Raw genomic sequence first — 72,089 nt, 5'->3', positions numbered from 1 at the left:
TATGTCTGGCGTGTCTAATAGTGTGGTCAAGAAGTATAGGACCACAATGCTGATTAGTGAGATGGACTCGTCTAGGATTATGGTCCATGCTCAACAGATAGAGGAGTAGAAAATTAAGGAGGGAGAGAGAAGAAACAAGAGAGCTAGGATGGGTAGTTTTAATTTTAATCAGCCAAAGTCAGAAGGTGGTGACCGTCCTCAGTTTTATCAGAGGTATACAGCCCCAGCATCCTCTTCAGCCTGTGCCCCAATACCCAAATTCAGAAATGACAATAGGGATAGGGCACTAGGCTCTAAGTCCCAGGTCAGTGTTAGCAGTGCTCGTACCAATCCTTTATGCCAGAAGTGTGGCAGACATTATTAGGGTGAGTGTAGAGCCGGTAGTGATATATTCTCAGGTATGGCAAGCCAAGCTATCGAATTCGAGAGTGTCGGGTAGTTGCTCAGAAGAGTAGGGATGTGCGCCAACAGGGCCAGTCCCATCATTCATCAGTTCTATCAGGCCGCCCAACTCAGCAGGGTACCACTTCTAGTGCTACCAGTGGTCAGCGTCCGAATAGATTATATGCTCTTTAGTCCCGCCAAGATCAGGAAAATTCTTCTGCGTTACTGGTAGGTTGCAGGTCTTTTATTTACATGTTTATGCTTTACTAGACCCTAGAGCTTCTCTTTCTTTTGTAATTCCATATATAGCCGTCAATTTCGGATTCAGTCCCGAAACTCTAGCAGATCCCTTTTCAATGTCCACCCTAGTAGGTGTTTCCATTGTATCCAGACAGGTATACAGGAACTGTCCGGTCATAATATCTCAAAAAGTTACCTCAGTTGATCTCATGGAGTTAGAGATGATAGATTTTGATGTTATTATCGGCATGGATTGGCTCCACTGATGTTATGACTCAGTTGATTGTAGAAATAGAATAGTTCATTTTCAGTTTCCAAATGAACCAGCCCTTGAATAGAGGGGTAGTACTACAACCCTTAGGGGTCAATTGATTTCGTACCTTAGAGCGAGAAAGATGATATCGAAAGAGTGTATTTACCATCTTGTGCGATTCAAAGACTCTAGCTCAGAAACTCCTACTCCTGAGTCAGCCCCAGTAGTAAATGAATTCTCAGATGTGTTTCTTAAAGTTTTTCCCGGAGTTCCTCCCGAAAGGGAAATCAACTTTGAAATAAACCTTCTTCCAGATACTCATCTTATATCTATTCCGCTATACAGAATGGCTCCAGCTGAACTCAAATAGTTGAAAGAACAGTTAAAGGATCTCCTAGATAAGGAATTCATCAGGCCCAGCGTCTCCCCGTGTGGCGCGCCTGTTCTATTTGTGCGTAAGAAAGACAATTCTCTCAAAATGTGTATTGACTACCGTCAGTTGAACAAGGTCACAGTCAAGAATAAATACCCACTTTCTAGAATCGATGACTTGTTGACAAACTTCAGGGTGCCAGTTACTTCTCCAAGATAGACCTCAGATCAGGCTATCATCAACTTAGAGTCAAAGAATGTGATATTTTGAAAACAGCTTTTCAAACTTGGTATGGTCACTTCGAATTTCTAGTCATGTCCTTTGGTCTTATGAATGCCCCAGCAGCCTTCATGTACTTGATGAACCGAGTGTTCAAGCAGTACTTGGATATGTTCATCATAGTCTTCATTGATGACATTCTAGTCTATTGTAATAGCAAAAGCGATCATGCAGACCATCTCAGCATAGTGCTTCAGACTCTTGTAGCACACCAGTTGTTCGCTAAATTCAGTAAGTGTGAATTCTGGCTAAGATCAGTAGCTTTTCTTGGCCATATTATTTCTGGTGATAGCATTAGAGTTGATCCTCAAAAGACCAAGACAGTGAGAAACTGACCTAGACCCATCTCTCCATCAGACACAGGAGTTTCTTGGGTTTATCTGGATATTACCATCGGTTTTTTGAAGGGTTTTCTTCTATTGCATCCCCCATGTCTAGATTGACTCAGAAGAAAGTTAAGTTTTAGTGATCAGATTCTTGCGAGAAAAGTTTTCAGAAGTTGAAGACTCGACTTACCTCAGCCCCAGTTCTTACCCTACCAGATGGTTTTGATGGGTTTGTTGTGTACTTAATGCGTCCAGAGTAGGTTTGGGTGTGTCCTCATGCAGAAAGGTAAGGTCATATCCTATGCCTCCAGATAGCTTAAGCCTCATGGGAAGAATTATTCGACCCATGATCTTGAGCTAGCAGCAGTAGTATTCGACTTAAAAATTTGGAGGCATTAATTGTATGGGGTGTATGTAGATGTGTTCACAGATCACAAAAGTCTTCAGTATGTGTTCTCTCATAAAAACCTGAATTTACGTCAGAGAAGGTGGTAAGAGTTATTGAAGGATATTAACATGAGTATTCTGTATCATCCGGGAAAAGCGAATGTAGTGGTTGATTCTCTCAGTAGATTTTCTATGGGTAGTGTTGCTCATGTTGAGGATGGTAAGAAGAAGTTAGCTTAGGAAGTCTATCAGTTTGCCCGGCTAGGTGTTCGTTTACTTGATTCAGCAGAAGGTAGTGTATGGGTGCAGAGTAGCTCAGAGTCATCTCTAGTTTCCAAGGTGAAGGAAAAGAAGGATAGAGACCCCAATCGGGTTAACTTAAAAAAATCAGTCAGAGATCAAAAAGTGGAGGTCTTCTCCCAAGGAAGAGATAGTGTGTTGTGCTGTCAGGGTAGATTGTGTGTGCCTGGCGTAGATGATTTAAGGCAACGAATTTTTGCAGAAGCACATGGTGCGCGTTATTCTATCCATCTAGAGTCCACTAAGATGTACCGCGATTTACGGGAGATCTATTGGTAGAGTGGGATGAAGAGAGATATTACAGAGTTTATAGCTAAGTTCTCCACATATTAGCAAGTTAAGGTTGAGCACCAGAAGTCTAGTGGGTCTATGCAGGAGTTCAGTATTCCCATGTAGAAATGGGAGGAAGTGAACATGAACTTTGTGACAAGTTTGCCTCGTACCCATTGTCAGCATGACTCTATTTAGATTATCGTAGATAGGATGACCAAATCAGCTCATTTCTTGCTAGTCCGTACCTCTTATTCAGCCAAGGACTATGCCAATATCTATCTCAGAGAGTTGGTTAGGTTGCACGGTGTTTCCTTGTCTATCATCTCAGATAGAGGTGCCCAATTTACCTCACTTCTGTAAAGCGTTCCAAAAGGGTCTTGGTACCCAAGTCCATTTCAGTACATCCTTCCACCCTCAGACAGACGGCCAAGCAGAACGGACCATTCAGACTCTTGAGGATATGCTGAGAGCATACATTGTTGATTTCAAGGGTAGTTAGGATGACCATTTGCCTTTGATTGAGTTCGTATACAATAACAACTATCATTCCAATATCCGTATGGCTCCATTTGAGGCTCTCTATGGTAGGAGATGTATATCTCCAATTGGTTAGTTTTTCACCTAGGTGAGGCCGAAATAGTAGGGCCTGACTTAGTGTTTGATGCGTTAGAGAAGGTTCAGTTGATCAGAGAAAGGCTTAGGGATTCCCAGAGCCGACAAAAATTGTATGCCGATGTGAAAAGAAAAGATCTCGAGTTTGAGGTTGGATTTGATGTACTTGAAAATCCCTCCCATAAAAGGAGTGAAGAGATTCGGCAATAAGGGGAAACTCAGTCCCCGATATGTCGGTCTCTTTAGAGTTCTCAGTCGTTTTGGAAAGGTAGCTTACGAGCTTGAGTTGCCTTCAGATTTAGCCTCAGTATACCCAGTATTCCATGTCGCATTATTGAAAAAGTGTATTGGTGATCCAGTTGTAGTTGTTCCCTTAGAAAGTGTAGATATTCAGAATAGTCTTTTCTTTGAGAAAGTCACAGTCGAAATTCTTGATCATTAAGTTTGCAAACTAAGGAACAAAGAAGTTCCACTAGTCAAAGTTCTTTGGCAGAATTAGTTCGTTGAGAGAGCCACTTAGGAAGCCAAAACAGATATGCGGACCAAGTACCCTTATCTTTTCTCCGCAAATCCAGATTCAGTATAAGGTACTAATCTTCTTAAGATTTTTCTCTATCATGCCCAGTTTCAGTTGCACATCATGTTCATGTTAGTCGTGCATTCATGAATCAGTTCAGCTATGCACCAGATATGCATATTCAGTGTGTAAGCTTAGTCCATCAGTTCCCTCAGCTTAACCAGTTTCATTTGGGGACGAATGATCCCAAGGGGGAGATATTATAACACCCCGTATTTCCCTAGCATAATCTAACCCTCTATATATAAGTATTCGTATATAAAAAAATTTTAAACACTCAGTATTTTTCAGTTTAGAGCCTGCCATTGCGTAGGAAATTCAATTAGATTTTCAACGATATAAAATTTGCCTAAATTCGATAACCGGGTAAGAAGTTGTGGCGATTTTAAGTTTCAGTCGCAAATCCCCATCATTTTAACCTTTAGCGCATCGCAGAGTAGGCCAGTCTCCCATTTGGCAAATTCCAGTGAGGTTCCGCGATCCTGGCGCATCGCGTCATAGGTCAACTTGACATTTGTCCTTTTCCAGTGTCGAAGTGCGATACCACCGCGTCACGGTGAACTTCCAGGTCCCAATCAGTGAAGGACCACGAATTCCCCGCATCGCACCCCAGGCCAGTTTCCCAGTTGTCCGATTCTAGTGCACGGCACGATAGCGCCGCATCGCGCCAACCCAGAAAATCGGGATTTTCAGTCAGTTTCTAGTTTTTATTTCAAGGGCTTTTAAGTACTTTTTCCCTGTCCCATTCAGCCCCAAACACGAAATTAAGTCCCTAATAACCTAATTGGGCATTATTCAAATCAATTTTTCCCAAAATCAAGAATATTCTCTCAAGTAGCAAAACCCTAACCTTCAAGAATAAAGGTCAAATCTCAAGCACTCTCCATCAATCCTTCCTAATTTATCATCTCAGGTATGTTAGATGTTCATCCATAGATCACTTTCATCCATGGATTCCAAGCAACCCTTTCAAATTATAAAATAGTGATCTTTTCAAGTGATTATGTTTTAAGTTGTGATTTCACCCATGAATCTCAATGAACTATGATTTTGTACCATATTACCATGAAATTATTGTTATTATTTAATCCTCCATATTTTAATATTATTATTTATTAAATTCAACCATGATTTAATGCTATTATGATGAATTCATGCTATTCCTATAAATTTCATGACATTCCTATGATTTTTTTAAACCATGAACTACAAGTGTTTGATAAAATGCCTACAAGAGTGATTTATTTAATAAGAGCCTTCATGTTTTGGTCTTCAAGCTTTGGTGTCTTTTCAGTATTATTGTCTTGAGTCCTGGGGGTATTGAACACCCGAAAATCATAGCTATTTATTTAGTCTAGTCTTAGTACATTACAGAATAGTCTTCAGATTATATTATGAGCATTATCAGAATAGTCAGATATCAGTCATTAAACTCAGAACAGTCTAATATCTCAGTGTCTTTCAATTGGGAGTAGGATTTAACATCGAGCGAGTGTAGGGATGGCGGATTCCCTGTCAGTTAGGTAGAGTCGTTAGTAGTAGTCCCTATACTCCAAAACTACGTAACTAGCATAGGATATGAGTAGTCACCTGTCAGATTAGGCTTGACTATCTTGCAGGGGTCACCCGTCAGTTCAAGATTGACACCCTTAGTCCTTTGGATATTATATCAGTTTAGTGGATCCATACAGCCATTGTTAGTACCATGGCACGGTATTAACACCTTTCCAACTAGGTTACAGGTTGGACCCCGATTAGCTGAAATTGGGAAATGTCGGTTAGATGATACCTCCCATTGTCTCAGATAAAGTCTCAGTTATAGTCCCAACTCAGTTATTTAGTCTTAGTGTTGTTTGACCTAAGCATATAGATTTTAGTTATTTCAGTATTTTAGTTTACAGATTTTACTTAGTTCATGTTATATGGTTGGTCATGCATCCACAGTATCTACAGATTTTCATGCATTTTTAGTATCTACAGATTTCATGCTCTTTATTCAGTACTCCATGCTTTACATGTATATCCAATTAATTATTATTATTATTTCTATTCATGAGATCATGCATATCAGCTAACCTCATTTAGCGTACCAGTACATTCAAAGTACTGATCGCATACCTTTTCTTTTACGCTATGATGTCTCATATCATAGGTGCTGAACCGCAATTCCCAGATCGCACCTAGATTCTCAGATTATCAGCAGTATAGTAGCAGCGGTGAGTCATCATTGTCCGAGGACAGATTATATTACTTCATGTCTTTATCTCAGTAGTTAGTAGAGTTAGTTAGGGGCTTGTCCCATTAACTCACAATATCCAGTTTAGAGGCTTTTCAGACACTACAGTTAGTTATTCAGACTATTCAGATTTCAGTATTTTTATCAGACTCATATGTCAGTAGTCATTTCATTATTAAAATCTTATGGCATTTCAGTTATTTTTCCGCATTCATGATTATATTATTCAGTGCTCACAGCAGGTACCAGCTTATGGGTTAGCTTGTAGTCTCTCGAAACCGTAAGCACCGTGTAATGATTAGGGGGTAGTCTCGGTTTGTTACAGAGATAAACTAATCTTGCATTTATCCTGAGATATTATACCTTATACCGAATGATTCGTTAATGGCTTGTTTGGTACAACCACTGATGAATAATGTATTTGATTAGGAGTATTGGTTAGTATCGAGATTGTTTATGAAAAAATTATATAAATCCTCAAACATATTTATCATATTTGTTTATTCTTACATTGTATTAAATTAATTACGCAATATTCCACAATAACTCTAGATACATGTTGTAACCCTCAAATACATGTTGTAATCATGTAATATATCTGTGTCTACCATGTATCAGTATCTACAATTGATATGAACACGGTTAGCATACGCCTTTCAAGTCCTATGTTTCGAGGTTTATTTAAAGAGGTCCAAGCTATGATCACCTTAAGGACGCAAGAACGTACTTGAAAGGGCCCTTTTAAGCTCCCATTGGAGAATACCGTGTGTGGATGATAACTTGAAACATGAAAGGTCCAACGGGGCGAGGAAGGGGAAGACAACAAGTTTGCCCACTTTTGCGACACAAGAAGCCATCTCTAAAGTATCATTCACTTCGCCAAACTAATGGACCACTCGCTAATCCTTGACCAACCGTGTGTCTAATTTGGCGAGCTATGAGGCCATCACCAAAGTCCTTGGCAATACGCCAAACATTGACGACCAGATAGGGCGAGCAAAGAATAGGCTTTTGGGGTATATTTTAAATGGATAGTTTTGGGCTGTATGTGTAATAGGCAAAACTATAAATAAATGTCTTAGTTATTTCGTTACGCATATTTTGATGAATTGAAGAATATTACTATTGAAAGAACTTGTAGGGTGAAATCCCATTAAGTCTAATTTCGTGTAGCTAGAACTAGGCTACTAATGAAAATGATGGGATAAATAATGGGTAAACAAACATAAATCAAGTCTCTCTTTCTATTGAAATTGAGTCCTCTTATTCGTTGATTTAATTGATTCAATTGAGTCTTTCTCTCTTCACTTTTTATTTAATATTTCTCAATTATCTTTAATTTCATGTTTGAATCCGATTTCTGTTAGTTTTCTTTAATTGAAATCGCCATTTAGTTTTTACATCGATTTGATTCTAGTCGTATAACTAGGGTCTTATCAACAATATATTTGTGTCTACCATGTATTAGTATCTAAAATGTATCTATGTCGGATACATATGGATATATATCGATGTATTTAAGACTGAATCAGGTATCATCTCTACAATGTATGTGTCTATAATGTATTTGTGTTTGTAATGTATTCGCGTCGATATATAATCATATATTATGTAATGTGGAAGATAAGTAGAGGAGAGAGTAAATATTTAATGTTTCTCTTTGTTGAACTATATTAATATTTCTTCATATTTATTTCTAATAGAAAAAATGAAAACAAACAACTAATTATGCCTTTGTTATAAATAGGCTTAAGTCATCGCCAGACCCTCAAACTTATCCCAAAAATTCACTTAGACCCCTCAACTAAGACATGTATCTATCAGGCCCCTCAAATGCTAAAATTGATATCTATCAAGCACAAAATGTTGATTTGGCAAAGAGAGTGTGTTACACTCTCCTTTGGCGCGTGAATAGTGTCTCAAATGTTTTTTCTTTTTCTAAAAAAAAAGTCACATTTCAATTTATTTAATACAATAACAAATTTTAATTGAAAAAAAAAACAACCCTCCTCCCCCACTACCCACAGCACCAGGCCCAGCCATCTTCTTCTATCCCTATTTTTTTTTCTTTTTAATTTCTTAACAACCTTGTTGATACAATTAACAATTTTCAATTTTAAAAAGAAAATAAAAGCAGTGTAAGCCATGAACTTTAACATATTAATACATTTCTCTTATTTTTGCAAAGTAAATTTGATTCCGGCAAACTCTATTTTTTTGGCTAACTTGATATTATTAAAGAATTTAAATTCTAAGGAACCCACAACACAATAAGAAGAAAAATAACAATAAATATGAATTAGATTGATAAAGAAATAAGATTTGTAAAAAAAATATTGATTTTTTTTTACAGAAATGGAGAAGAAGATGATAAAAGGGGGCAGGGGGCGGGGGGGGGGGGGGGGGGAAGATGGCAACTGGCAAGAAAATAGAAAAAAGATAAAGAGCGAGTGGGGTGGGGGTAGGGTGGGGGATGTTGAAGGGGACCCCATTTTATTTTTATTTTTAAAAAAATATTATAATTAATTTTTAATAATTATTGGACCCACAATGCCACGTGTCAGTTTCCAATTAGCTTTTTTTACCACATCATCGCGTGTGTATTACACACACTTGAACTTTTAGCTGATTGGATAAAAGAGGCCCAATTGGATCAAAATTTGGGTAGATCAGGGGTCTGGTAGGTACAGGTATTAGTTAAGGGGTCTAAGTGAATTTTCGAAACAAGTTTAAGGGCAGGTCGATGACTTAAGCCTTATAAATATATTATCATACATAGTGAATGTCTACTTTACCATATATAGTGAATGACTATTTATGAAAAAAAGTTAAAAACCTCGAGGTTTGTTTCTCCCTATAAATAAAGGGATTTTCCTTTATTGTAAGTAACCCTCAAGAATTCCTCATGAGAAATAAAGAAATCTCCTTTCTTCTCTCTTCATTCTTCTTGTTCTTGTTTTATATTTCATAACACGTTGTCAGCACGAGACTCTACCAAACAAGGTGAGATTATAAATTTTAAGGTAATTTCAAGGTTAGTAATTTTTTTATGTTATTTGTCTTTTGCTACTAATACTATAATAATTATTGAATTTGAGGAAAAATAATTGGCATAAAACCACTTATGCTTTAAATTTATTTATGAAGGACAACATTGTTAAAAAATATGATGATGAATTTAATTCTCACCTTATTAAGACGGTAAGACATTGGGTTAAATGCACTATAATGATAAAATTTTGGGTTCAAGTCCCATTGAGTTATTGCCTAAGATGTCTTTATATGGATAAAATATTGAGTTTGAAACTCAATACACCATATTGATGATATAATGATGGCTAAGGCAAAATAATGTATATTTCATGAAAAGTCATGAAACACGTCTCATTGTATATGCTCCATTCCCTGAAGTGAATGTGGTATGCTTAATATGTCTGAAAGAAGACAAATGATTGAACGTACGAATATAAGCGTAGAGGGACAATATAATAATAATCATTGAAAGTGATAATATTTTCACACACTTATTATGATTATAAGATATGCTAGAGAAAAATTCTCTGCAATTACATGTATGCCTCGATTTGCTCTTGAATTAGCAATATTTTGAAAGAGGTTATAAGCTATCAAAATTTGATAGGCTTAAGGCATGATTATATTTTATTTCTGGAGAATAAGAATTTCGATTGTTTTAATACATATCCATTCTCTAAAGTAAATGCGATAATATTTAGTAAAGCTTATTAATACAAACGTGCACTTGATTGTGATGGTATCATAACTCACCTTCGAATGAGGTAGAATAACCGTGAAGAGTTATTTTAAAATCTACTTCTGAAGTAGTAAATTCAAAAATTTATTCATGTTGTTTGTTCTCATGATAAGTTAGTTGGACCAACTAATGTTGGGATTGAATTCCTTAAATCTGAAAAGTATAAAAGGTGAATATGGGCCTGTTCACTTATCATGTGATCTATTAAAATGCATCGATGTAAGATGATCACTTGTACGTTTATTGTCAACCTGCAGTTTGACATTCATAAAGTTGCTTGCTCAATAAAATTGAGTTAAGAGAATAACTTTTAAATTATATAATCAAAACAATTCATCTTGATGATGATGGTTTGACATTGAATGCTTTCAATAAATAGCTGAACCATTACTAATGAGAACAAAAGTTTCATGTGTTGGTTTGAAATATTATATACAAAAGTACTTATATGAATCAAATCAATAAATTATAATTAATTCTCCCACAAAGTTGGTTTTGAGTCAGGAACCACACATTGTACATCTAATAGTTTTGATGTGCGGTATACGATTAACAAATATACCATAATGCACAAAGATAGATTCCTCAAATAAAATGGATGATGTATGTTAATTTTTCTAACATAAGGGGGAGATTATAAACAACTAGCAAATATGTTAGGAATTATCATTAGGTTCTTTTTCACAAGATAATTCAAGTCAAATGCCGAAAGCATCTCATATTTAAGCTTCTAGTCCTCTTATTTTATGTCCCTTAAGGACCAAGTTTATGCATGTGTGAAGTGTGGTAGACAAATCGGTTCCAAATGAAATAATACTTGTAAAGAATAAGGAGCAAATAATCACAATAAGAAGGCAATGTGCTCTTAAAGAGCCTACAACATAGCATTTCATGAAACCTTATGAGAGGTTCAGGTACCTGAAAATAATGAAGTAGTAAAATCTCAAAATGTTATGTTACATTGTGAATCGATACTAAATTATATATCATCCATGATATCTTTGATACAATATTGACGCAATATTATGAAAGATTGTGAGGATCAGAATTCTACGTTTGTTAAGCTTGCTGATGTAGAAACATTTATCAAGTGACGTGAAAGGATGCATCTTGGTAAGTATAAAACTTATTTGATTTGCAGTCCTGATACTTGAAGATGTCACAGATGAAATGTTGAATATTGTCACTTGACAAAAGTTGCATGAAAACTTTTCTAAGGATGCAAATTGTTTGAAGCATATAAAAGTTTCTGGGAAACTTATTTATAATTTTTATATTGTATAAGCTTATAGCTTGAAAATCATTGGAACTTTTGGAGAGTTTTCAAAAGGAATAGATTATTAGTTGAAATAAGAAATATACCAATTTGATTGGTTATGAAGTATCATATCTTAGTGCAATTGGTGCACTCATGTATCTTGCAAATAATACAAGGCCTGATATAGCCTTTTCGGTTAATTTGTTAGCAAGGTATGGTTCTGCTCCTACTAAGAGAAAATAAAATGGGATCAAACACATGCTCTTATTTTTATTAGATTGTAGTCTTAATCTTGTTAATTATGCTGATGTTGGGTATTTATTTAACCTGCATAAATCTCTATCTCAAACATGCAATGTGTTCACATGTGGAGACACTGTCATATCTTGGAGATATACAAAGTAGTTTTATCTAGCCACTTCATTGAACCATGTTGAGATAATAGCTATTCGTGAAGCTAGTTGAGAATGTGTATGGTTAGGGTCCATGATACATCTCATTCGAGAAAAATGTGGTTTGAAATGTGATAAAGTACCCATATTTTTTATGAAGATAATACATCATACATAGCACAACTTAATGGAGGATTCATAAAAGGAGATAAAATGAAGCATATTTCGTCAAAGTTTTTCTATACACATGATCTCTAAAAGAATGGTGATATTAACATGTAGCAGACTCGTTCCAGTGATAATGTAGCTATTTTATTCACCAAGTCTCCTCTAACTGCAGCTTTCAAGAATATGGTGCACAAGATCGGGATGCAAGGGTCAAGGATGTGCTCATTAGGGGGAGTTAATACGCGTTGTACACTTTTTTCCTTACGAGGTTTTATCCCAGTGGATTTTCCTTGTAAGGTTTTTAATGCGGCAGCCTATATGCGTATTGTTAGAGATGTGTACTCTTTTTTCTTCACTAAATTTTTTTCTCAGTGAATTTTTTCTGGTAAGTTTTTAACGAGGCACATTATCTATCAATTAAAAATATAAGGAGGACTGTTATAAATGTATTTACATTATAGTGAATGTCTATCAAGAATAGAGATAAGATGTATCAAGATTAAGTTGATATCTACCAGGATTTGAAGTATTTAACTTTTTAGAGAGAAGCTTAGAATAATTTCCCTTATAAATAGATAAATAGATGGTTTTATTCATTGTAAATCATCCTCAATCACCCCAAGAGAATTCGTCAAGTGAAATAAGAATCACTCTCTCTTCTCTCTATTATTCTTCTTCTCTACTTTATATTTCATAACACTATCTAATTTTACTAGAAATATTTTAGAACTTTGAATTAAACAACTCAAACTTCATATTAATAGTAAAGTTTTAACAACAACATCCAAGTTAATATATTTAAAATAAATGACCAACATCTTATTAACTAGAATAAATTTTGGTTTTTATTAATAATCATATTAATATATGAAGGTAAAGGTTATGTGTCTTTTAAAAATATTATGCCGAAAATAACTAATATGCAAAAATAAAAAAAATGGCTCTAAATTATTACAGTATTATTTTATATGTATGTGTATATATTTAAGTCCTCTTATTAAAGTACAAAGTACAGGTCCTATGGGATGGAACAACTCAGACATCAAAATTCTTCTTACTTTTGCAAATTCATTATCTCCCCAATTAGGTCCGTATTTTTTACTTCAAAGCAATCCTCAATAGTATCAGCGTCATTAACATAGGTGTCTATCCATGATATATAAAAAATTAACAACTTTGAATAGGAATACTTGACCTCAGAATCTCTAAAAACTTGGAAAGGCATACATGTTTCCAACCATTGATGGTCACACAGCATCTCATTAATTGAGATTTGGTCACTCTCATCCACCCTTTCATAATCTCTAATAAATATTTATTCAAAAACTACAAGCAGAAACTATTATCGCATAAATAATCTCATAATCTTATCCCCTTTCATAATATCCAAAAGAATTGTGATATTAACATGTAATAGATTCGTTCAACTGACAATGTAGCTGATTTATTTATCAAGTTTACTCCACCTGCAACTTTAAAGAAGATGGTGCACAAGATTGGGATGCAATGGTTCAAGGATGTTCTCATTAGGGTGAGTTAATATTTCATAACTCACTAAAATTCAGGATTCATCAAGAAATCTCAAACAAATTTAAGGAATTCAAGGTGAAAAATAATAATTATCCTTAGTGAAACATAAATCAAGATACAAGGTAAATGATAGATTCTTCATAACAGGATCAATTGCATTTAGCACTTGCTTTAGTACCGCCAACATACACGTGCAACACATGTGCCAAGCGAAATAAGTTACAGTAATCCATGCCCACGGAACACCTCAATTGAACTAAGCGTGTGATTATTATACACAACATCATTAAAGTTAAACTCCCATATAAAATCATACCAATAACCAAAGTTGGGTAGATTACCATAAGCATCGATAAGAACAATACGGACTTGATTCAACTTACTCGCATTCACATTCATTTTTAAAATGTTGTAGTGATGAATCTAATTTCAAAAATGTAAATCTGATAGTAAGTAACACCAAAAGACTCTATTCGCATTGAAACAAAACGAAAACAATCGATTAAGTTACGAATCAAGGAAAATTCATATTCGAGATTGTTAGCCCAAATGGGATGGACAAAAACAGGTTTATTCACCGTTGTGAAAAATGGTGGAGGAGGAGGGATGAAGTTAGGGGAGGTCAACATGAGATATGAGAATGGTGATTTGACGATTTTTGGAGAATGGTGGGTGGTAAAGTTCGTGAAGGCGGAGAACTCTATACAAAGAAAAAGGGAGTTACAATCTATGTATGTGTGGGTGTGTGAGAAGACGTGGAGTGGTGAAAGGGAAAATAACGTAGAGCGGTGGAGGTGAAAATAACGTGGGTCTATGGCTTTTTTTCGATTGAATTATTATATATCAATGGAAAAATTGAGAAAATGGATTTTATATTATAAATCGATGTTTTATGATGAAGTAATTGGTATTTCCTATTTAGAACTTAGTTTGCTCTTTTGTGTCAATTTATGTCGCATTTTTTATTTTTCGACAAATGATTAATTTTTCACCAATAGGATCAATTACATTTTACACTTGCTTTAGTAGGGCCAACATACACGTGCAATACATGTGTCAAGCGAAATAAGTTACACAAATTATAAATTTTCAATCCAGCCTATTCCATCATAAAAGTTCTCGCAAAAAATAATCATATATTTTACATCATAAAAATTGTTACGAAAAACACCCTCATCAGCAGTAGAAACTCAGGCAATTTGTCTGACAGCTCAGTGCCCAGTAAGAATCTTAATTAGATAGCCTAAATCATACATTCTATAAAAAGTGATATATGAAACAACGTCGTTACAAACCAATCCAGACATCGTCATCTACTCAACAAAACAACTAGTCTTAACACCGCGAGCACACACCCTCTAAAAGTGCAATCCATGTCCACGGAGCTACGAAATTGAACTAAGCGCGTGATTGTTATACACAACATCGTAAAAGTTAAACTCCCATATAAAATCATACCAATAACCAAAGTCGGATAAATTACCATAAGCATCGGTAAGAACAATACTGACTCGATTCAACTTACTTGCATTCACATTCATTTTCAAAATGTTGTAGTGATGAATCGAATTGCAAAAATTTAAATCTGACCGATAAGTAACCAAAAAACTCTGTTCGCATTGAAATAAAAGGAAAAAAGTCGATTAAGCCACATATCAAGGAAAATTCATATTTGAGATTGTTATCCCAAATGGAACGGATAAAAATAGATATATTCACCCTTATGAGGAACGGTGGAGGAGGAGGGATGAAGTTAGGGGAGGTCGACATGAGGTATGAGAATAGTGATTTGACGATTTTTGGAGAATGATATAAGGTAGAGTTCGTGAAGGCGGAGAACTCTATACAAAGAAAAATGGAATTACAATCTATGTATGTGTGAGTGTGATAAGACGTGGAATGGTGGAAGTGTAAATAATGTAGATCGGTGGAGGTAAAAATAATGTGGGGCTATGGCTTATTTTCAATTGAATTATTACATATCAATGAAAAAATTGGGAAAATGAATTTTATATTATAAACCGCGGTTTTATGATGAAGTAATTGGTATTTACTATTTAGAACTTAGATTGTTCATTTGTGTTAATTTATGTCACATTTTTTATTTTTCGATAAATGATAGATTCTTCACTAATAGGATCAATTGCATTTAATGCTTGCTTTACTAGCGCCAACATACACGTGCAACACATGTGTCAAGTGAAATAAGTTACACTAATTATAAATTTGCTACTCAACTCATTCCATCATAAAAGTTCTCGCAAAAAATAATCATTATTTCACATCATAAACGTTGCAACCAAAAAAACACCCTCACCAGTCTTAAGAACTCCGGCAATTCGTCTAGCAGCTCACACCCAGTAAGGATCTTAATCGGGTAACCAAAATCATATGCGCTATAAAAAATGATGTATGAAACAATGTCGTTACAAATCAATTCAAACATCATCATCAACTCAATAAAGCGACTAGAATCAACATCACGAGCACACACCCCCTGAAAGTGTAATCCATGACCACGAAACAACTCAATTGAACTAAGCGTGTGATTGTTATACACAACATCATTAAAGTTAAACTCCCATATAAAATCATACCAATAACCAAAGTTGGGCAGATTACCATAAGCATCTGTAAGAACAATACTGACTCGATTCAACTTACTCACATTCACATTCATTTTAAAAATATTGTAGTGATGAATCTAATTCCAAAAACGTAAATCTGATCGTAAGTAACACCGAAAAACTCCGTTCGCATTGAAACAAAAGGAAAACAGTCGATTATGCTACGGATCAAGGAAAATTCATATTTGAGATTGTTAGCCCAAATGGAATGGACAAAAATAGGTTTATTCACCATTGTGAAAAATGGTGGGGGAGGAGAGATAAAGTTAGGGGAGGTCGGCATGAGATATGAGAATGGTGATTTGTTGATTTTTGGAGAATGGTGGGTGGTAGAGTTCGTGAAGGCGGAGAACTCTATACAAAGAAAAGGGAGTTACAATCTATGTATGTGTGGGTGTGTGAGAAGACGTGGAGTGGTGAAAGTGAAAATAACTTAGAGCGGTGGAGGTGAAAATAACATGGGTCTATGGCTTTTTTCCGATTGAATCATTATATATCAATGAGAAAATTGAGAAAATAGATTTCATATTATAAATCGTTGTTTTATGATGAAGTAATTGGTATTTCCTATTTTGAACTTAGTTTGCTCTCTTGTGTCAATTTATGTCGCATTTTTCATTTTTCGACAAGTGATTAATTATTCACCAATAAGATGTATATTTAACACTTGCTTTAGTAGGGCCAACATACACGTGCAATACATGTGTCAAGAGAAATAAGTTACACAAATTATAAATTTTTAATTTATCCTATTCCATCATAAAAGTTCTCGCAAAAAATAATCATATATTTTACATCAGAAACGTTGTTACGAAAAACACCCTCATCAGCAGTAGAAACTCAGGCAATTTGTCTGATAGCTCAGTGCCCAGTAAGAATCTTAATTAGATAGCCTAAATCATACATTCTATAAAAAGTGATATATGAAACAACGTTGTTACAAACCAATCCAGACGTCATCATCTACTCAACAAAACAACTAGTCTTAACACCGCGAGCACACACCCTCTAAAAGTGCAATCCATGCCCATGGAACAACGAAATTGAACTAAGCGCGTGATTGTTATACACGACATCATAAAAGTTAAACTCCCATATAAAATCATATCAATAACCAAAGTCGGATAAACTACCATAAGCATCGGTAAGAACAATACTGACTCGATTCAACTTACTTGCATTCACATTCATTTTCAAAATGTTGTAGTGATGAATCGAATTGCAAAAACTTAAATCTGACCGGTAAGTAACCGAAAAACTCTGTTCGCATTGAAATAAAAGGAAAACAGTCGATTAAGCCACATATCAAGGAAAACTCATATTTGAGATTGTTATCCCAAATGGAAAGGAGAAAAACAGATATATTCACCATTGTGAGGAACGGTGGAGGAGGAGGAATGAAATTAGGGGAGGTCGACATGAGGTATGAGAATAGTGATTTGACGATTATTGGAGAATGGTTTAAGGTAGAGTTCGTGAAGGCGGAGAACTCTATACAAAGAAAAATGGAATTACAATCTATGTATGTGTGAGTGTGTGATAAGACGTGGAATGGTGGAAGTGAAAATAACGTAGATCGATGGAGGTGAAAATAATATGGGGCTATGGCTTATTTTCAATTGAATTATTACATATCAATGAGAAAATTGAAAAAATGAATTTTATATTATAAACCGCGGTTTTATGATTAAGTAATTGGTATTTCCTATTTAGAACTTAGATTGCTCATTTGTGTTAATTTATGTCACATTTTTTATTTTTCGATAGATGATAAATTCTTCACTAATAGGATCAATTGCATTTAATACTTGCTTTACTAGCACCAACATACACGTGCAACACATGTGTCAAGCGAAATATGTTATACTAATTATAAATTTGCAACCCAACTCATTCCATCATAAAAGTTCTCGCAAAAAATAATCATATATTTCACATCATAAACGTTGCAACCAAAAAATACCCTCACCAATCTTAGGAACTCCAACAATTCGTATGGCAACTCACACCTAGTAAGGATCTTAATCAGGTAACCAAAATCATATGCGCTATAAAAAGTGATGTATGAAACAATGTCGTTACAAATCAATTCAGACACCATCATCAACTCAGTAAAGCTACTAGTATCAACATCGCGAGCACACACCCTCTGAAAGTGCAATCCATGCCCACAGAGCAACTCAATTAAATGAAGCGCGTTATTGTTATACACAACATCAAAATCATAGAAACTAAACTCCCATATTAAATCATACCAACAATCAAAGTCGGGTAGGTTACCATAAGCATCGGTAAGAATAATACTGACTTGATTCAACTTACTGATATTCACATTCTTTTTCAAAATTTTGTAGTGATGAATCGGGTTCCAAACATAAATCTGATAGGTAAGTAACACCAGGAAACTTCATTCGCATAGAAACAAAAGAAAAATGATCGATTATACTACGGATCGATAAAAACTCATATTCCAGATTGTTAGTCCAAATGAAACAAACAAAAATAGATTTATTCACCATTGTGGAGAATGGTAGAGGAGAAAGGATGGAGTTAGGAGAGGTCGACATGAGATATGAGAATGGTGATTTGACGATTTTTGAAAAATAGTGGGTGGTAGAATTCATGAAGGCGAAGAACTCTATACAAAGAAAATGGGAGTTACAATCTATGTATAAGTGAGTGTGTGAGAAGACGTATAGTGGTGGAAGTGAAAATAATGTAGAGCGGTGGAGGTGAAAATAATGTAGGGCTATGGCTTTTTTCCGATTGAATTATTATATACCAGTGATAAAATTGAGAAATGAATTTTATAGTATAAACTGCGGTTTTATAATGAAGTAATTGGTATTTCCAATTTAGAACTTAGATTGCTCTCTTGTATCAATTTATGTCACATTTTTTATTTTTCGATAAATGGTTGCTTTAATCACCAATATGGTCAATTACATTTAACCCTTGCTTTAGTAGGTTCAACATACACGTGCAACACATGTGTCAAGCGAAACAAGTTACACTAATTATAAATTTGCAATCCAGTTCATTCCATCATAAAAGCTCTAGCAAAAAATAATCATATATTTCACATCATAAACGTTGTTAGGGAAAAACACCTTCATCAAATAATTATGCCTCGATTTCATGAAACGACGAGTATTAAGAAATTTATATTTTTAGTAAGGATGACAATTAGAAATGAAGGGAGTAATTGCCATAATATTTACTTTTTTTCGTTTTCCTTTTAGCTAAGTAACTTAATTCGAAGTCATTAAAATATAGGATTCATCAAGAAATCTCAAACAAATTTAAAGAATTTAAGGTGAAAAATAATAATTATCCTTAGTGAAACATAGATCAAGATACAAGGTAAATGATAGATTATTCACTAATAGGATCAATTGCATTTAACATTGCTTTACTAGCGCCGACATACACGTGCAACACATGTGTCAAGAAAAATAAGTTACACTAATTATAAATTTAAAATCCAGCCCATTCCATTATAAAAGTTCTTGCAAAAAATAATCATATATTTCACATCATAAACGTTGTTATCGAAAAACGCCCTCATCAATCTTAGGAACTCCGGCAAATTCGCCTGGCAGCTCACGCTTAGTAAGGACCTTAATCAGGTAGCCTAAATCATACGCTCTATAAAAAGTGATATATGAAACAGCGTCATTAGAATCAATCTAGACACCATCATTAACTCAGCAAAGCGACTAGTATCAACACCGCGAGCACACACCATCTAAAACTGTAACTCATGCTCACAGAGCAAATCTATTGAACTAAGTGTGTGATTGTTATACACAACATCATTAAAGTTAAACTCCCATATAAAATCATATCAATAACCAAAGTCGGGTAGATTACCATAAACATTGGTAAGAACAATACTGACTTGATTCAACTTACTTGCATTCACATTCATTTTCAAAATGGTGCAGTGATGAATCGAATTCCAAAAATGTAAATCTGATCGGTAAGTAACACCAGAAAACTATGTTCGCATTTAAACAAAAGGAAAACAGTCAATAAAGTTACGGATCAAGTAAAATTCATATTCGAGATTGTTAGCCCAAACAGAACGGGCAAAAACAGATTTATTCACCGTTGTGGGGAACAGTGGAGGAGGAGGGATGAAGTTAGGGGAGGTCGACATGAGATATGAGAATAGTGATTTGATGATTTTTGGAGAAGGGTAGGTGGTAGAGTTCGTGAAGGCGGAGAACTCTATACAAAGAAAATGGGAGTTACAATCTATGTATGTGTGAGTGTGTGAGAAGACGTGGAGTGGTGGAAGTGAAAATAACGTAGAGCGGTGGAGATGAAAATAATATGGGGCTAGGGCTTTTTTTCAATTGAATTCTTATATATCAATGAGAAATTTGGGAAAATGAATTTTATATTATAAACCACGATTTTATGATGAAGTAATTGGTATTTCCTATTTATAACTTAGATTGCTCATTTGTGTTAATTTATGTCACATTTTTTTATTTTTTGTCAAATGATAGATTCTTCACTAGTAGGATCAATTGCATTAAATACTTGCTTTACTAGCACCAACATACACGTGCAACACATGTGTCAAACGAAATAAGTTACACTGAATATAAATTTGCAATTCAACCCATTCCATCATAAAAGTTCTAGCAAAAAATAATCACATATTTCACATCATAAACGTTGTTAAGGGAAAACACCCTTATCAACTAATTATGCCTCGATATCATGAAAAGACAAGTATTAAGAAATTCGTATTTTTAGTAAGGACGACAACTAGAAATGAAGGGAGTAATTGTCATAATATTTATTTATTTTTCTTTTCCCTTTTAGCCAAGTAACTTAATTCAAAGTAATTAAAATTTAGGATTCGTCAAGAAATCTAAAACAAATTTAAAGAATTTAAGGTGAAAAATAATAATTATCTTTAGTGAAAACGTAGATCAAGATACAAGGTAAATGATAGATTCTTCACTAATAGAATCAATTGCATTTAACATTGCTTTACTAGCGTCGACATACACGTGCAACACATGTGTCAAGTGAAATAAATTACACTAATTATAAATTTGCAACCCAACTCATTCCATCATAAAAGTTCTCGCAAAAAATAATCATATATTTCACATCATAAACGTTGCAACAAAAAAATACCCTCACCAGTCTTAAGAACTCTGGCAATTCGTTTGGCAGCTCACACCCAGTAAGGATCTTAATCGGGTAACCAAAATCATGTGCGATATAAAAAGTGATGTATGAAACAGTGTCGTTACAAATCAATTCAAACACCAGCATCACCTCAATAAAGCGACTAGTATCAACACCATGAGCACACACCCTCTAAAAGTGCAATCCATGCCCACGGAGCAACTCATATATATAATAATTCAATTGAAAAAAAAAATTGATGTTATAATATAAAACCCATTTTCCCAATTTTCTCATTGATATAATAATAATTCCATTGATAAAAATCAGAGTCCACAATTTTTTCACCTCCACCGCTCCATATTATTTTCACCTTATCCACTCTACGTTCTCTCTCTCTCACTCACACACACACATATATAGTCTGTAACTCTCTTTTTCTCTACTTAGAATTCTTCACCTTTCGAATCATACCACCCACCTTTCTCTAAAAACTCCCAAATCACCAATCTTATATCTCATGTCGACCTCCGCCAACTTCATGCCTCCTCCTCCACCATTTTCCACAATGATGAATAAATCAGTTTTTGTTCGTTCCGTGTGGGCTAACAATCTCGAATATGAATTTTCCTTGATTCGTAGCATAATCGACCGTTTTCCTTTTGTTTCAATGAAAACACAGTTTCCTAGTGTTATCCACCGATCTGATTTTCTTTTTTGGAACCCGATTGATCACTACAACATTATGAGAAGGAATGTAAATGCGATTAAACTAGATCAACTTGGGATTATGCTAACTGATGCCTCTGGTAACCTGCCAGACTTTGACGGTTTGTATAGCTTTACATGGGAGTTCAATTTTTATGATTATGATGTTGTGTATTATAATCATACACTTAGTTCGATTGGGTTGCTTCATGAGCATGGATTGCACTTTCAGAGGATATGTGCTAATGGTATTGATACTTTCCATTTTGCTGAGTTAATGATGGCGTCTGGATTGATTTGCAACAATGATGTTTCGTATATCACTTTTCACAGCGGATATGATTTTGGCTACCTGATTAAGATTCTAACAGGGCGTGAGTTACCAAATGTATTGCCACAGTTTATAATGTTAATGAGAGTGTTTTTCGGTGACAAGGTTTATGATGTAAAACATATGATTATTTTTTGCCAGAACTTTTATGATGAAATGAATTGGGTTACAAATTAATAATAAGTGTAACTTATTTCTTTTGGTACTGTTGCATGTATATATTATTATTGCTACTAAAACAAGTATTAAATTCAATTGACCCTGTCATTAAAGAATTCATCTTTTATGTTATATTTTGATCTATGTTATTTAAGAATAATTATTATTTTTGACTTTGAATTCTTTATATTTGTTTGAGCTTTCTTGATGACCTTTGAATTTTAATTGCTTCAAATTAAGTTACTTTGCTGAAAAGGAAAAGCAAAAAATAAAGATTATTGTGATTATAATATAAAGATTTTTTGTATTTAATTCATATATAAAACCGTTTGAACAATTATGAAAACCTAATATATTCTAAACATTTTCTTTAACAAAAATTTTTAATAGAAACTTTTTTTTTTTTTTTTTGGATAAATTGGTTTAACCGCACGTGCCTCGCACGTGCAACGATTGATTATTTAAAATTAAAGAACTTTATCTATTACAGAGAATTTTAATAAAATACAAAAAAAGTTTAAATCGCTTTTCAAAGATCCTTCACACTGTAACATAGTAATATAAACTTAAACATATATTTTAGCACCAGAAGTTTCAAGTGGTTGAAGGATCATCACTTTTATATTTGTCATACAATATCTCTTTCTCTTGTGTCCATAGCAATAGTAGCCTAAAAAATAAATTATAAAAGCAACAATGCATGATTTAGAAGTGAAAAAAAAATTGACGAGTTCAGTAGATAATTGTACTTAAATATGTGAATCGTTTTCGTATATTTAATCGAGGAAGGGCATTACTTATTAATAGATCCTACAAAGAATACAAATTAAATCAATTAAGAACATAAATCCTACTAATTGCACAAATTAGATCAATTAACAATAAAAGTAAAATTTCTACCATAGCAGTTGATATTGTTGTTTAAATCACTAATAAGCACGCAACAATATAAAAAAAGAACGGGAGATTTTATGACAAATAAGCTAAAGTGAGTTGGCGAGGAGAACCTAGAGAAGAGACAAAATTGAAAAAATCGTAGATGAAAGAAAAGTATGGTGAGGATAGTAAAAAACGAAATTAGCATGATTTTTATAGAAGACGGTAAAAGATACGTCAAAATCTATTTTACATGGGATAAGAATTATTATATGTCGGTTTTTAAAATTTTTTAACCATATTTTTCATGGAAAAGATTATGTTAAAACACTACAATTTCTGTTTGTGTGCTAAAACAACACTATAATTTCTGTTTCATTTTATTTACTTAGACCAATATAAACTTGTCATAACTCTTATAAAAGTTTTATTAGTGGTGCATTTTACTATATAAATTTTATTAATGGTGTTCTGAAGTTTCAGATTCTAGTGCTACTATTTTATGTAGATATTTAAAACTATATAAAGTAATAAAATTCTTGATCATGATCGGGCAAGTAATACACGTGCGAGGCACGTGCGGTTACACTAGCTGGGTAAAAAATTCAAACAATATTTCTAAGGCCCTTCACATTTTTAATATATTATAATTTATAGATATAGACTATAGATATAGATTATAAATATAGATATAGATATAAATATAAATATTGATATAGATATACATATAGATACGTCCCTGAAAAGACTTATATAAAAAAAAAAAAAAATCAACGAACAAATATTTTTTGAAGGTTGTTTGACAAAAAATTTAAAAATTGTTTATTATAAAAAAATACTCTTATCATAATTATGAAAAATTATACTCATTGTTTACCAATGACCAAGAGGAGGAAGTCTTGATCAATTACTTGTGAAGGCTAAGCACAAGGCTATTAAAATTTAAATTTAAATATTTTAATTGATGATGGTTTATTCTATTTTAGGCTTGTTATGCGTCAATTTGTTCTATACAACGGCAAATCAATGTCATATTATAATGAGAGAAGTATGTTTAAATCCAAAGTATAATTATTAACTTTTTAAAGAGAAGTAATAGATTAATACGAGTCAAGTAAAGTAAAAGGGAGAAATTTGTTATCATGAAACTGACGTCGTAGTATATAACCCCACTTTCCTCAAGAAGAATCAATTAATATCAAATAAACAAAATAATTCATCATGAAACTGACATTATAATATAAAATCTGCTATAATAATCCAGTTAGTAAAAGCCATAGCATAGCTTACCTTATTTCACTTCCATTGTTTCACGTCTTCACACTCAAATATATATGACAAATAAATAAAAATCGAGTATATAAAATAGACAAAATACTTCATCATAAAACTGACGTTACAATAAAAAATCCACTATAATAATCCAATCAGAAAAAGCCATAGTTCATGTGATTTTCACTTCCATTATTTCAAGTGTTCACACTCACAAACACAATGTAACTCCCTAATTTGTCTCTATATACACACGTAGAGTTCTCCGCCTTCTTCTCACTACAGCTCACATTATTTTCACCTCCACCGCTTCACATTTTGACACATACGCACATCCGACAAATCAATGAGAATCAAATATATAAAATCGACAAAATACTTCATCATGAAATTGACGTTATAACAAAGAATCCATTATAATAATCCAATCAGGAAAAAACCACAACCCACGTGATTTTCACCTCTATTGCTCCGCGTGTTCACACTCACAAACATAAAATATAACTCCTTTTTTTTCTATATATACACACATAGAATTCTCCGCCTTCTCAAAAATCAACCTATATTATTTTCACCTTCACCGCTCCACGTCCTCACACACATACATATATATAGATAAATCAAGTAATTTGAAACAATCAAATTAAGTCATAACATAAAAATCCGCTGTAATAATTCCCTACAAAAAGAAAAAATTATAGTCAATATTATTTTAACCACCTCTACTCCACGTGTTTATATTCACAGATAATCAGGTAAGTGAAATAGATAAAATGTTTGATCATGAAACTGACATTATAATGTAGAACCCACTATAATAATCCAATCAGAAACAGTCACAATTCATGTGATTTTCAGCTCCATTACTGTATATGTCGCACTCACAAACATAGAATGTAATGCCCCTTTTTCCTATATAGACATATACATAGAGTTCTTCGCTTACTCAAGTATAATTTTTTATTTTTTTGGGGTTTCCCATTCGATGTTCGGTACCCGCATTGGAGCCCGACTAATCTGAATTCGCGCCGGGTAGGGTCCCATTTGGGGGTAGCGCTCCCAACAGAGTTTTTTCCATGCCCAGAGTCGAACCCTCGACCTCTGATTAAGGGTGGAGCAACCCCATCCGCTGCACCACAACCCATGTTGGTCTCAAGTATAAAGTTATAACATAAAAAACTGCTATAACAATTCAATAGAAAAAATAGTAGCCCACATTATTTTCACCTCTCATACTCCACGTATTCATATTCACAAAGAATCAAATAACTAAAACAAACAAAATTTCATCATGAAACAAACGGTTACAATATAAAACCTACTATAATTCAAATAAGAAAAAGCCACAGCCCACGTTATTTTCACCTCCCCCACACCACGTGTTCATACTCACAGAGAATCATGTAAATAAAACAGACAGAATACTTTATCGCGAAACTAACAATTACAATATAAAATTCACTATAATCCAATTAAGAAAAAGCCACCATCCTCGTTATTTTCACCTCCAATATTTCACATATTCATACTCATAAAGAATCAAGTAATTAAAACAGATAAAATATTTCATCATAAAACTAACGTCACAATATAGAACCCACTATAAGCTACAACTCACATTATTTTCACCTTTCCTACTCCACGTGTTCGTACTCACATAAAATCATATAATTAAAACAGATAAAATACTTCATCATAAAATGTTTTTTTCACCTCCCTTACTCCACATAGTCATACTCACAAAGAATCAAGTAATTAAAACAAATAAAATACTTATCATAAAACTAACGTTACAATAAAGAATTCAATTATAAGCCACAACTCACATTATTTTTACCTCCCTTAGATGTGTTCATACTCACATAAAATCATATAATTAAAACGGACAAAACACTTCATCATAAAACATTAATTTCACCTTCCCTACTTCACGTATTCACACTCACATATAATCAAGTAACTATAGTAGACAAAATACAGCATCACAAAATTAACATTACAATATAAAATTCACTAGAAGCCATAACTTACATAATTTTTGCCTCTCCTACTCCACGTGTTCATACTCACATAAAATCTTATAATTAAAATAAATAGAATACTTTATCATAAAATGTTATTTTCACCTCCTTTGCTTCACGTATTCATACTCACAGAGAATCGAATAATTAAAACAAATAAAATGCTTTATCATAAAACTAACATTACAATATGAAACCCACTATAAGGCCCAAATCACATTATTTTCACCTCTCAACTCCACGGGTTCATACTCACATAAAATCATATAATTTAAAGGGAAAAGGACATGGGGTGGCCATTTTATTAAAAAATGGACACAATTTGAAAAGGTGGACAAATGTAACCTGTCGGTTAAATTAAATTTCCTTTTTTAGTCATTTGGCCCAATTGGGCACATGCAGTCTCTATACTCTATTGATACACTTTTATACCATATTGATACGCTTTTTATAAAAGAGAAAGAAAATTCTATGCAAGTCCATGCAGTCTCTATACCCAATTGATACTCTTTTATACTACATTAATACACTTTTATACTACATTGATACACTTGTAGTGTCCATATACTCAATTGATACTCTCTTATACTAGATTGATACATTTTTAGAATGCATGTAGAAACTATATAGAGTCGTACAAAATATGTATCCAAATAATAATTGTAGTTAAAAACTGTATAGATGTGTATATCTATTTTCTTTTTGATGTTTGACTTGTTTTATTTATAGTTCCTCTTTTGGACTTGCAATAATATTGGGGGTTGATTTTGGGATTTGGGAAATTGCAGTTGAACTATTGAAAAAAGTTGGAGTTAGTTTTCCATTTTGTGTTTGAGTTGCATTATCTACTCCTCAAAATCCTATGTATTTGTTTTGATCAAATAAAGTTTCTTATAGTAATTTCACATAGTTTTTTTGATAGTCAATGTCATAATTTCATAAATATACAGAATGCATGTTTCATAGTACAACAATTGTAGTTACGTTAATTTCAAAAAAGGAATAGATTTTATTTTTTTTTTAAAAAAAAGTTTCAAAAAAAAGGATAAAAACAGTGAAAAAACACAAAAAAACAACGATTTTTATTATAATAGAATGAAACATCAAATTGAAAAAATGGAACATTAAAAAAAAAGCAAGATTAAAAAAATAAAATGAACTAGCGTTTAAAAAAAAATTAGAAAAAAACGTGAAGTAACTAGCATGCAAAATAATCAATGGCTATAAAATGAAATTAGTTTAGTGGCTGATTATAGGGAATTAAATTGTAGTGGCTATTTATTTGAAATTAGCTTTAGAGAGTGAACATTTTTGTCCTTTCTCTTAATTTAAACAAATAAAATGCTCCATCATAAAACGTTATTTTCATCTCTCCTAATCCACGTGTTCATACTCACAAAGAATCAAACAATTAAAACAAACAAAATACTTCATCATAAAACTAACATTACAATATAGAGCCAGCTATAAGCCACAACCCACGTTATTTCCATCTCTTTTATTTCATATGTTCATACTTACAGGGAATCAAGTAATTAAAACAGATAAAATACTTCACCGTAAAACTAATGTTACAATATAGACCCCATTATAATCGTTAGCCCACATTATTTTTACCTCCCCTACTTCACGTGTTCATACTCACATAAAATCACATAATTAAAACAGATAAAATACTTCATCATAAAATGTTAATTTCACCCCCCTACTTCACGTATTCATACTCACAAAGAATCAAATAATTAAAACAAATAAAATACTTCATCATAAAACTAACGTTACAATATAAAAATCTCTATAAGCCACAATTCAATGTTATTTTCACCTTCCCTACTTCACGTGTTCATGCCCACATAAAATCATATAATTAAATAAGATAAAATAGTTCACCATAAAAACATTAATTTCACCTCCCTGACTGACTCCGTGTGTGAATCAAATAATTAAAACATACAAAATACTTCATCATAAATCTAATGGTACAATATAAAATTCACTATAAGTCATAACCCACGTTATTTGATTGATGAAACTAAGATTTACAATACAAAATTCACTATAATTCAAATTAAAAAAACTATAGCCCACATTATTTTTACCTCCCTTACTCCACGTATTCATACTCACAAAAAATCAAGTAATTAAAACAGATAAAATAATTCATCATAAAACTAACGTTACAATATATACCCCCTATAAGCACTAGCTCACATTATTTTCACTACCCCTACTCCATGTATTCATACTCACAGAAAATCAAATAACTAAAACATACAAAATACTTCATCATAAATCTAATGTCACATATAAAATCCACTATAAGTCATAGCCCACACTATTTTCACCTCCACCACTCTACATATTCATTCTCACAGAAAATCAAGTAATTAAAACAAACAAAATACTTCATCCTAAAACTAATGTTTACGATATAAAAACCACAATAATTCAAATTAAAAAAACCCACATCCCTCGCTATTTTTCACGTCCCCTACTTCACGTGTTCATACTTACAAAGAATCAAGTAATTAAAATAAACAAAATATTTCATTACGAAACTAACAATTACAATCAAAATTTCATTATAATCCGAATAAGAAAAAGCCACAACTTTTCTCATTATTTTCACCTCTCCTACTCCACGTATTCATACTCACAAAAAATCATATAATTAAAATAAATTAAATACTTCATCATAAAATTAACGTTATAATATAAAACCCACTATAAGTCATAACCCACATTCCCCACTCCACATATTCATACTCACATAAAATCAACTAATTAAAATAAATAAATATTTCATCATGAAACTAACGATTACAATACAAAACCTCACTATAATCCAAATAAGAAAAAGCCACAACCTTCCTCGTTATTTTCACCTCTTCTACTCCACGTATTCATAATCACAAAAAATTAAATAACTAAAACAAACAAAATACTTTATCATAAAATTAACATTACAATATAAAACCCACTATAAGCCATAGCGCACATTATTTTCACCTCCACTACTCCACGTATTCACACTACATCGATTGTAACTCCCCTTTTTCTTTATATATATAATGAAAAAATGAAAATAGAGCTTTCTCCGCCTTTTCCCTAAACCAACCAAAATTCCCAAATTACCCTTCATGTCGAACTCCGCCGTCCTCCTCCCATCACCGCCGTCCTCCGCCGCCGTGAAAAAACCAATTCTCATCCGTTCCGTCTGGGCTAACAATCTCGAATCGGAGTTTTCATTGATCCGTAGCTTAATCGATCGTTTTCCATTTATCTCAATGGACACCGAGTTCCCCGGTGTAATTTACCGGTCGGACGTACGTTACCGTAGCCCGATCGATCACTACAACGTGCTGAAAATGAATGTGGACGCGTTGAAGTTGATTCAAGTAGGCATTACATTGACTGATGGTAATGGTAACTTGCCGGATTTAGGTTGTGGGTTTGGTTTCATATGGGAGTTCAATTTCCGGGACTTTGATGTTGTGAGTGATGATCATGCGCCTGGTTCGATTGAGTTGTTGCGTGAGCACGGGTTGGATTTCGAGAAGATGAGGGAGTGTGGTGCTGATGCTAAGCGGTTTGCTGAGCTGATGATGGGTTCTGGTTTGGTGTGTAATGATGAGGCTGTTACGTATGTTACTTTTCACAGCGCGTATGATTTTGGGTATTTGATCAAGATTCTTACTGGACGTGAGCTGCCTTGTGTGCTCACGGAGTTTTTGGTGTTGATGAGGGTGTTTTTTGGTAGAAGGGTTTATGATGTGAAGCATATGATAATGTTTTGTCAGGATGTTTATGGTGGATTAGACCGGGTTGCGGGTACGCTCAATGTGAGTAGGTTGGTGGGGAAGAGTCATCAGGCTGGTTCCGATAGCTTGTTGACATGGCACGTGTTTCAGAAGCTAAAAGAAGTTTACTTTGGAGACAATGACGCGCTGATTGAGCAGTTTGCTGGTGTTCTCTTTGGGTTAGAGGTTCTTTCTCCCTAGATGTAGATTTATTTTATAGTTTTAGAATCTCTGTACAATCCATTTTTCTTATTTCAAAGGAATTTTTTAGTTTGGTTAATTTATATGCATCCCCTTTAGCTGTGCTCGCGCTCGCATATTACTCGTTCAAAAGTATAAGGTTGGTCATGCAACTTTTGAGTACTGATAGCTCACCTGGTAAATCCAACTTATTTGAAACTCAGTCCGTCTACCTTGGTCCAGTGGGTTCAAATCCACCGTGAGAATCCGAATTCGATTCCCCATAATTGCATCGCATGCTGTTTCCTTATCAAAGAAGGAAGTTTGTGTTTTTCATAGGGAATTGAAAATCAAAACATTGTTGTGGTTTAGCTAAAATTGAGAGAATAAGCTTGAAGCTCAATAAGTGGGTGTATAGTGCTAGGATGTATCGATGGGTCAATGTTTGTGTCATTCAAGATTAGAGAATGCTAGCAAAGCACAATTACTAATATATGTTTTATTTGCATTAGCAAGATAAATTTGGAGAACATACGCATTGGCTAGAGCTAGGAATTTGTTAATCCTAGATGAGTTCATTGATGACACAGCGAGCAGAATTATTGAATTAACAAAATTCAGTCTTGCGTACAAGATTAGTATTTTCTGCAAGGACTTAATATTTACACTTGACCAAATGAAATTTAGAGAATAAGCTGAGATTTGAAACATGATAGTTCAATGATGAGTTGTGTTGTAAGATACATTGTTTGAATCTTGATGGTTTGTAAATATTAGCTGTTTAATCTTGACAATCGTGAGTCGGCTACGGTGGTTTGTCTTCAAGTAAGCAGTTGATTATAACAATAAAAAGGTAAAGCAGGTGATTATAGATAAGGATCTCTTAAATATTGTTTGTTGTGGAGGTGGTTCAAAATTCATTAAAAAACATCATTTAAAGTTGTGATGTGGTTGGGCGGGTTAGAGGTAGTTTGGAAGTGAATGATTTTTACTTGGTTGATGAGAGTTCTTTGTAACAGATGAGTTTTTGTAGTTAAGTTTTTTTGGATCGGGAAATCGAAGTGGAGCCAATCCCGGTGTAGCTTTCGAAACTCGCGGATAATGGACTCACTCTCTAATTTTCTCTAATTAAATACATAGTTCGCTTCAAGTAGTACTCAAATTAGTGAATTAAAATACAATTCACCAACCTCGGCCAATTTTCCATAGTGATCTTTTATTACGCTTTTGGACTCTAAACCTAGAGATGTAATGGTTTATTATGTTGAAGCACTAAAGGGCACATGTGTGTTAATGAACTTGGTAATGAGATTTTGCCATTTAAGAAGTAAGATGAAGTTATTCTTTGTATTGACATATATATCTATTTGTATTTTGGATATTATAGAAGCATTTTGAATTTTTTTCCTTCTAATTTACACTAATAAGTAATGTTTTTGAAACATTTCAGTGGGGAGTGTGTATTTGGAAAGTTTTACTTTGGTGTCATTTGACAGATCACTCAAAGCTAGCCCATCATCGCCAACTCCAACTGGTGTAGTATGTAACTAGTAAATTAGTCTACAATGTATCAATATTGGGGTTTACCTGTATGAATACTCTAGTCATTCCATTTTATTTGAGCCTTATTCGTTCCAAACATATCAAGAAGGTTCAACATAACCTATTTACTTTTCATTAACTATCAGTCTACTGCAATCCTCGTTATATTGATTGAATTGTAAGTTTATTCCTTACAAAAAAAGTTTAGTTTTAATTAATTAAAACGTTCATTTTTTTGTTCGAAATTTTTTAAAAAGAAAGATAAGGAGGGGTGCTGGCGAAAAAGCCATAAGAAGAAAGAAAAATAGATATCGTTTTAATAGATTAATTAATTGATTGTGAATAGTTGTAAATAGAGGTAAATGAATGTGGATGCGCTTAAGCAGAATCAAGTTGGTATTACTTTAACTAATGTTTATGGTAACCTGCTGGACATTGACTATTGGCATGGTTTTATATGAGAGTTTAATTTTTATGATTTTGATATTGTGCATGATAATTGCGCGCTTAGTTCGATTGGGTTGCTCTGTGAGCATGAGTTGCACTTTGAGAGAATGTGTGCTCGTGGTATTGATACTACTTGCTTTCTTGAGTTGATGACGGTGTCTGCGTTGGTTTGTAACGACGTTGTTTCGTGTATCACTTTTCATAGTGCGTATGATTTTTGGGTTTCGAATTTTTTGGGCAATCCTTTTTCTTAATTCAAAGAAACTTTAGTTTGTTTAATTTTTTGTTCTTAATTTAAAAGTATTCCCTTACATGTCAAGTCTAGATAGATATTGTGAATCTAGTCATGATTGACCAAATGAAATGGAGAGAATAAACTGAGAGATTTGAAAGGTGATCGTTCAATGATGAACTGTGTTATAAGATAGATTGTTTGAATCTTGGTGGTTTGGAAGTATTAGTTGTGTAATCTCGACAATAATAAGTCGGTTACGGTGGATTTTCTTTAAGTAAGTAGTTGATTATAGTTAAGCATCTCTTAAATGTTGTTTGTTGTGTAGTTGGTTCAAAATTCATTTTAAAACATCATTTAGAGTTGTGAAACGACTGTGCTGGTTAAAGGTAGTTTGGAAGTGAATGATGTGTACTTGGTTGGTGAGAGTTCTTTTGTAATGGATGAACTTTTGTAGTCAATCTTTTTTGATCGGGAAATTGGTGTGGAGCCAATCATTTGGGCCAACGTCGCTTTTGAAACTCTAGGATAATGAACTTCCTATTATCTCTATTTTAATACTTAGACTTAGTTCTTTTCATGTAGAACTCGAATTAGTGAATTAAAGTACAAGCCACCAGCCTTTGCCAAATGACTAGGGTGAACTTTTATTTCGCTTTCAAAATCTAATTCTGGGAAAGAAATGTTTTACTAGGTTGAAGCATTGATTGGCACGTGTGTGTTAACGAACTTGGTAATGAGATTTTGCTATTTTGTAGGTAAGATGGAGTTGTTCGTCATATTGACATATATATGCTTTGAATTTTGATGATTATAGAAGTATTTTGAATTTTTTTCCTTCTAACTATAGAAGCGCTATGGAAAATGATATATGAAACAACGTCGTTACAAACCAATCCTGACGCCATCATCAACACAGTAAAGCAGGTAGCATCAACACCTCGAGTCCTCTGAAAGTGCAACCCATGCTCACGGAACAACCCAATCGAACTAAGTGTGTGATTATAATTCACAACTTCAAAATCATAAAAATTGAACTCCTATGTGATACCATACCAGGGGCTAAAGTCCGACAGGTTACCATAAGCATCAGATAGAGTAACCCCAATTTTTTAGCTTAATCACGTTCACATTCATTTTCAGCTATTTACAACTATTCACAATCAATTAGTCAATCAATTAGAACGATGTCCCTTTTCCTTTCTTCTTATTAGGGCTTTTTCGCCCGCACTCCTACTCTTTCTTTTTGAAAATCGGAAACAAAAAATAAATCATTTTAGTTAAATAAAACTAAAATTGTATGTGGAGGAATAAAACTTACAACTTCAAACTAATAACGAGGATTGCAGTAGAGTCATAATCAATGAAAAAAGCAACAGCTTCAAATCAAGATTTCACGATGTAATTGACTCGCATCAATTATTGCCTATTGACAAATGCAACCGCTTACCCCTCCAAAATTGAAGTAATTCATTCACTCCCTACAACAACTTTTGCACAAGTGTTATATTGTGAAATCTTGATTTGAAACCAACTTGGAATGGTTAAAGAGGTTCATTCACTTCCAAACTCCCTCTACTGCTTATGTGGTGAGATCTTGGTTTGGTGCCAAAATGGAGTGGAGTGGTTAGAGAGGACTCATAGAGTTCCGTCTAGGTTAATTGATTGTAAGTAGTTGGAAATAGGTGATAAGTTTTTAGTGTTGAATAGCACTTTCAAGTGTTAAACTGATTTTGTAAGTTCACAATTATGTGTTTGGATAGAAGTGTTGAAATCAATAATAAGCATAATGAGTGCGGATAAGTTACTTCTTATTTAAAATGACTTAAATTCAGTTAAATTTTTACAAAAGATCATAAACTTAATAGTATCTCTGGGAAGGTAAAGAGAAATGATTTTCTAGAACAAATGTGAAGTTAGATGGTTTATTTTTTTTTTGAGAAAGATAACTAAGTTAGATGGTTTATTTTGGGAAAAGTATTTTGAGAATTTAAAAAGAGATTATGTATAAATAGTAAAACTCTTGGTCAAACTAAAAGAACTTGTAAGCTGAAAAGCCTTACGTTGAGGGTGACCAAGTTATGGCTTTTGGTTGATTTTAGCTTTTAAGCACTTCGAGTGTTTACCATATGCGTAAATACGCTAAAAAGTGCTTATTAGCCAGTTTAATCAGCTCATAAGCTTAACTAAACACCCTCCTAGTAATTTATTGGTTAATTTATACCTGAAGTACCGTTGCAAAAATTACCTAAGGCTTGTTACTAAGAATGGGAAGAAACAAGGAATCAAAAATGTGAGTTAAGAAGATTTGACCTCTGTCTACTGCTTTAGTGCTTTTGCATTTGGGTTATATAGTGGATTCTTGGATATGAAGCACAACAGAGATTTCTTTAGATATTTTTTGTTTTAGTTACCCATAAGAGCCTCAGTTGGATTTTCTCGACTTGAGTCTTTCTCTTATTTGTTTTTCCATCTTAAAATACCAAGAATTTCCCATTCTATTGCAAGTTGAGCTGCCACGTTGCCCATACATACAACATTTATTTGGGTTTTCAAAAGAATATTTGTGAAATAGAAAACCTACTTGAAATCTATTCATTACTTTACCAATCCTTACAAAAATAGGACCTACTTTAAATCATTCACAAATTTATCATTATTATTCTTGATACTGAACAAAGGTCACCTTAGTTTGGAAAGTTAGATATGACTTGTAACGACAATTTCTTTATGAAGGAACATGTATCTTGTCATTATAAATATTTTTACGGTGACCAATTTTTTTCTCATTGTTAAATCAATATTTTGCTCGGCCATTGATGACGAGAAAATAGCTCGTCCGTACAAAATATAATTTCCAACTTTAAGAAAATCAATTAATCAATAAAAAAAGGCACTACTACTTCCCTCCCCCTCCGTAGCAAACCCTTAGGCTTCAATAAAACACACCCAGTTTAAAGAACTACTCGTCTGCTCTATCCTGATATGTTCTATGTTCATCAGGATAATAATTTCTGGTAGAAAAGAATTGCACTACTCGGTATAAATGCATACTGCCGTTTCTTCTCTAGATAAAGCTCAAAATTTTCTACTTCCCAAGGTAGGGGTAAAGTCTTCGTATATATATACCACATTTTGAGACCCCACTTGTGGGATTACATTGGGTATGTTGTTGTTGTTGTATTATAAGGTTCAAAGTTTTACCTGTTTTATATGTTAATATTAGTTCAAGTTAATAGGGCTATGATTACACTTGTAAGCATATGGATGTTGGTTTTTTCTTTGGTGATGGTTGATCAATAATTTGTGTCGCTATCAATTCAATTTTCTTAATATGGATTTAAGAATTTTTAAATTCTCTTACACTGAGCTTAAGAAAAAAGATTGTGGCATGGTCAGTTTCAATTTGCAATCCCCATGTCATCTTTATCTATTCTACTACTTTCGATTTGTGTTCTTCTCTTGCCCTTAAAAATGACCAGGTGGAAGGCCATCCTGGAAAGAGCACTAAAGAAAGGTTTGTACTCTTCCTCTCTTCTAGACATAACAATAGCAAAATAATTTCCTATTCCTTAACTAATCTGAGTATAAATTGCCGTTTTCGCCTTTATCAACATTAGAATCATCATTCGATTCTCTTAATGTAAAATTTGATAGTATAATCTTGTATTTGATATTTTTTTCTTCATCTAAATTATATCCCCTTTCACTTCATAAATGGTTTATTTGTCTATTTTGCAGCCGCTTTTGCTATAGATCCTCTTCATCATCAGACATCAGCTCAGTTTGATGAAGGTGGTGCGAAGGGTCTTCTGCTAAATAACCTAAGAGTTTATGGTGATTGCCATGTCCTTTTTGATTCATTCAAGATACCTGGGAAGTCTGTACCAGAAGCAACTCGGGATGATGGAATAATTTCCATTGATATATGTTGTGCTAAAGTTTTGTGGCTTTGGAATTATATGTTGGTCTTGGGTTTTTTCCCTTTAAGTGCTGGAAGATTCTTTGTATGTGATCCACTATCAATTGATTGTTTTGGACCTTCTTTGTTGGTATGGATTGTGTTGAAGTAATGGTGTTGAATATGCGCAAGGAGGAGGAGATATCGCCCAGTCTGACTTCTGAGGCATGTAATTTGTCATACTAAGTAGAGAGATGCCGGTGCCAGCCAAAACAGATTTTGCTAGGCCAGATTTCACCGAACAAACTTTTTGAGTCGTTAGATCAAGACTCTCATGATGTTGATCAAATATCTTCAAACTAACAGAAGGTGACAAAGACACTTATTCTTGTGTGTCTTGATCACTAATTTGGAAGGAGGCCCTTGAAACCACTGAAATTTGGTATTCCTATGTGCTTTGTCTTGCAGGCGAGTGAGCCATTTACTTTTCCTGATGCTGGTGATGAAGACAGATCTGAGAGAGTTGATGATTACTTGTTTTGATGTTTAGGATTTTTTTCACAATTTCTGGGCGGGTCCTGATCATTTTAAGTATTGGAAGGTTAAAGATAAGATTTCGTAGGAATATATAACTTTCCAATCCTCCTCTCTCTGTCATGGGAGAAATCTATAGCTGTTTGAAGTTTCTTGGGTGTTTAATATCTCATGAACATTCTCAGTCTCATAGTAACCTTGATATGAAGATGGATCACCAGTAAAGACTATGAAAACGAAGAGCCGAAATACAGAATCTGACATTGCTCTCACTAAAGCATTGAACACTGGTCTATCCCGTGGCTTTGTTCTTCCTAAGAAATCCAAGTTACTACTCCTTGAAACTATAACACCACGTAACAGGTTACTTCCAGAAGATCGTCACTATAAGCCTAAGAACCTATTGAAGTTGTTCCTCCGAGTCAATGTCACGGTAATTCTAGTCACTTTGATGAGTTTGTTATTTGCTGACTACCTTAAAAATATATTCTGATTGCCTGTATTCTCTTGCCTTAGTGCCTTGGAAGGAGAAGAAACCAGACCCCAGGTAAGATCAACTTTTATGGCCATCTGTTGTTAGTACTCTGTACTTTAATATAATTATGAATGAAAGAAATTTGTGGGTAGTAGATTCTGTTTTGATGAGTTGATTTACAGATGCAAATGTTGAATTTTAATTAAAATACGTTTTTGCTAGGTGTTCGTGTCTACTAGATCATTGAAATAGATGTGGCTTAGCAAAGATAACAATTCTTCAAGTGCTTTAAATGATTTTATGCCACTGTTTTTGAGTTGTATCTAGAAGAGTGTTTGCCATGATATCTTTTCTAAACCCTACTTCCCCATATCATTGTTTTCTGAGGTGCTCTTTATCCCTGGTGTGGGGTGCAAAACTTGTTGAGTATTTCACCGTGCTTGGCAATTGCTTTAATATCGTCATCAAGGCTCTAAGATAAGACTTTTTCTTGCCAATGAGCATAATCCTAAAAAGTCGACACTAACTATTGATATTTCTGTGTGGTGGATTGGACTGAGTTGTGCAGGCACTCTCATGGTGAACAGGTGTGTGGGGAAGTGTCATCAGGATGGTTCGGATTACTTGCTGACTTGGCATGTGTTTCAGAAGCTAAAGGAGGTTTACGTTGGGGACAATAACGCACTGATGTGGCAGTTTGCTGGTGTTCTCTTTGGGTTAGAGGTTCTTTCTCCCTGGATGTAGAATTTTTAGTTTCAGAATTTCTGCACGATCCATTTTTATTAATTTTAAGGAATTCTTTTTGTTTGGTTAATTTTGTGTTCATTAATTTATTTGCATTCTCTTTACATGTGCTCACATATAACTCGTGTAAAAGCATAAGGTTGGTCATGCAACTTTTGAGTACTGATCGTTCACCTGCTAAATCCAACTTATTTATGTTGGCAGTAAGGTAAATTTGGAATCAGATTTTTGAAATTCAGTCAGTCTTCCTTGGTCCATGGTCCAGTAGTCTAGTGGGTTCAAATCCGCCGTGAGAATACGAGTTCGATTCCCCATAATTGCATCGCATGCTGTTTCCTTATCAAAGAAGTTTGTGTTTCGCACATGGAAATGAAAATCAGAACATCGTTGTGGTTTAGCTAAAATTGAGAGAATAAGCTTGAATCTTAGATAAGTGGGTGTATAATTCTAGGGTTGTATTGATGGGTCAATTGTTTTGTCTCACTCAAGATTAGAGTGTTTTGAATTATGCAGGAGTAGAAGGATGTGTGTAATTTTCAAAGTTCTGGTAGGTGATCAGTTACTATTCGTCTTGAGAAAGCAGTTGAATGCTAGTGTTTGGATTGGCTTTTAATAAGGAGCTTATAAGCCAAAAGCCATAAAGTGGTACTACCCTACTTTTGGCTTTTGGCTTATTTTGACACTCTTTGACTTAAAATAAGTGCTTAAAAGCACTTCTTTTACTTTGCCAAACACCACCAAAACAGAAAAAGTGCTTAAAAGCTAAAAACACCTAAAAATAAGCCAATCCAAACACCCACTAAATAAGGATCTCATTAAGTAGACTTTGTTGTGATGGTGGTTCAGAATTCACATTATATATGGTCATAACAACTATAAATCATGGTAATTCATGTTGCACATCCAATTTATTTAACCTAGAATATATGTTTTATTTGCATCAACAAGATTAATTTGGAGAACATTAGATGTTGATTAGAGCTATTAATTTTATTAATCCTAGATGAGTTCACTTAGTAACACAGCGAGCAGAATTATTGAATTTACAAAGTTCACCTTCCTTCATATATCCATCCTCACAAAGAATCAAGTAATTAAAACAGATAAAATACTTCATCATAAAAATAACATTACAAAATGAAACCCACTATAAGCCATATACAATTTTATATGGTCACATTATAATTCACGTTATATATAACCCGTTATATATGGTGATAGTTTGTAAGTATTAGTTGTTTAATTTCACAATAGTGAGTCGGCCACGGTGGTTTGTCTTTAAGTAAGCAGTTGATTATAATGATAAAAAAATAAGCAGTTGATTATAGACAAGGATCTAAAGTTACCGGTTTCAAAAAAATTATAGATAAGGATCTCTTAAATATTGTTTGTTGCGGATGTGGTTCAAAATTCATTTAAAAGCATCGTTGTGATGTGGTTGAAGTGGTTAGAGGTAGTTTGGAAGTGAATGATGTTTACTTGGTTGGTGAAAGTTCTTTTGTAACAGATGAGTTTTTGTAGTTAAATTTTTTTTATCGAGCAATTGATGTGGAGACAATCCTTTGGGCGAACGTAGCTTTCAAAACTCGAGGATAATGGACTCGCACTCTTATTTTTCTCTAATTAAACACTTGACTTAGTTCACTTCATGTAATACTTAAATTAATGAATTAAAATACAAGTCACCGACCTCTGCCTATTGACCATAGTGATCTTTTATTAGGCTTTCGGAATCTAAACCTTGAGATGTGATGGATTATTAGGTTGAAGCACTAAGTGATACATGTGTGTTAATGAACTTGGTAATGAGATTTTGCCATTTCAGAAGTAAGATGGAGTTGTTTTTCGATTGACATATACATATCTAATTTTATTTTGGTGTTTATAGAAGCATTTTGAATTTTTCCCTTCTAATTTTACACTAATATAAGTGATGTTTCTGAAACATTTCAGTGGGGGAGTGTCATTTGACAGAACACTTAGCTAGCCCAACATCGCCAACTGGTGATAGTATGCGATTAATAAATTAGTCTACAATGTAAATTTCAAAAAAGTAAATTACTCTACAATATATCTATATTGGGGTTCACCTATGTGAATTCTCTATTCATTCCATTTTATTTGATCCTCATTCGTTCCAAATATATTAGGAAGGTTCAACACAATCTGTTTATTTTTCATTGACTATTAGTCCACTGCAGTTCTCGTTATTTTGTTTGAATTGTAAGTTTTATTCCTTATAAAAAAGTTTAGTTTTATTATTTAAAATGTTCTATTTTTTGGTTCAAAATCTTTAAAAGAAAGAGTAGGATGATTGCTGATGAAAAAGTAATAAGAAGAAAGAAAAAGAGATATTGTTTTAGTTGATTAATTAATTAATTATGAATAGTTGTAAATAGATGAAAATGAATGTGGATGCGCTTAAGCTGAATCAAGTTGGTGTCACTCTTATTGATGTTTATGCTAATCTGTCGGACTTTGGCTATTTGTATGGTTTCATATGGGAATTTAATTTTTATGATTTTGATGTTGTGCATGATAATCACGCGCTTAGTTCGATTTAGTTGCTCCGTGAGCAGGGTTTGCACTTTGAGAGAATACGTGCTCATGGTATTGACACTACCCGCTTTGTCGAGTTGATAATGACGTTTGTGTTGGTTGGTAATGACGTTGTTTCGTACATCACTTTTCATAGTGCGTATGATTTTTTGGTTTCGGAATTTCAATACAATCCTTTTTCTTAATTCAAAGGAACTTTAGTTTGGTTAATTTTGTGTTCTTAATTTTTAAGTATTCTGTTACAAGTTAAGTCTTGATAGAAATTATGAATCTATTCATGCATGACCAAATGAAATGGGGAGAATAAGCTGAGAGATTTGAAAGGTGATTGTTCAATAATGAGCTGTGTTGTAAGATAGATTGTTGGAATCTTAATGGTTTTGGAAGTATTAGTTGTGTAATGTTGACAATAATCGGTTAGGGTGGTTATTCTTTAAGTAAGCAGTTGATTAAGATAAAGATCTCTTAAATATTGTTTGTTGCGGAGTTGGTTCAAAATTCATTTTAAAACATCATTTAAAGTTGTGAAATGGTTGTGCTGGTTAGAGGTTGTTTGTAAGTGAATGATGTTTACTTGGTTGGTGAGAGTTCTTTTGTAACAGATGAGCTTTTGTTGTCAGTCTTTTTTGATGGAGAAATTGGCATGGAGCCTATCATTTGGGCCAACATAGCTTTTGAAACTCGAGGATAATGGACTTTCTAGTTTTCTCTGGACTTAGTTCATTTCAAGTAGTACTCGAATTAGTGAAAATATAGGAAAGTATTGAATTATTAGGTTGAAACACTAATTGACACGTGCATGTTAACAAACTTGGCAATGAGATTTGGCTATGTTGGAAGTAAGATGGAGTTGTTTGTAATGTTGACATATATGCTTATAGCTTGTTTGGATTGACTTTTTAAATGCTTTTAAGTCAAAATAGTTTTTAAACACTTTTGTAGTGTTTGGGAAAATTAAAAAAAAATGCTTATAAGTTATAAGAACTTATTTTTAACCTAAAATGGTGAAAATGAGCCAAAAGCCAAAAGCCAAAAGCCCGCCCAAACATGCGCTTAATGGTACTTTGATGTTCATAAAAGTATTTTGAAAATTTTTCCTTCTAATTATAGAAGCACTATGAAAAATCATATATGAAACAGCGTCGTTACAAACGAACCCAGACATCATCATCAACTCAGCAAAGCGGGTAGTATCAATACCACGAGCATGTATCGTCTCAAAGTGCAACCCATGCTCACGGAGCAACCCAATCGAACTAAGCGTGATTATAATGCATAACATTAAAATCATAAAAATTAAACTCCCATGTAACAGCCAAAGTCCGATAGGTTACCATAGGCATCAGTTAGCGTAATGCCAACTTGATTCAATTTAAGCGCATCTACATTCATTTTCTGCTATTTACAATTAATTAATCAATTAATTAGAATGATGTCCCTTTTTCTTTCTTCTTATGACTTTTTTGCTAACATTCATCCTACACTATCTTTTTGAAGATCTCAAACAAAAAAGTGGGAACATTTTGGTTAATAAAACTAAAATTTTATGTTAAGGAATAAAACTTAAAACTTCAAGCAAACAATGTGGATTGTAGTAGACTATTAATCAATGAAAAATGGAACCGCTTCAAGTCAAGATTTCAAGATGTAATTGACTCGCATCAATTATTGCATATTGACAAATGCAACCGCTTATCCTTCCAAAATTGAAGTAATTCATTCACTCCCTATGCGGCTTTTGCATAAGCATTATATGGTGAAATCTTGATTTGGAGCCAAAATGGAATGGAATGGTTAGAGAGGTTCATTGACTTTCAAACACCCTCTACTACTTTTGCATAAATCATTATGTGGTGAGATCTTGGTTTGGTGCCAAAATGGAATTGAATTGTTAAATTGGACTCATAGAGCTCGTCTAGATTAATTGATTGTAAGTAGTTGTAAATCACTGATAGGTTTTTAGTATTGAACAACACTTCAAGTGTTAAACTGATTTTGTAAGTTGGAAGTTACATGTTTGGATTGAAGTGTTGACATCGATAATTAACATAATGAGAGCGGATAAGCTACTTTTTATTTAAAATGACTAAAATACCCTTAAAATTTTATAAAAGATCACAAACTTAAATAGTATCTTTGTGAAGAAAAATCGAAATGATGTTATAGAATGAATTTGAAGTTAGATGTTTTATTTTGGGAAAAGCATATTGAGAATTTAAAAAGATAGTATGGATAAAATAGTAAAACTCTTGGTCAAACTAACTAGGCGTTTGGCCATGAACCCAATTTTTTTTGCGTTGGAGTTGATGTTAGAGTTGGCCATGAATATAAATTGGAGTTGTTTTTGTTTTTTTGTGGGAGAAGTGGGAGTGAAAAAAGTGAAAATAAATTAAAACTTGTTTTCTCCTTTCCAAATACATCTCCAAGTTGTATTTGGAATTCTCATGGCCAAACACCCAACTTGGAGTTGGCCTGGTATAAAGTGGAAAAAAATTTCGGGAAAAAGGAAAAACTTCTCATGGCCAAACGGGCACTAAAAGTACTTGTAAGCTGAAAAGCCTTAAGTTAAGGGTGATCAAGTGATGGTTTTTGGTTGATTTTAGCTTTTAAGCACTTCGAGTGTTTACTGTATGCATAAATAAGTCAAAAACTGCTTAATAGCCAGTTTAATCAGCTCATAAGCTTAGCCAAACACACTCATACCGTTGCAAAAATTACCAAAGGTTAGTTACTAAGAATGGAAAGGATCAAGGAACCACAAATGTGAGTTAAAAAGTTTTGACCTCTGTCTCCTGCTTTTGCATTTGGGTTATATAGTGGATTCTTGGATATGAAGCACAATAGAGATTTCTTTAGATATTTTTTGTTTTAGGTACCCATAAGAGCCACAGTTGAATTTTCTCGACCTGGGCTTTTCTCTTATTTGTTTTTCCATCTTAAAAGACCAAGAATTTCCCATTCTATTTGAAGTTGAGCTGCCACGTTGCCCATGCATGCAACATTTCTTTGGGTTTTCAAAAGAATATTTGTAAACTCGAGAACCTACTTGACATCTATTTATTACTTTGCCAATCCTTAAAAAATAGGACCTACTTGAAATCATTTACAAATTTATCATTATTGTTCTTGATACTGAACAAATGTCACCTTAATTTGGAAACTTTGATATGACTTCTAATGACAATTTCTTGACGAAGGAACATGGATCTAGTCGTTATAAATATTTTTACGGTGACCAATTTTTTCCTCGTTGTTAAATCAATATTTTTCTCGAACATTAATGACGAGAAAATAGCCCATCCTTACAAAATATAATTTCCAGCTGTTAAGAAAATTAATTAATCAATAAAAAAGAGGCACTACTACTTGTCTGCTCTATCCCAACATGTTCATCTGTAACAGTTATGAAAATAAATTTCTGAGGAAAAAAATCATATTACTTGGTATCAATGCATACTAGAGTTTCTACGTATATATACTTCCTGACACCCCAATTGTGGGATTACTTTTGGCTATGTTGTTGTATTATAAGGTTCAAAGTTTGACCCATTTTATATGTTAATATTGTTTCAAGACTTCAAGTTAATAGGGCTATGATTACACTTGGAAGCATATGGATGTTGTTTTTTTCTTTGGTGATGGTTGATCAAGAATTTGTGTCGCTATCAATATCAATTTTCCTAATGTGGATTTAAGGATTTTTAAATTCTCTTACACAAGCTTAAGAAAAAAAAGTTGTGGCATGGTCAGTTTCAATTTGCAATCCCCATATTATCATCTTATTCTACTACTTCTGGTTTGTGTTCTTCTCTTGCCCTTGAAAATGACCAGGTGGAAGGCCATCTTGCAAAGAGCAAGAAAGAAAGGTTTGTACTCTTCCTCTCTTTAAGACATAACAATAGCAAAATAATTTCTTATTCCATAACTAATCTGAGTATAAATTGCAGTAATCGCCTTTATCAGCATTAGAGTCATTATTCAATTCTCTTAATGTGAAGAAACTTGATGGTATAATCTTGTATTTGATATTTCTTCTTCATCTAAATTATATCCCTTTTCACTTTTTAAATGGTTTATTTGTCTATTTTGCAGCCGCTTTTGCTATAGATCCTCTTCCATCATCAGATGTCAACTCAGTTTGATGAAGGTGGTGCGAAGGGTCTTTTGTTAAATAACTTAGGAATTTACGGCGATTGCCATGCCCTTTTTGATTCATTCGAGATACCTGCTGTACCAAAAGCAACTTGGGATGATGGAATAAAGTCCATTGATATATGTTGTGCTAAAGGTTTGTGGCGTTGGAATTATATGTTGGTCTTGGGGTTTCCCCCTTTAATTTCTGGAAGATTCTTTGTATGTGATCCACTATCAATGGATTGTTATGGACCTCTTTGTTAGTATGGATTGTGTTGAAGTAAAGGTGTTGAATATGCCCAAGGAGGAGGAGATATCGCCCTGTCTGACTTCTGAGGCATGTAATTTGTCATATTTAGTAGAGAGATGCCGGTGCCAGCTGAAACAGATTTTGCTGGGCCGGATTTCACCTGTACAATCTGGAGTCGTTAGATCAAGACTCTCATGATGTTGATCAAATATCTTCAAACTAACAGGAGTTACAAACACACTTATTCTTGTGTTGCCTTGAACACTAATTTGGAGGAGGCCCTTGAAACCACTGAAATTTGGTATTCCTTTGTGCTTTATCTTGCAGGCGAATGAGCCATTTACTTTTCCTGATGCTGGTGGTTGATGAGTACTTGTTTTGAAGTTTAGGAACTTTTTCACAATTTCTGGGCGGGTCCTGATCATTTTAAGTATTGGAAGGTGAAAGATAAGATTTTGTAGGAATATATAACTTTCCAATCCTCCTCTCTCTGTCATGGGAGAAATCTATAGCCGTTTGAAGTTTTTTGGGTGTTTAATATCTCATGAACATTCTCAGTCTCAGAGTAACCTTGATATGAAGATGGATCACCAATAAAGGCTATGAAAACGAAGAGCCGAAATACAGAATCTGACATTGCTTTCACTAAAGCATTGAACACTGGTCTATCCCATAGCTTTGTTCTTCCTAAGAATTCCAAGTTACTACTCCTTGAAACTATAACACCACGTAACAGGTTACTTCCTGAAGATCGTCACTATAAGCCTAAGAACCTACTGAAGTTGTTCCTCTGAGCCAATGTCAAGCAACTCTAGTCACTTTGATGGGTTTGTTATTTGCTGACTACCTTAAAAATATATTCTGATTGCCTGTATGAGTCTCTTGCAGTAGTGCCTTGGAAGGAGAGGAAACCAGAGCCCAGGTAAGATCAGCTTTTTTGGCCATCTGTTGTTAATACTTTGTACTTTGACATAATTATGAATGAAAGAAGTTTGTGGGTAGTAGATTCTGTTGTGATGAGTTGATTTTAGCTGCAAATGGTGAATTTTGATTAAAATACGTTTTTGCTAGGTGTTCGTGTCTACTAGATTATTGAAATAGATGTGGCTTAGCAAAGATAACAATCCTTCAAGTGCTTTAAATGATTTTATGCCACTGCTTTGAGTTGGATCTAGAAGAGTGTTTGCCATGATATCATTTCTAAACCCTACTTCCCCATATCATTGTTGTCAGAGGAGCTTTTTAGCCCTGATGTGGGGTGCAAAACCTGTTGAGCATTTCACCGTGCTTGGCAAGTGCTTTAATATCGTCATCAAGGGTCTAATATAGACTTTTTCTTGCCAATGAGTGTAATCCTAAAGAGTCAACGCTAAACTATTGATATTTCTGTGTGGTGGATTGGACCGAGTTGCAGACACTCTCATGGTGAACAGGTTGGTGGGGAAGAGTCATCAGGCTAGTTCGCATTGCTTGCTGACTTGGCATGTGTTTCAGAAGCTAAAGGAGGTTTACTTTGGGGACAATGATGGGCTGACCGTGCAGTTTGCTGGTGTTCTCTTTGTGTTAGAGGTTCTTTCTCCCTAATTATAGATTATTTAGTTTCAGAATTTCTGTACAATCCATTTTTATTAATTCTAAGGAATTTTTTTAGTTTGGTTAATTTTGTGTTCATTAATTTATATGCATTCTCGTTACATGTGCTCACATATAACTCGTTCAAAAGCATAAGGTTGGTCGTGCAACTTTTGAGTAAACTGATCATTAACCTGGTAAATCCAACTTATTTAAATTGGCAGTAAGGTAAATTGGGAATCAAATTTTTGAAATTCAGTCAGCCTACCTTGGTCCAGTAGTCTAGTTTGTTCAAATCCGCCGTGAGAATACGAGTTCGACTCCCCATAAATGCATCATATGCTGTTTCCTTATCAATGAAGTTTGTGTTTCCCTCGTGGAACTGAAAATCAGAACATCGTTGTGGTTTTGCTAAAATTGAGAGAATAAGCTTGTATCTTAATAAGTGGGTGTATAGTGCTAGGGTCATATTGATGGTTCAATGTTTCGTGTCACTCATGATTAGAGCATTCTGAATTGTGAGGGAGTAGAAGGATGTGTGTAATTTTGGAAGTGCTGGTAGGTGATCAGTTATTATTCGTCGTGATATATGCAGTTGAATGCTAGATAAGAATCTCATTAAGTAGACTTTGTTGTGATGGTGGTTCAGAATTCACATTATATATGGTCATACCAACTAAAAATCATGGTAATTCATGTTGTGCATCCAATTTAATCAACCTAGAATGTATGTTTTATTTGCATCAACAAGATAAATTTGGAGGACATTAGATGTTGATTAGAGCTATGAGTTTATTAATCCTAGATGAGTTCACTTAGTGACACAACGTGCAGAATTATTGAATTTACGAAATTCAGTTGTGTACAAGATTAGTATTTCCTGGAAGGACTTAATATTTTTGCTTGCCCAAATGAGACTCTGAATAAGCTGAGATCTGAAACATGATAGTTCAACGATGAGTTGTGTTGTACGTTGTTTGAATCTTGATGGTTTACAAGTATTAGCTGTTTAATCTTCACAATGGTGAGTCGGCCACGGTGGTTTGTCTTTAAGTAAGCAGTTGATTATAACGATAAAAAAGTAAGCAGTTGATTATAGATAAGGATCTCGTAAATATTGTTTGGTTTGGATGTGGTTCGAAATTCATTTAAAGCATCATTTAAAGTTGTGATGTGGTTGAAGTGGTTAGAGGTAGTTTGCAAGTGAGTGATGTTCACTTGGTTGGTGAGAGTGCTTTTGTAACGGATGAGTTTTTGTAGTCAAATATTTTTGATCGGGAAATCGATGTGGAGACAATCCTTTGGGCATGTAGCTTTCAAAATTCGAGAATAATGGACTCAACTCTCTATTTTTCTCTAATTAAATACTTGACTTAGTTCGCTTCAGGTAGTACTCAAATTAATGAATTAAAATACAAGTCACCGACCTCTGCCAATTGACCACAGTGATCTTTTATTAGGCATTCGGAATCAAAACCTTGAAATGTGATGGATTATTAGGTTGAAGCACTAAGTGACACGTGTGTTGATGAGCTTGGTAATGAGATTTTTCCATTTGAGAAGATGGAGTTGTTTTTCATATTGACATATATATTTAATTGTATTTTGGTGTTTATAGAAGCATTTTGAATTTTTCCCTACTAATTTTACACTAATAAGTAATGTTTCTGAAACATTTTAGTGGGGAGTGTCATTTGACAGAATACTTATAGCTAGCCCATCATCGCCAGCTGGTGATAGTATGTGATTAATAAATTAGTCTACAATGTAAATTTCCAAAAAGTAAATTAGTCTACAACATATTTATATTGGGGAGAAAAATGAGTTGAAAGATCCTCTCAAGTCTTTAATAAAAAAAGGGGACAAGTGAGTTTCACAATATTATTAAGTTAAAAAAGATAAAGTCGCTTAAACAACTGGGACAGTTGTTCGACAACTGCATTAGTTGTCTCAACAACTATCGATAACTTTGAACAGTTGTTGAACAACTTTGCAAGGTTGTCGAATAACTTTGATAGTTGTTGAACAACTTTGCAAAGTTGTTGAACAACTGTCAAAGTTGTTCAATAACTGTGCAAAGTTGTTGGAGCGAAAATGTTCTAAAAAAAACTGGTTTGTCCCTTTTAATTCAAGGAAAAATGAGTTGAAAGACCTTCCCAAGTGTTTAATTAAAAAAAGGGGACAAGTGAGTCCCACAATATTATTAAGTTAAAAAAGATAAAGTCGCTTAAACAATTGAGACAGTTGTTCGACAATTGCATTAGTTGTCTCAACAACTATCAAAGTTGTTCGACAACTTTGAACAGTTGTTGCACAACTTTGCAAAGTTGTTAAACAAAGTTGCTCAACAACTGTGCAAAGTTGTTGGAGCGAAAATGTTTTTAAAAAAACTGAATTTTTTTAATCTCTTTTACCTAATTTTTAAAACTTGAAGGACCTCACTTAATTGGGAAACTTATTTGTCCTTTTTAATTCAAGGGATTCAACTATATGAATTATCTATTCATTCCATTTTATTTGAGCCTTATTCGTACCAAATATATAAGGAAGCTTCAACACAACCTGTTTATTTTTCATTGATTATTAGTCCACTGCAATTCTCGTTATTTGTGTGAATTGTAAGTTTTATTCCTTATAAAAAAGTTTAGTTTTATTTATTTAAAATGTTCTATTTTTTGGTTCGAAATCTTTAGAAGAAAAAGTAGGATGATTGCTGACGAAAAAACAATAAGGAAAAAGCAAAAGAGACATTGTTTTAGTTGATTGATTAATTAATTGTGAATAGTTGTAAATAGATGAAAATGAATCTGGATGCGCTTAAGCTGAATCAAGTTGGTGTTACTCTTACTGATGTTTATGCTAACCTGCCGAACTTTGGCTAATTGTATGGTTTCATATGGAAATTTAATTTTTATAATTTTGATGTTGTGCATAATAATCACGCGCTTAGTTCTATTGAGTTACTCCGTGAAGAGGGTTTGCACTTTGAGAGAACACGTGCTCATGGTATTGACACTATCCGCTTTGTCGAGTTGATGATGACGTTTGTGTTGGTTGGTAACACTTTTCATAGTGCGTATGATTTTTGGTTTCGGAATTTCTATACAATCCTTTTTCTTAATTCAAAGGAACTTTAGTTTGGTTAATTTTGTGTTCTTAATTTATAAGTATTCCTTTACAAGTTAAGTCTTGATAGAAATTATGAATCTGTTCATGCATGACCAAATGAAATGGCGAGATAAGCGGAGAGATTTGAAAGGTGGTTGTTCAATGAGGAGCGGTGTTGTAAGATAGATTGTTGGAATCTTGATGGTTTGGAAGTGTCAGTTGTGTAATGTTGACAATAATCAGTTAGGGTGGTTATTTTTTAAATAAGCAGTTGGTTAAGATAAAGATCTCTTAACTATTGTTTGTTGCGGAGTTTGTTCAAAATTCATTTAGAAACATCATTTAAAGTTGTGAAATAGTTGTGCTGGTTAGAGGTTGTTTGTAAGTGAATGATGTTTACTTGGTTGGTGAGGGTTCTTTTGTAACAGATGAACATTTGTTGTCAATCTTTTTTGATGGAGAAATTGGCATGGAGCCTATCATTTGGGCCAACATAGCTTTTGAAACTCGAGGATAATGGACTTTCTAGTTTTCTATAGTTAAATACTGGACTTAGTTCATTTCAGGTAGTACTCAAATTAATGAAAATATGGAAACTATTGATTTATTAGGTTGAAACACTAATTGACACGTGCATGTTAATGAACTTGGTAATGAGATTTTGCTATTTTGGATGTAAGATGGAGTTGTTCGTCATGTTGACATATATACTTGTAGCCTGTTTGAATTGACTTATTTTAAATGCCCGTAAGTCAAAATAGTTTTTAAACAGTTTTGTAGTGTTTGGGAAAATAAAAAAAGTGCTTATAAGAACTTATTTTTAACCTAAATTGGTGAAAATAAGTCAAAAGTCCAAAACTCACCCAATCATGCTCTTAATGGTACTTTGATGTTCATAAAAGTATTTTGAAAATTTTTTCTTGTAATGATAGAAGCACTATGAAAAGTGATATATGCAGCGTCGTTACAAACCAACCCAGACATCATTATCAACTCAGCAAAGCGGGTAGTATCAATACCACGAGCACGTATCGTCTCAAAGTGTAATCTATGCTCACGGAGACCCAATCAAACTAAGTGTGTGATTATAATGCACAGGATCAAAAACATAAAACTTAAACTTCCATGTGAAACCATACTAACAGGCAAAGTCTGGCGGGTTACCATACGCATCAGTTAGAGTGATACTTCCTTGATTCAACTTAAGCGCATCTACATTCATTTTCTGCTATTCACAACTATTTACAATCAATTAATCAATCAATTAGAACGATGTCCTTTTTTCTTTCTTCTTAGGACTTTTTTGCCTGCACTTTCTTTTTGAAGATCTCAAACAAAAAAGTGGAACATTTTGGTTAATAAAACTAAAATTTTATGTTAAGGAATAAAACTTACAACTTCAAACAAATAATGTGGATTGTAGTAGACCATTAATCAATAAAAAATGCAACCGCTTCAAATCAAGATTTCACGATGTAATTGACTTGCATCAATTATTGCATATTGACAAATGCAACCGCATATCCTTCCAAAATTGAAGTAATTCATTCACTCCCTATGCGGCTTTTGCATAAGCGTTACATGGTGAAATCTTGATTTGGAGCCAAAATGGAATGGAATGGAATGGTTAGAGAGGTTCATTGACTTCCAAACATCCTCTACTACTTTTGCATAAAGCGTTATGTGGTGAGATCTTGGTTTGGTGCCATAATGGAATGGGGAGTGGTTAAAGAGGACTCATGGAGTTCGTCTTGATTTACTCTTTGTAAGTAGTTGGAAATAGCTGATCGGTTTTTGGTGTTGAAAAACAATTCAAGTGTTAAACTGATTTTGTAAGTTGGAAATTATGTGTTTGGATCGAAGTATTGAAATCGATAATAAGCATAATGAGTGCGGATAACTACTTTTTATTTAAAATGATTAAATACCCTTAAAATTTTATAAAAGATCACAAACTTAAATAGCATCTTTGTGAAGAAAAATCGAAATGACGTTATAGAACGAATATGAAGTTAAATGTTTTATTTTTGGAAAAGTATATTGAGAATTTAAAAAGATTAGTATGAATACAATAGTAAGACTCTTGGTCAAACTAACTTGGCGTTTTGCCTTGAAAACCAAAAATTTTTGGCGTTGGAGTTAATGTTAGGGTTGGCCATGAATATAAATTGGAGTTTTTTTTGGCTTTTTGTGGGAGAAGTGGGAGTGAAAAAAGCACCTTTCCAAATACATCTCCAAGTTGTATATGGAATTCTCATGGCCAAACACCAACTTGGAGTTGTCTTTGGAATAAAGTGGAAAAAAATTTCGGGAAAAAGCAAAAACTTCTCATGGCCAAACGGGCACTAAAAGTACTTGTAAGCTGAAAAGCCTTAAATTAAGGGTGACCAAGTTATGGCTTTTGGTTGATTTTAGCTTTTAAGCACTTCGAGTGTTTACCATATGCGTAAATAAGTTAAAAAGTGCTTATTAGCCAGTTTAATCAGCTCATAAACTTAGCCAAACACCCTCATACCGTTGCAAAAATTACCAAAGGTTTGTTACTAAGAATGTAAAGGATCAAGGAATCACAAATGTGAGTTAAAAAGTTTTGACCTCTGTCTGGTGCTTTTGCATTTGGGTTATATAGTGGATTCTTGGATATGAAGCACAATAGAGATTTCTAGATATTTTTTGTTTTGGTACCCATAAGAGCCTCAGTTGTATTTTCTCTTATTTGTTTTTCCATCTTAAAATACCAAGAATTTCCCATTCTATTTGAAGTTGAGCTGCCACGTGCATACGACATTTGTTTGTTTTCAAATGAATATTTGTGAAACAGATAACCTACTTGAAATCTAATTATTACTTTATCAATCCTTTACAGAAATGGGACCTACTTGGAATCTATTTAGGAATTTATCTATAATATTCTTGACACTGAACAAATGTCACCTTAATTTGGAAACTTAGATATGACTTCTAATGACAATTTCTTGATTGTTTTTTTCTTTGGTGATGATTGATCAGGAATTTGCGTCAATATTGGTTTCAGTTTTCCGAAGATGGATTTAAGAATTTTTAAATTTTATTAATCTGAGAAAAAGAATGTGGCATGGTCAATTCAATTTGCAATCCCTATCATCATCTTTATCTATTCGACTATCGGTTTGTGTTCTTCTCTTGCTTTCTCAATTCTCATTGAAAATGACCCGGAGGAAGGCCATCCCAGAAAGAGCGAGAAAGAAAGGTTCGTACTCTTCCACTCTTCAGGAAATAATAATTGCAAAATAGTTTCCTGTTCCTTAACTAATTTGAGTACAAATTGCAGTTCTCGCCTTTATCACCATTAAAGTCATTCAATTCTCTTAATGTGAAGATATTTGATGGTATATTCTTGTATCTGGTACTTTCTTCTTCATCTAAATTTAATCCTTTTCACTTTATAAATGGTTTGCTTGTCTAATTTGCAGCCACTTTCACTGTAAATCCTCTTTATCATCAGACATCAGCTCAGTTTGATGAAGGTGTTGCGAAGGGTCTTTTGTCGAAATTCTTTGGAATTTATGGTGATTGCCATGTCCTTTTTGATTCATTTGAGATACCTGAGAAGTCTGTACCAGAAGCAACTCGGCATGATGGAACAAAGTCCATTGATATATGTTTTGCTAAAGGTTTGTGGCTATGGAATTATGTGTTTTTTTTTCCCCCTTTTAGATGCTGGAAGGTTCTTTGTATGTGGTCCACTATCAATTGATTGTATAGACCTTCTCTGTTAGTATAGGTTGTGCTGAAGTAATGGTGTTGAATATGCCCAATAAGGATTAGATATCGCCCAGTCTGAGGCATATAATTTGTCAATTTAGTGGAGAGATGCCGGTGCCAGCTGAAACAGATTTTGCTGGCCAGATTTCACCTGAACAAACATTTGAGTCGTTCAGCCTGAATATGGATGATGATAATTTGACAATTGTAGAGCCTGACCAGTGGATCATGATGATGGAATAAGTTTATCAGATCAAGGCTCTCACGATGTTGAAACAGGAGGTGGCAAACACACTTATTTGGAATTGAGGCCCTTGAAAGGAGAACAATAGAAATTTGTTATTTAATTATGCTTTGTCTTGCAGGACAGAGAACAATTTACACTTGCCAATGTTAATGATGATGACAGATCTGATAGAGTTGATGGTTACTTGTTTTGAAGTTTATTTTTTTCCTTACAATTTCTGGGCTGGTCCTGATCATTTTAAAAGTATTGGACAGTGAAAGATAAGCTTCCTTAGGAATGCCAAAAGGAATTTTAACTTTCCATTCCTCCTCTCTCCAGTCATGCGAGAAATCCAAAGCAGTTTGAAGTTCCTTTGGTGTTTCATATCTCATGAACATTCTCAGTCTCAGGGGAACCTTGATATGGAGATGTATCACCAGTAAAGACTAAGGAAACGAAGAGCCAAAATACCAAATTTGAACTTGCTTTCACTAAAGCATTGAACACTGGTCTGTCGCGTGGCTTTTCTCCTCCCAAGAATTCCAAGTTACTAGTCCTCCTTGAAAATAGAGCCAGTGTATCAAGTTACTTTCAGAAGATTTATCATTATCAACTTTAGAACCTACTGAAGTTGTTCCTCCGAGCCACTGTCACAGTAATTCTTGTCACTTTGATGAGTTTGTTATTTTCTGACTGCGTTAGTAGTATTTTCTGATTGCCTTTATTCTATTGCCTTAGTACCTTGGAAGGAGAGGAAAACAAACCCACGTTAGATAGCTTTATGGCCACCTGTTGTTAGTACTTTGTACTTTGACATAATTATGAATGAATACTGTTTGTGGGTGGTAGATTCTGTTCTGGTGAGTTGATTTACAGCTGCATATGTTGAATTTTGATTAAAATAGATTTTTGCTCGGTCGTCATGTCTACTGGATCATTGACATAGTTGTGGCTTAGCAAAGATAACAATTCCTCAAGTGCTTTAAATGGTTTTATGCCACTGCTTTTGAGTTGGATCTAGAAGAGCATTTGCCATGATATCTTTTTCTGAACTCTACTTCCCCATGTCCTTGTTGTCAGAGGCACACATACGCCCTGAAGGTGGGGTGCGAAACATGTTGAGCGTTCCACCTTGCTTGGCAAGTGCTTTAATGTCGTCATTAAGGCTCGAGGACACTTTTTCTTGCCAATGAGTGTAATCCTTAAGAGTCGACACTAATCATAGATAATTGTTTTTTTTTGCAATATCTTTGTTCATTTGTTATTCATACTTCTAATTGTCGTCTAGGACTAGCCATACACATTTGTAGTTTTTTCTCTATTTGCACCTTCATTCAATCCCACACTTCATTTTCTCTTTGCCCAGACCCAAGAGTCTTTGTGCACTTTTTGCCTTAGCCCTATATACAAATGCCACTATTGAGCTTCTAGACTATTTCATAGGTCGTCTTCTACTACATATTGTTATAGCTTATGTTGTATATTTACTAATGTTCTTCAATAACAGGAATGCTACATATGATGACCAGATGAATGTTACTATTTGACTTGACTTGCCTTTTTTTGGTTAGATGAAGCTTGTTAACTAAGTGATGATTTCGGAGCTATGCCAGCTTGGGATGATGATGATGGATTTTCTGGGACTTCTTATGATGAGAAGGCATTTAGTGATGTTGGGAAGTCAAGTACACTTGTCTCTCAACCTCGCCAGGTGTTTTCCTTCTCTCAAATCTTGACTATTTATGCCTGTGGGTGGTTCTGCAATCTAGATTCGTGACTTTTAACACAAGGGCCAACAGTTGATCAAGTATGGTTTATACAGATTAAGATCTCCTGCAGAACTATGATTTAAACATTTTATCTTTTTATACTAATCTGGTTACTACCAAATATTATCTTATGTAAGTACCAGGCCCCTGTTTCTTCAAAAAACCATGTTCTCTTATTTTTATCTTATTACTATAAAGTAGTTTACATGTCTCTCTTTCAAATTTTAGGGGCACACATTTTCAACTAGTTGGAAATTCAACTTGTAGCTTCAATTGATTGGAGGGAAATGTTCTGCATTTTGCATAAACACCACTGAAATCTCCCTTTTCTGAAGTTCCTAAGTCAAGTATAGTACTTCATTCTTGCTATGTGTCTCATACTCCAATATAACAGATCAACTAATTAGTTGGGAAGTAAATTTTAAGGTCTTGTTTGAGGACCTTAAAAAGTTAAGAGCGACAACTTTGTGCCATAGAAGTGGAGAAGAAAAAACAATAAATCATGATGATTCATGTATCTGGCTTATGGCATTACTCGTGTTGAAACTTGTTATTTGGTACAGCAGTATTTTACTTTCTGAGCTAATATTCATTTGTTGACCGTTGCGTGAAATTTATTGAACATGTGTGATGCTTATTATTGGAACGAATTCAGGCAACTTAAACAGTGAATCATCAGTATGGAGGTAAATCTGCCTAGGTCAGATTAGGAGCTCACGCTTCAAAGGTACGTATTGCTTGGACAAAGGGTGAGCGCAGGTCAGTAACCATTGAGCTTTGGTCACTTTATAACAATATTGTGCTAGATGTTAACGAGAAATTAATGAGTACATATCTTCTGAAAGTCATATATTTTAAACCGATATCATATTTTAGTCACTTTTCAGTTTGTGCATGCGTATCCAGTGTAAATGACATGAGAAAATGCTTGCACTTTATATGATCAGTAGTTCCAAATTAGGTGATGGTTTAATCAGTTGTTGAAGGTTGATGAGTTTTACGACGCTGATAGTTGATGCTTTGCTTAGTTACAGCAGTGCAGAGGTACAATATGTTTCTTTCTGTGATGCAATTTAAGTAGTCTACCAAATATTACTCCCTCCGTCCCAATTTATATGACACTATTTGGCTAGTCGAAAAAATTAAATTTGCGGTCTCAAACAAATCTCAGTCATTTGTGTGACTATTAATCATTTCATTTAGGGGTAAAAGAGAACTTTTTAAATCAAGGTGTTTCTAATTTAATTGTAGAAAGGTGACATTCTTTCCTGTACAAACCAGAAAAGTAAGTGTGTCATCAATTAGCACGCGCGGCGGGAGTATTTATTTGAGATATGCATTGTAGCTTTTATCCCTTGTTCTCAAATCTCAATGCTTGAGCTTGTGGTTGGCTATGTTGCTCGGATTCTTCGAAAATGTCATTGGATGCGTGTCGGATCCTTCAAAAGTAGTGCACACAATTTTTGAAGGATCTGACAAGGGTGCGGCAATAGTTTTGGAGAGTCCGAGCAACTTAGGTGGTTGGTAAGTTCTTTTCTCCTTTTTACCATTTAGCTGCAAGAAGGTGCTTTTCAATGGAATATTAGGCTTGCATCACGAGGGAACGGGATCCTTGGAGCAATGATAAAGTTTTGGGTTTGAGCTGTGCAATTAACCATTGATACTTGCATCAAGTTAGGCTATCCGTCCACATTAGAATGCGGACCAGGTGCCCGTAGTAGGCCGGCTGCCCTACCTAAACCAATCATCATATCGGTCCCTAGGCCCCCATTGCTGGAAAGGCTCGGCTTCAAGACCCCGTTGAGGAAAAGTATGGATTAGTTGAAAGAGCTACTTCATCGAACTGAGTGGGGTCGCGCCCCTTCAAATGTAGCGGAAAGGCCTCTTTGGGTGGCTTCCGTTACTCTACCATCGATATAGAAGAAAGGGGTTCGAGACACAGAAAGACCAGGCTGCTTCATTGTTCTAACACGGTTGAAACGTGGCTTCCCCTAGAGAATGGAGGTTAGAGTTGCCAACATCGTACATGACTTGTTTAAGATCACAAGATGGTAAGACTGGAATCTTTCTATTTTTATATTTTTTTTTGAGATTTTGTGTTTAGTAAAAACTAATATATGTAAATTGAACCAGAAAGAGTAGCTATTATGTGTAATTTCCAAGATAACATGATACAAACATTATAGCCTCAGCAGTATTAGCTGGTTTGAAAATGAAATGTCGTTTCAACTAGAGTATAATGTGGAGTTGTAAACATCAATTTAGTATTATCTAAAAAAAAATAAAAATAACCTATCCTCTTTACATAATATCAATCAATGACTAATTAAGGACCATTTTGGGGGTCCCACTTTCAATTGTGACCTTAGGTCATATCAAAATTAGTTCTTATGTCTAGGCAATTTTGACATAATCTTGAAGGTCACTATTAGGTACCAACAATTCATTAAGCAAAACAGTACAATGTTGTGATGTATATAGGTTGATTACTGTATCTTCAAATCCACCTTCCCCTAGAGCCACTTGCCCTGACCCTCGAAATTGATCACTTTTTAGTGTTGTCTCTAAACAATAGCTAAAATTTTAGGGATTGTTTAGTTTAAGATTAGGGCCGGAGCGGAGCTAGGTGGGTGACTGTTTGTACATAGTGACACATTCGGGATGGTATATTGATACTGATACATCTTTGCCTTACAATTTCAAAGCAGACCATTGATACAGGTTGTGATTGCTCTAATATAAAATCTGTATTAGCATGTATATATTAGGCTCTATTCATAGATACAACATGTATTTCTCAAATATATAGCTTTCCTCTCTCATCTCTATCTCACTCCCCGGTCTCCTAATCATAATTATATATCTCTAACTAAGCTCAAAACATAAAGTCTTTTTTGAAAATTTCTCTTTTAATGATGATAGAAAGTTTAAAGAAGAGAAAATTCTATCAATTTTGACCCTTTATTTAAAAATTTAATTTAATTTTATGAGCATCATGTATACTATCATTTATGTAGACTAGCAAACAAAACAAAAAAAAAAAACATTCTTCTCTTTATATTAGGAAAAATATATACCATAAATTCTTTCAAAATTTTAATGAATCTGAGTATATAACAAAAACCATAAAATATTAAAAAAAAAAAACCAAGATAAAGAAATTTAGGAAAACTAAATAGGATGGTCCCTCTCATGTGCATGTACTTCTAGGAGGCACGTGGAAGACACGTGATAGATATGATGTTCAACCTTGCATGTATGTATATGTATAAGTAAATAAATATGTAAATATTTAGAGATAAATGCATCGAAATTCTCCTAAATTTGTAGCCAAAATTTACTTTAAATCCTAAACTAATCGGGTAATTATTTACCCCCTTAACAACTTTCAAATGAATTTTTTTCCACCCTAAAAATATTATACCACTCTCAATACGGAGAGTGAAGTGCACGCGCCCCACGTAATTGTAAATCAGTGTCATGTCATTACCACATAAGAAATTGTAATTTATTTAAAAAAAATAATCCAATAAAAATTATTTTTATATATTTTTTTTTAAAAAGTAAAAACTATATTTGTACTTTATATATATATATATATATATATATATATATATATATATATAATTATTTTTAATAAAAAGAACCCCCCTACTTCTTCTTCCTCTCCAGCCCCCCAACCCGTTCCTCCTCCTTCAATTCTTTAACAGCCCCCCAGCCCCATTTTCTCCTCCTCCTTTAATTTGTTTTTTACCATTAACACCATTTTCACCATTAACACCAATAACTTGATTTGAATTTAACAAGAACTTGATAAATAACTTGTTCATGTAGATTAAGCCGTGACTCCTCTATCAACATTTAGAAATCAACAATTGCAAGTAGAACAAAACTTAAACTCATCCACAATAATTTCAGATCTACCAAACGATTTAGCAGCAATAATGCTAATATTCGTTCCTTTGTTCCGATCTACCATGAAAATGCTTCCTGCTTTAATTTTTTTTCACCATTATTTCAAACCTTCTCAAAAACAACGAGGAAGTGATAAATTGTCATAAGTTATTTATCATCACAAATTGGATATAGTCATCTGAAAAAATTAAATAAAAGTAAACAAAAATTAATGAAGGGAGGGGTTAATGGAGCTTAGTAATGGTGTTCTTGAAAAAAAAAAAAAATTAGCCTAAATGAAGAAGATGAAGAAACAGAGTTGGGTGGGGGTGGAGGATATGAAGAAGATGAATAAATGGGGGTGTTGGGGGCGGGGGAAGGGGTGGTTATGAAGAAGATGATGATGGAAGTGAATTTTTTATTTTTTTTAATCTAATATATATATATATATATATATATATAAAAAGAAAACTTGTAAAATTAAAAGGTGGGACCCATCATTTTCCATGATTTTTAAGCAAATTACGCGTTGATTTTTTTAAAAATTGTCACGTCAGCAATTAGGGTGGAAAAAAATTCACTTGGAAGTTGTTAAGGGGGGTAAATAATTCCCCGATTAGTTTAGGGTCTAAAGTAAATTTTGGCTACAAACTTAAAGGTGTTTCGATGTATTATCTCAAATATTTACTCACATTTGATGTTTATAAAAAATTAGATAAAATTATATATAAAAAATGGATAATTAGTGTAATATTATTGGTTAAGATATGTGTCATTTATTTATTTAATTTCTTAGCTACGATGAAATTTGAAGCAGAAAATTCTGATAACTTATTCTCTTCTTACATTTGTCCTTTCTCTTTTTAAGCTGAGGGTATATTAGAACCTCTATATATCTACGAGGTAGAGGTAATGTCTGCATATACTTTATTTTTTTGAAATTTTTACTTATAAATTATACTGGATATGTTATTATTATTTTTCTCTTTTTCTTTTTCTTACAAAGACACTTTAAAATTTATAATTTTATTATAATGTATTTACATCATTTTAGTTGTGAACAGGAGGTGAGTGGATGCACTAATAATGAGATGCGATAGGTCGATTGTACCCGAATTAGAAGAGGTAGATGCGAGCTAAAAAAAAAATGGGAGGTGATCAAATAAGATATGACATAATTTCAGTTTACTGAGGATATGACCGTAGATAGAAATGTTTGGAGGTCGAGAATTAAGATAAAAGGATAGAACGTAGTGTTGTCACATTTAAACTAGATGGCTAGCCTCCTTCTCTCCCCAGTTTTTCACGTGGCGATCTTTATTTGACATATGAGTCGCTCTTAGTCTCAGGTTGATGTCGAACTTCAATCGACCCATCGTTTCTCAATATTAGTAGTGTTATTTAGTAGTTGTGTATTCTCTTATTCTTTAAAATGTCATTATTCGTTGTTTATTTTCATTATATCATGTTTTTTTATTGTTATATTTTTCTTACAATCCCGCTTCAAACACTTTCTTTTAGTAGAGTGGTAAAGTTGTTGTCATGTGATCAGAAGGTCACGGGTTCAAGCCTTGGAAACAGCCTTTGGCAGAAATGCAAGGTAAGGCTGCGTACAACACACCCTTGTGGTGAGGCCCTTCCCCGAACCCTGCACATAGCGGAAGCTTTAGTGCACCGGACTGTTCTTTTTTTATATATATATAAAAAACAACCTCTCTACCTAATAAAAGCATAAATAAGATCTGCATACAGCGTATCTTTCCGAACTCACTCATGCGATTACAATGATTACGTTGTTGTTATTGTTTCATTCTATTAGAAGATCACCTTATTGACATTTTTAAACTAAACACATTATTGTTTAATATCAGTTTCAACACGTTCATCTAATGTACAATTTTATTTTCAAAAAAGAAAAATATCTAAATGACACATAACTATTTATTTATAAATCAATTTCCACATTTAAGAGTATTTATTATAATACTTAATATTTATCAGCTACATATCATTTAATGAAATCACCTATAAAATTTTGTGAGCCCAAAAATCAAATATTATTATTTAATCCTCAAGCCTCTCCATCAATTCATGTCCATATCAAATTAAAGTCTCTCAACGGTCTCCATCTCTTAAACTTTCATTTGCATCCTCGAGAACTCTAATTAAAGATGACCGATTAAGTTATCCCGCGATAATTTTTTTTAGGAAAATAAACGTCTTAAAAAATGTTTTTTTTACATCACAATAAACTACAAAACTAGTTGAGCCCTCAGGCAGAGTTAAAACCAAAGCGATAGTGAGTCGAGTCTTAACTCCTGAAAACTCTTCTCACAAGAATCAAACCACTGAAATTTGACGTTTATCTGAGTCAACCTAGACATGAGATAAGTAATAGAGGAAAATCTTTCGATTGTGATTCCCTAGACGCTGCTCTACCTCTTAGGAATCTACTACCCCGATTCACTAAGTCTGGCCTAACAACAAGGTCAATATATCTTCTAAAGGCAACTACGATGAAGAAAGCCCTAGACCTCGATCACGAACCTGCAGTCACCTAGCATACCTGGAGACGACTCATTTAGACACAGGGGTGGAGCTACAGCCATCGAAAGGTGGTCAGATGAACACCCTTCGTCGAATTTTTTTTTCGAGTATATAGGTTAAATGTAGATATTTATGGTTATATACATGTTGTTGCACACCCTTGACAAGCTAGAAAAGCATAGTCCAGTGGTCAAGAGTGTGCATTTTCATATTAACAATCCGGGTTTGAACCTTGGCAGATGCAGCAGTATTTTATTTTCTTTATTTTTTAAACAGTTCATTGCCCAAGGAAAAATATGAACACCTTTAATCAAAAGTCTGGCTCCGCCACTGTATTAGACACGTGACTTGTCCACCTAATTCCCCGAACATTAGATCAAATTTTGTCCATAACTGAATGTTGAAAATATAAATTTCACGAGTGATATTTTAAGTCCATCATCTCTTCCCTGTCTATCCGACACCCCAGCCTTAACCCTCGACCATCCCGCCATAAACCACCCTCGAACCCCTACTCTCCACCCCATCCGACCTCCATAGCGCTTCGCTAGATTATATATAAATGTCTTTAAAACGATATTCTTCTCTTTACTTATCTAACACCAAAAAATAAGAAAAAAAATTTCTCCTTACCAAACACACCCTACCTTTAAATACTTTTTTTTTGTTCAAATCTCAACCATGGCCAAACACCTAAACCTAACTTCTTTTGATTCCTTCTTTTTTTATTGCAACTAATTAAAACTCTAAATCTGATGTATATTAAATAGTATCACTTCATTTAATTTTTTGGTGTTAGGTATCTATTTTTGGATCGGATTGATTTGAATTTACGTTAAAAAGTTTCTTTTTGAAGGTAAAACGTTCTCTATTAAAGATGACTAAATATTCACTCCTCGAATAAAAAAATACTTATCACTCCATTGGGACATTTGATGGTATATATTTTATTATTTATTTTTTATACAATTACTAGATGGGACCTTCTGATTCTTTCTGAACAAATATTTAATTCACTTACTTATAAAATAGTATAACGTATATATATATATTGTTGTATTTTTATTACATATAAATAAATGCAGTATACCCCACCAAGCCCCTTATTTTTATGAGCCAACTTTAGAATCATATGTTTTGAACAACAAACAGTCCACATTGCATTAATTGCCTTCAAAAATAACAAAAAATAGAAAATTCACTTTAATTTTATCTCATATTCACAACCAACAAATGACATGTTGTTGAATTGAGAATTTAAAATTTATAAATTTTTATATTAGTTTTAAAGTAATAATATATAATAATAAAAATTAAATTACGATCAAATATTTATAAGAATAAATATTAATTTACAATAAACCACAAGTTAAACGGTATATTCATGATTAAAATGTATATGGTGTTTACATCAAACTAATAATAACATGATATTGTGTCTTCTACCTCTTTTTATTTCTTAACCATAATAAAATATATGACTATTTTAGTCTAACGTAAATATTCAAAGTTGAAGGGGACCTTGGAGTAACTGGTAAAGTTATTGTCATGTGATCAGGAAGTCACAGATTCAAGCCTTGAAAACAACATCTGGCAGAAATGCAAAGTAAGATTGTGTACGTCCTTTCCCGGATCCTACGCATAGCAAACATTTTAAAAGTGCACCGAGCTGCCTTTTTGTAAACCTAATACGTATCTTATTTTTTGGTTTCTCATTCGGTCCGCATTGGAGCCCGATTAACTCAAATTCGCGCCGTGTAGGGCCCATTCAGTGGAAGCGTTCCCTACCAAGTATTTTTCCATATTCAGGGCTCATTGCACATAGCGAATACTTTAGTGCACTGGGCTGCCTTTTTGTAAACCTAATACAGATCTTTTTTTTTTTTGATTTCTCATTCGATATTCGATATCCGTATTGAAGCTCAACTAATTTGGATTCACATCGCGTAGGGTCCATTCAGGAAAAACGCTCCCTACCAAGGACTTTTCCATACCCAGGACTCGAACTCAAGGCCTCTGATTAAGGAAGGAACAACCTCATTCGCTGCATCACATTCTTTGATGATAATACATATCTAACAGAAGGAAAAAACAAAACAAAAGAAAAACCAAAATAGATAATAATAAAAAATATATAGGTCTCATAAATTTTTACCCACCCATCAAACCAACTATTCAAATTTCAAAGAGTTAGTTCACTCATTTATTTTCATTTGATTCAACATAACCAACAACAACAACAAAAAAAACATAGGCCAAAACTATGAAGCTCTCTTCTCTCTTCAAGAACTCATCACAAACTTCTTCTCCATGGCCATGGCCATTACCAACTTGTACAAAACCAAAAACCCTATCTTTTAGATTAAACAAAGACGACGACGACAACAACAACAACATATTCAACTCCACTTTTCATCTTGATAATGATAATGACACAACTAGTTATAGTCTTGATGAGTTCTTTAGTGAAGTTGATGAAACAAGTTTTTCTACTACAACAACTATCAATGGTCAAGATTGCATAGAGAAAGTGATTAAAGGGTTGAGATTAGAGAAAGAGAGGTTATTTTTTGATTTTCAAGAATCCAACAATATTATTAATACTAGTACAAGTGTTGATAATATTGATATTAGTTTTGTTCCAATATTTGATAAAGAAAGTGCTATAGTAATGGGATTGGATTCAAAAGATCCATTTGTGGATTTTAGAGAATCAATGGAAGAAATGGTTGAGGCACATGGGGTTCAAGATTGGGAAAGTCTTGAAGAGTTATTGACATGTTATTTGAAAGTGAATTGTAAGAGTAACCATGGTTATATTGTTGGTGCTTTTGTTGATTTATTGGTCAATCTTGGAACTAACAGCAATGATGATGGTGTTGGTGGTCTAAGTTGCGCGGACTCTTCAGTTCTGATGTCGCACCCGTTTCAGTTTCTTCAAAAATACACTAGTTTTGGCGAATCGAACACGCACCCATCGACTCTAGGTGCTAGTGATTCTACAATGATGAAAAGTGTTAATGAAGAACAATGTGTATCATCATCTTCAACAACAACAAGTCATAATTCATTCACATCTCCATTGTCATTTTGTTCTTCTTCTACTAGTTCATCTAGTGTTTGTTTGTCTTTGTTAGAAGAAGAAGATGAGGTTATTCAAAGAAAAAAACAATGTTGATGTGTATAGCATTGTTTTCATCATCCTTTTGATTTGGAACAAAAATTTAGAAAAAAAAAATGTAAATGTATACTAGTAGAGTAGTACTAGTTCTATTTTTTTCTATCTATAAAAGTTATTAATGTTGACTCTCTTTTAATGTTTTTGGACCCTTTTTAGTAGTAGTAGTAGTAATTTTTGTTATTTCTTTGCTTCATTTATCGTATTATTTATGTTGTGAAAGTATTATTCAAGTTGTGGAAATATCTTCTAGTGAAAATATAAGGCAAGATTGAATGCATGTACTAGACCCTAGAATCGTTTGGTGTGAGGTATAAAGGATAAGTAGTCCTGGGATATAACAATTCTTTGTTTTATCCCATGTTTGGTTGGAGGCATATTAATTAATAGCGGGATAATTTACCCCACCATTTACACCATAGTGATGAGATAAGTTATTCATATGCATGGTGGGATAAGTTATCTCGGGATAATTAATTTCGAGATTAATTATCTCGGAATAATTATTTCCCAACCAAAAGACCCCTAAATAGAGTTATAGTTCAATCCTTTCTTAAACCTTATGCATAACAGGAACTTTAGTCCATCGCGCTTACCTTTGCTGTCTTCATCTTTGTTTTTGCTTTAATTACGTTCTTGTTGTTTGATATGCTTTAATTGAGTTGAGCTGTTTATCAGAAACAACCTCTTTGACCTCACAATGTAAGGTATTACGGCTTCGTACATATTAGTATATTACCCTCCTCATACCCCACTTATGAAACCACATTGAGTTTATTGTTGTTCTTATTGTTGGTGTAGTTAGCAAGTGCATTAAATTGTAGTATTATATTGATATCTAATTGCATCAATGTACTTTTTTATTTTTAATTTGGTGTTTGGTTCCTACCACGAGGCTCGATTAATATGAATTTGCGTTTGGAGTCTCAATCGGGAGTAAAAACACTCTTTAATCTATGTCCTTTGTTGAACAGAGAGCGAATGAACGACAAACAACTCTGATCTCATATGTTTCATGAATGCTTTACACCTTGAATTATTCGCCATCGATATGTATTACTAATATCTTATTTTTAAATTTTCTTTTATAAGACCCCAAAAAATACCAAAATTGTGAGTAATAAAATTCCTAAAATTAATTGCAAGAGCTGAAATAGAAATAGTTGTTGGTTGGGGAAATTTAATTTTTGAGGACTAAAGAGTTATCCATTGGTACAATAGACAACTGTGTACACTTGTTTTATGAGTGTCATACAATTTAATAGACCAAATGCTGTAAAGACCATTCAATGACAAAACACACACACACACACAAATTGTAATAACTTATTGACATTGATGTTGGGGTAAAACTTGACTCCGTGTTGTTTACGTCAAATCAATACATGCATTATTTAACCCGGTTCACATAAGTGAAACTAAAATTTAAAACTTTTGAGTTTGGGATTCGAGTCTGCTATTCGTGTAGTTTAACATGTTGTAAGCCTGTAACGAATAATCTGACGTGTTCTTTTAGGTCTTTTACACTTTAGTCAAATGACTCTATCCTCTCCAAACCCTACTCGTTATCAGGGGCGGAGCCACCTTCGGATAAGGGGTTTCATCCGAACCCCCTTCGGTGAAAAATTAAACTATTTATGCATGGTTCAAATTATTTTTTATATATCTATAGTAGATGTTGAACCCTCTTCGGCTAGTTCGTATGTTCACTTCTGAACCCTTTTAGTAGATGTTGAGCCCCCTTCAACTAGTTCGTATGTTTACTTTTGAACCCTTTAGTAGATGTTGAGTCCCCTTCGGTTAGTTCATATGTTCACTTCTGAACCTTTTTAGTAAAAATCCTGGCTCCGACACTGCTCGTGGTTACACAAATATAGAGGACCATATTTTGCAGAAATTTACAGTTTACAACACATACATTAACTGCTGATCAAATAATGATAGCCCAGATTTTTAAAAATTGGAAAGTCATTATCTTGATAGTTACAACACTACTGGGCCTGAATTTTTTGGAGTGGTCCTTTTTTCTGCAAAAAAATTATCATTAACATAAACCTAAATTTGAGGAAAAATAAAAGTCATTGTTTTATGTACTTATATGGTTGATTTAATTTTTTCAAAGTTTAAAAAATAGTATCAATTTTGGTATGAGGAGGATTAATTCTATCGTATCGTTGGCCTCCATGGTAGAATCAGTCGAGGGACTAGAGAGACGATGATTTACCCTGTGACGTATGTCAATGGTTCGAAGAAAATTCGATGGATTTTCGATCCAAAATACGCCCGGGCCCCGATCCCACTCCGAGAACCGTGTGTTAACACATATTGATTTGGTCCGAAAATGGTCCGTTCACGCCGTTTGACCACAAAACGGCCCCGCCGACTCCGCCGGACCACCCTGGGCCACTCCATAACCCGCCGGTCGATTCTCGATTCAAAACACGACCGAGCTTCGGGCCCACCCCGAGAATCGTGCGTTAACACCGATCGAGAGTATGAGTTTGTTCCTAACTCATACATCACGTGCATCCATTGCACGTAACTCATGCATCACGATATTGTGTCGCAATATCGTGATGCATCTTTTTCCTAATTATACCCTTTGAATTTTAGATGTGTCCCCTTGATGTTTTCTTCACTTACATGATATTTTTGTTTTGATGGTCGATCCTAGATTGTGCCATGAATTTTATTTGGAATATCTTAAATAATATTTAACAATATTTGAGATTTTAAGTACCTTGTTCAATTTCAACTTCAAATTATATATATTTTATTTTCAAGATACAGCCAAATCATGTCCACATGTCTAGTTATACTTAGTCTTTGATTAAAATAATTCAAATTTTGAGAAACAGAATCTAACATCCCCTCGCTGAGATTCTATAAAAAATAACTCTCTCTACTGTCATAAGATGGCCCTCTCATTACTAGTGGAATTACAGTAGATATAAATGTTATTGCTGTTGGAATCTAACGTTCCCTCCTAGTAGCGGAACCAGAATTTTCACTAAGGAAATTCAAACTATAATTAAGTAAACACACAAAGAACTAAGTCGAGAGAATTCAACACTCATTATCTACTATATATATATAATAACTATATTTCAGTCACAAATAAGTTAAAATCAACTATATGAAACCCCGTAATGTAACCCCCCCTCAACCCTCCAACCATCCCCCACCCTGCCTAAAAGTAAACATACAAAGAACTAAGCCGAGAGAATTAACACTCATAGTCTACTATATATATACAACCATAACTACGTCTCTATCACAAATAAGTTGAAATCACCTATATGAAACCCTGTAATACCTCCCCACCCCACCCCTATCTCCGACCATCCCCCACCCCGCCTAATGGGGGGGTGAATAATGGAAAAAGAACTAAGGTGAGAGAATTCAACATTCATCATCTACTATATATACAACAATAACTACATCTCAGTCACAAATAAGTCAGAATCAGCTATACGAAATTCTATAACACCCCCCACCCCTAACTCAGACTACTCCCCACCCCGCCCCAAAAAGGGTGGGGTTGTGAATGGTGGGAAACAGGATGTTCGAGGGAAAATTTTTTGTTTTGTTTTAGGATAGGGTTGCCTTATCACTTCAATCCTCACTGGCTAAATATATACACAACAATAACTACGTCTCAGTTACAAATAAGTTTGAATCAGCTGTATAAAACCCTATAATACGGGACCCCTAAACTCCGACCACCCCCACCCCATCTTAAGGTGGGAGGGGTTGTGAATAATGGAAAACAAGATGTTGGAGGGAAATTTTTTGTTTTGTTTTAGGGTAGGGTTACCTTATCACTTCAATCCTCACTGGCTAAATGGATTTTGGAGTACAAAAAGATGGAGAAAGAAACAAGAACACCTCATGGGATTGAAAGGGAGAATGTCACTGCCACTAGATTAAACTCCATGTGTTCTTGTGGTCCTTATATTATTTCATACCATATATTATACTTCTCTTATTCTTCTTATTTTTCATACCATGCAACAACACAACTAGACAAATGTGATTTTGTATAGGGTGTTCCAACTCGAGACATCTGATTAACAATCTAAAAATACTTACTATTATATTCCTCTTTAGGATTATAATTGAAGATTGTAAATAATTAAGTAAAGCCAACAATGCTACCATTAGGGAGACAAATCAATGTGCATATTTTTCTGGCAATTTAAGTTCACATACATGAACGGATCGTTTGGTATCAGGTATTAGTTATAATAATCTTGGAATAAAAGGTAGGATTATTTTCAGGGGCGGACCTATATTGTTTTTTGGGTGCTCCAGCATCCAGTAAACTCGACGCAGAATAGGTATAATTACATAGGAAATATATAAAAATAGGTATAAAAGATATAAAAACACCCACTAAAACAAAAAGTTGGCCGGGTGCACTAGCATTTAGATTGATCTTAAGGTTCTCCACTAGAAGGGGCATCCCGGGTTCGAACCTCGTTGAGACAATTTTTTACTTTTTTTAAGCATCCATAATCCCTAAATCCTTGGTCCGCCACTGGCTATTTTATCCTGTGTTTGTTGGAGGTATTAAGTAGTCGTGGAATTACTTATCCCACCATTTATACCATAGCGACGGGATAACTTATCCCATATACATGTTGAGATAACTTATCCCGAGATAACAGATTCCGAAATAATTAATTTCGCGATAACTTATTCCCAACCAAACGACCCCTTACGTTTTTAAGAAACTATACAACTAGCTAGTTATCCTGTTATATTTGAGCATCTACCAATTACTTCCTCCATTTACATTTACTTGTCCACAATCGACTTTATACCCTTCTTACAATATTAATAATAATTATGTACTTGGAAAATAATTGAAAAATGAGTTGCTAATGTTAAGGATGAAATAATAAAAAAAAAATTATCTCTCTATTCATATACTAAAATGGACAAGTAAAATGAACGAAGGATACATGTGAATGTGTTTATAAATGAATTGTTTTTGTAACATTTTGTGAAACTATAGGTCAAATTTTTTTTTTTAAAACATTAATTTAACGACAATAGTTAAAATTATATTTGTGTCATCGAATGTAATCGATTAAATTAATTTAAAAAAATATGAGGACAAAAATAAATTCAACATTTTGTGAATTCTTACTAATAATATTAGCTACTAGCTATTTAACTATTGATTAACAATGAATTTTGCAACCAATTTCAATTTTGTTTAAAGTATATATATGTTTTTTAAAAAAATATAAATAGATCAGCCGTCAATTTATTACACAATTCTTCATAAATAAATATCCAAAAAGGACCACAAAAGCAACAATTTTTTATTTTTTATTTTATATTTTTGGTGGAAACCACATAGCATAATATGCTCCACTATTTGTGCTCTCTCTCCCAAAAATCGAGTAAAATTTTATATGACAATAGGTATAGACAAAAATAAAATAATAAATAAAGGAAATACCAAAAATTGGTTATTGTCAACCATCCCTCTTAACGTTGTAAAAATAAAAAAATAAAAATCATACTACTACGTCTATTTCAATTTATTTATCATGATTTTTTTTTACATATTTTTTAAAAATATTAATTAGGTGAAGGTTTTAAAACTATTTTACCTTTATTTATATCCGAAGACATAATCTTTTTTTCGTTAATTATTTATTTTGAGATGTTTATAGTCTTCAAAATTAATTACTATAATAATAATAATATATTCAGTATAAATTTCATGAGTGATGTCTAGAAAGATAAAGTGCAAGCAGATTTCACCCCTGCCTCGAAGAAGTAGAAAATTTATTTCCAAAACTCACGACTTTAGGAAAGCATTTCAAAGCAGTTTCAAGAACAATCACTACTAAGAATAAAATGAAAAAAAAAAAAAAAACTAATCTTGTCTTAAAGAATTAAATAATAAATAATCTGAGGTAATTATTTTAGAAATTACGACAAGTAATTTGAGTGGGAAAGAAAATGGAGCCGTTGCTAATATAAATAAATTGCATTAATCTCAAAGCCAAGATTCTTTTTTATACTGAGCAACGAACCTTCTAATTAAACTTTAATTAGTGTTATTAACCATATTATATTTTATATGAAATCTCACGTTAATCAACAAAGTAGAAATAATTTTATAATTAATTAATTAATTAATGCTAAGTTGAATATTTAACTACTTCCTCCGTTTCATATTAGTTGACCCCTATGGACTTGACACATTCATTAAGAAAATATTAATTAGGGGATTTATTTTATCAAATTAGCCAATATAAATTTGAGTAAATACATTTTGTTTAGTCATTCAATATTAAAGATAGTATTGAAAAAACATAATAAAATTCTCTTGATTTCATCAAAGGAATAATTAAATTGAAAAAAATATTTTTAGAAAGAAGATCAATTAAAACAAAATGCAGGGAGTATGACATATTGATTTTATTTTAATTGTTATCCAAATAATAAGTTGTGGGGTTTCATAACAGCATTTCTACCTAAGCTATGCAGTATGGTTTTGTCTTATTTCAAGACAAGATATATATCTATCTTTGTCTTTGCTTGTATTGTTATTTGAGGAAATTTTGCACCATAATATTTCATTCAATATATAAAATTAATCAAACATTTTTTTTAAAGCTATATATATATATATATATATATATATATTGGGAGCGCTACCCCCGAATGGGACCCTACCCGATGCGAATCTGGATTAGTCGGGCTTTAATGCGGGTACCGA

The 72,089-nt window shown here is 33.7% G+C and overlaps 4 protein-coding genes and 2 pseudogenes across 5 annotated transcripts; 5 read left to right on the top strand and 1 right to left on the bottom strand.

The window, feature by feature from the left end:
* Positions 1-19,456: 19,456 nt before the first annotated feature.
* LOC107861055 lies at positions 19,457-20,149 on the bottom strand (annotated as a pseudogene).
* Positions 20,150-21,498: 1,349 nt separating this feature from the next.
* LOC107861046 (probable CCR4-associated factor 1 homolog 9) lies at positions 21,499-22,357 on the top strand. Its single transcript, XM_016706447.1, has one exon. The coding sequence runs from the start codon at positions 21,662-21,664 to the stop codon at positions 22,355-22,357; it is 696 nt and encodes a 231-aa protein (XP_016561933.1). The 5' UTR covers positions 21,499-21,661.
* Positions 22,358-29,511: 7,154 nt separating this feature from the next.
* On the top strand, positions 29,512-32,128 carry LOC124885105 (probable CCR4-associated factor 1 homolog 11). 2 transcript variants are annotated; one of them, XM_016690920.2, is made up of 2 exons: positions 29,512-30,487; positions 31,939-32,128. In XM_016690920.2, the coding sequence occupies exons 1-2, from the start codon at positions 29,649-29,651 to the stop codon at positions 31,979-31,981; spliced, it is 882 nt and encodes a 293-aa protein (XP_016546406.1). In that variant the 5' UTR covers positions 29,512-29,648; the 3' UTR covers positions 31,982-32,128. The 2 variants fall into 2 exon arrangements, with proteins under 2 accessions (XP_016546406.1, XP_016546404.1); XM_016690918.2 differs by having other exon boundaries at positions 29,512-30,494.
* Positions 32,129-36,498: 4,370 nt separating this feature from the next.
* Positions 36,499-46,966, top strand: LOC107846560 (probable CCR4-associated factor 1 homolog 9). Its single transcript, XM_047394430.1, has 7 exons — positions 36,499-37,577; positions 37,661-37,691; positions 38,188-38,335; positions 44,754-44,788; positions 44,870-44,930; positions 45,015-46,228; positions 46,721-46,966. The coding sequence occupies exons 1-5, from the start codon at positions 37,374-37,376 to the stop codon at positions 44,911-44,913; spliced, it is 462 nt and encodes a 153-aa protein (XP_047250386.1). The 5' UTR covers positions 36,499-37,373; the 3' UTR covers positions 44,914-44,930; positions 45,015-46,228; positions 46,721-46,966.
* LOC124886580 lies at positions 45,909-57,962 on the top strand (annotated as a pseudogene).
* A 6,357-nt stretch (positions 57,963-64,319) lies between these two features.
* LOC107857244 (transcription repressor OFP15) lies at positions 64,320-65,483 on the top strand. The gene has a single exon (XM_016702174.2). It carries the CDS (start codon positions 64,430-64,432, stop codon positions 65,342-65,344), a length of 915 nt encoding a protein of 304 aa, XP_016557660.1. The 5' UTR covers positions 64,320-64,429; the 3' UTR covers positions 65,345-65,483.
* The last annotated feature ends 6,606 nt before the right edge of the window (positions 65,484-72,089 follow it).

This window comes from Capsicum annuum, chromosome 8 (genome assembly GCF_002878395.1).
Source record: "Capsicum annuum cultivar UCD-10X-F1 chromosome 8, UCD10Xv1.1, whole genome shotgun sequence".
In the NCBI taxonomy this organism is placed as follows: domain Eukaryota; kingdom Viridiplantae; phylum Streptophyta; class Magnoliopsida; order Solanales; family Solanaceae; genus Capsicum; species Capsicum annuum.
The sequence above is the reverse complement of the archived record's forward strand: the minus strand, read 5'-3'. Positions and strand labels throughout refer to the sequence as shown.

What these genes read in the sequence shown, in the direction of transcription:
- LOC107857244 (XM_016702174.2), top strand. Translation starts at nt 64,430, where the DNA reads ATGAAGCTCTCTTCTCTCTTCAAGAACTCATCACAAACTTCTTCTCCA.
- LOC107861046 (XM_016706447.1), top strand. Translation starts at nt 21,662, where the DNA reads ATGTCGACCTCCGCCAACTTCATGCCTCCTCCTCCACCATTTTCCACA.
- LOC107846560 (XM_047394430.1), top strand. Translation starts at nt 37,374, where the DNA reads ATGAAAACGAAGAGCCGAAATACAGAATCTGACATTGCTCTCACTAAA. An exon ending in TCCTCCGAGTCAATGTCACG is followed by an intron (nt 37,578 to 37,660) that starts GTAATTCTAGTC and finishes CTCTTGCCTTAG; the next exon opens with TGCCTTGGAAGGAGAAGAAA. An exon ending in TTTGCTGGTGTTCTCTTTGG is followed by an intron (nt 38,336 to 44,753) that starts GTTAGAGGTTCT and finishes GAAAATGACCAG; the next exon opens with GTGGAAGGCCATCTTGCAAA.
- LOC124885105 (XM_016690918.2), top strand. Translation starts at nt 29,649, where the DNA reads ATGTCGAACTCCGCCGTCCTCCTCCCATCACCGCCGTCCTCCGCCGCC. An exon ending in GTGTTCTCTTTGGGTTAGAG is followed by an intron (nt 30,495 to 31,938) that starts GTTCTTTCTCCC and finishes GAAACATTTCAG; the next exon opens with TGGGGAGTGTGTATTTGGAA.